Source organism: Nannospalax galili, unplaced genomic scaffold, assembly GCF_000622305.1.
Source record: "Nannospalax galili isolate Female #2095 unplaced genomic scaffold, S.galili_v1.0 scaffold469, whole genome shotgun sequence".
Classification (NCBI taxonomy): Eukaryota; Metazoa; Chordata; class Mammalia; order Rodentia; family Spalacidae; genus Nannospalax; species Nannospalax galili.
In genome coordinates, this window is record NW_008359443.1 from 1,079,590 (window position 1) to 1,151,028 (window position 71,439).

At 45.4% G+C, this 71,439-nt stretch overlaps 2 protein-coding genes across 2 annotated transcripts in view; both read left to right on the top strand.

Moving 5' to 3' along the window:
- Fut4 (fucosyltransferase 4) overlaps positions 1-2,504 on the top strand; it is a 6,775-nt gene extending 4,271 nt beyond the window's left edge. Inside the window, exon 2 of the mRNA XM_029558683.1 lies at positions 1-2,504. This exon is cut by the window's left edge and continues 3,306 nt beyond it. The gene's annotated coding sequence lies outside the window, so the exon portion shown is untranslated.
- A 9,696-nt stretch (positions 2,505-12,200) lies between these two features.
- Positions 12,201-60,534, top strand: Piwil4 (piwi like RNA-mediated gene silencing 4). The gene is made up of 20 exons (XM_008823138.1): positions 12,201-12,287; positions 13,202-13,274; positions 16,610-16,741; positions 18,638-18,852; positions 23,694-23,815; positions 25,592-25,672; positions 26,886-27,083; positions 28,370-28,481; positions 33,228-33,351; positions 34,512-34,629; positions 37,278-37,389; positions 39,665-39,849; positions 43,387-43,459; positions 45,582-45,782; positions 46,814-46,917; positions 54,886-54,956; positions 56,216-56,369; positions 58,550-58,678; positions 59,762-59,909; positions 60,418-60,534. Exons 1-20 carry the CDS (start codon positions 12,201-12,203, stop codon positions 60,532-60,534), a joined length of 2,556 nt encoding a protein of 851 aa, XP_008821360.1.
- Positions 60,535-71,439: the final 10,905 nt, after the last annotated feature.

The window sequence follows — 71,439 nt, forward strand, 5'->3', positions numbered from 1 at the left end:
CCACTTTCTGTTTCTGTGGCCTTAATCAGGCAATTTAAGCTCTGGAGTCTCAGCGTCCTTCTTCATAATGTGTGGGCACCCGTATGAAACCAGGTTCAGGTGGGATGATGTGTGCCCAGTGCTTTGTCCACTACAGGCTTACAGAATCTAATCTTTGAAAGCCTTAGACCTGTGCAAGGCCAGAATGAATATTTCAAGCGCTGCAGGCTGTATAGCCTGTGGCCTGTACTTCCAAAGTGGGCGTGCAGGAGCAGGCCAGAGGGTGAACGACCCAGTGCGGGTTGCTAGCTGCTGACTTCTTCAGCCCTTGGGTTAGAGTTTACCAGCTCAGCTCTATAGACATTTACAGATGCTACAAGGAATCTAGGAAACGAACAATTTTTTTAAAAAAATGCAACCTGATGGGTATCTCTTGAAAGGGATTTGAGAATTCTAATTTAATAATTCTGGAGTTTAATAGTTCTGGAGTTTGCCAGTTTCCTAGACCTGCTTTGCAACATTCCCTAGTTGTCTGATCTTGGGCAAATTATTTAAGCTACCTGTTTTGATCATCTCATCTGTAATTGAAGTTAATCATATATAATTCATGGAAGTACAGAGAGGATTAGATAAGACACCTAAGTACTCAATATAGTGCCTGGCCCAGAGGACAAACCTAGAAAATGCTTGCTGAGATTCCCACCAGCCCTTTAACAGAGGGAGGAGCCAAGATCCAGACCCTCTGAAGGATTTGCTTGAGGTGACAGAAATAGTGGTGGGACCAGCTGTGCCTGTATGCCACAACCCCAGAGCCTCTGTCACTTGAGCTGCAAAATGAGGGGGCTGGACAAAAGCTCTAAGGACCTTCCAGCTCTACTCTCTCTAGTTCTAATTGGCACTCTAGAGGTTAGGGAATTAATTGCTCTCTGGTGGGCCTTCCTTACTGTCTGGAAATGAGTTCATACCCAGGAGCAGGAAACTGATGGAAAACGAAGCACCAGATACAGAGGGGGAGGGGGATTGTGTGTGTGTGTGTGTGTGTGTGTGTGTGTGTGTGTGTGTGTGTGTGTGTGTGTGTGTGTGTGCGCGCGCGCGCGCGCTCACACTTATTACATTCCTCAGATACCAGAGAGGAGCCTCGTCCTTGGTAACCAGTTTGGTGGATGAGTTTGAGGTCTACATTTCAGGTCATACTTGATTTTTGTCTCGGGGACTTTTATACTACAGTTCCTCCTAGTATACATAAATCTAGTCTTTATGTAAACATGCTGAGATGTTTAGGCAAAATGGTTAAAGTAATGAGATGGAAAAAGGCCTGTTTATAACGGAGTTATAAACAGACGCTAACGTGTTCACCTGTGACCCCGGGGTGTCTCTGTTGCGGGTTCTGTGAGGTCACTGGCTCTGCCGTAGCCCACAGTGTGGCTGTGATGGCTTTGTCTCCGAGGAGCACACCAGGTCCAGCTCAGCTTGTCCTTTCTCTCCCTTCACACTGTAGTCTGGTGACTCATTTGTAAGGGCTCAGCTGCACGTTCTTGTGTTGTGGTCCAGTTTACTTTCCTAAGTGCTCCTATATCCTCCATAGTAGAGTTACTAGCTCTGGTCCACCAAATTAAGTAATGTCAGCTTTTGGGAGAGTAAAGACTGAGTCGTAATGGTAGGCAGAGGTCAAGAAGGCAAGCTTTCTTCATTACAGGGAGCCACGATTGTCCACGGAGGAAAATGTGAATGTGGTGTAAACACTGGAGATTCTCTTCTTCCTGCCTCCCTCCAGTGCGAGTGAACACACCCACCACATACACACTCACTCACACTCGGTGACATGCTCATTTAAGTACAGACTCAAAATCACCACGGTCAGCTAAGGGTAGGAAGAGGACCATCAGGAAAAGAAAACCCAATCATGAATGAGTTAAAGGTGCGTTCGTTATAAGTACAGCAGGTGGCGAATGTGGCTGGAGAGGAACTAGGGAATAAAGGGGAGTCAGAGTCACTGAGTGCACAGCCAGAAGAAAGGGAGGAGGCGGGAACGGCAGGGGGTGGTTAGGGTTAAGGAGGAGACAGACCGGGATCCTGCACAGAGCTGGGGCACTAAGAGCGCACCATTCAGGGTGCTATTTGCTGAGAAGGACCTTTGTGCAACAGCTGTGGACAGATGGGGGTGAAATCAAGGCAGACCTTGCTGACAGGGAGAGCTGGGACCTTAACAAGGAGTAAACAGGGCATCAGAAACATAAAACCCTGATTCATTACAGCAGATTCTTGACCACTTAAGAATGCTACTTTTTTTTTTTTAATCTGGGAAAAAAAATCACATTTGTTGCCTTTTATTGAATCCCAGTCAGCACACTTCACCAGCACTTGAAAGCACTTTTAAAATCTACTTTTAGAAACGATCACTGGCATATTGTTTTAAAGGAAGAAAATGTATAATCAGTTTGTTATACCTATTAGTTTCCTGCAAAACCTTATTACAAAACTACTTCATGTAAGATTTAAATAATTGGATTTTTATGATATCAATTCTGAGACCTTTGAATTACTGTTTTTAAAAAATATTTCATTAAATCTTTGAGAATTTTACACAATGCCTTTGGATCATATTAACCCCTATCTCCTCCCAAATCCACTCTCACCTTCCTATCCCCCCAAGTTTTTGTCCTTTTTTTTTTTTTTAACAAAGCCGGTCTAGTCCAACTTGTGTTTCCCAGATGCTCTTGGGTGTGGGTAGCCTACCAGGGGTCACACTCCCAGCAGCAATCGGTTGCCAGTAGCTCCTCAGCAAGGGGTGGGGCATCATGCCTGCTCTCCTCCCCACGCTGGGATCTTGTCTGACTTGTGTTTACACAGGTCTTGCGCATGCTGTCACAGCTGCTGTGACTACATATGTGCATCTGCCTGGCTGTGCTCTGAAAACACTTTCCTTGTGGTCATGCACCACCTCTGGCTCTTAGAATCTTTCTGCTCCCTCTTCCATGATGATCTTGGTGCCTTGGAGGGAGGGGTATGAAGTTCTATTTAGGGCTGAGCACTCCACAGTCTTCACATTGACCAGTTGTGGGTCTCTGTTAAATTTCCATCTACTACAAAGCTTCTCTGATGAGGGTTGAGAGATGCACTATACCTATGGGTATAACAATAAATCAGGAGTTGGTTCAGTACTATGTCAGCTTAGTAGGATAATAGTAGGGTCTATGATCCATCCAGCCACAGGTTCTTGGCTTGGATAATGAACAGTCCAGGTATGGTTCCATCCTGTTGAGTGGGCCTTGGTGACTGATTACGCCTATACACTACTACACAGGTGGGCATCTTTTGCTGGGCCAGACCTTAATGTAGCTGGCGGGGTTCACTGCTGTCTAAGATTGATGATTATTTTTCTTTTCTGGTAGTGTTGCATAACACCTTTCAGCACTATGAAAGCCAGTCAGTGGGGATGAAGTTTCCGGGTCAGTACCAGCTTGACCATCCCATGTTCTATGACTCAAGTATGTGGTGTCTGTGGAGCAGAAGGATCTTACCATCAGGTTCTGAAGCGTGATCAAGAAACGGCAATTATGCAAAAGTAATTATGTTTGTGCATCTCTGGGAGCCTTCTGGCTGACAATTCCGAAAGAGGTAACTCATTCCTAGCACTGAACTTTTTATTTGCTAGCTTATGGTTCTTGTAGGGGTAGGCCCCTCCACATTATAGGGCAACTCCATTTAAACTCTTTATATATGTACAGCTTTTAGGAAGCTTCTATTCTAGATTTTCATTTTTTCAAAAGGCCTTTAGCCCTCCCAATATTCCCTTCTCTACCCTGCCTTCCCACCTTTAACTCTTCCTGTTGCATTACTCCTCCCCCCTTTAGATAACTGCATCCTGTGTCCCTTCCCTGAGAAGCTCCCCTTCCCCCATGGCCCCTTACTAGACCTCTATTGATTTTCCACATGAAACACATACCTAAAGATTCAAAGCTAGCATCCACAGAGGAGCTAGAACATGTGACTCTTGTCTTTCTGGTTTGTTCTTCTTAATAGCTGAATACTATTCCTGTGTGTAAATGTGCTACATTTTCATTATCCATTCATCAGCTGATGGATATCTAGCTTATTTCCATTTCCTGACTCTTGTGAACAGAACAGCAATGAACATGGACGAACAGGGATCTCTGTGTAGGATAGTGTCCTTTGAATAAACATCTAAGAATGGTATAGCTGGATCATGTAGTAGATTGATTTCTAGCTTTCTGATGAACTGCCACACTGATTTCCATAGTGGCTGCCCCAGTTTGCAGTCCTCTGTCAGCGAGTCAGCGTCCCCCGTCCCCACATTCTCACCAGCATTTCTGTCATTTTTAAAATCTTAGCTATTCTCACTGGGGTAAGATGAAATCTCGAAATAGTTTTGATCTGCATTTTCCCGATGGCTAAGGATGCTGACCACTTTGAAAACTATTTCCCAGAATTCCATCTTTTTGACTCTTTTCTTCCATGCCAAGTTTTTCACTGGGTTGTTTTCTTGAGGTTTAGGTTTTTGTTTTAGTTCCTTGTATATTCTCGATACTAATCCTATGTCAGGTGCATAGATGATAGTTTTTTTTCGTTCTGTACATTGTCTCTTCACTCAAATGATGGTGTCTTTTCTGTACAGAAACTTTTTAGTTTCATGAGGTTCCATTTGTCAATTGTTGGTCTTAATGCCTGGCCACTGGGGTTCTTTTCAAAAAATCTTTTCTTGTGTCGATAAACTGAGGCATGGTCTCTACTTTCTCCTCTGTCAGATTCAGGGTAGAATTCTACCAGATTGTCAAAGAACACCTATACTCCTCAAATTATTTCATAAACTAGGAAAGGAAGGAACACTTTTAAACAGTTCTATTCGTTTTATGAAGCCAGCATTACCCCGATTTCAAAACCACAGACCCAACAAAAAATAAAATTATAGACCAAACTCTCTGATAAATATAGGTGCAGAGAATCTCTAGAAAATATTTGCAAACTAAATTCAGGACCATACCCAAAAGATTATCTACAATGACCAAGTTAGCTTCATCCCAGAGCTACAGGGATGGTTCAACATATGTAAATCCATAAATGTAATCCACTATGTAAACAGTCTCAAGGACAGAAACCACATGTTCATCTCATTAGAGGCAGAAAAGGCCTTTGACAACAGTCAACACTGATTCTGATAAAAAGTCATGGAGAATCTAGGAACACAGGGGACACATCTCAACATAATAAAGGCAATATAAGTAAGCCCACAGCCAGTATCATGATAAATGGGTAAAAACTCAAAGCATTTCCACTAAACTCAGGAACAAGACAAGGATGTTCAGTGTATTCCTTAGCTGTGGCAGTAAGACACGTGAAGGTAAAAACGGCGGCACAAACCGGAAAGGAAGAAATCAAAGTGTCCTTATTTGCAGATAATACAAGTCTATCCATTAAAGACTCTCCCAGAAAACCCTAGAGCTAATAAACACATTCATCAAGGAAGCAGGATACAACATTAACACCTAAAAATCAGTAGCCTTCCTATACACCAAGACCAAACATAACAAGAAAGAAATCGAGAGAAATGATCCCACCCACGATAGCCTCAAAAACATGCTTTGGAATAACTCTAACCCAGGAAATGAAAGACTTGTGTAATAAAAGCTTCCAGACATTGAAGAAAGAAATCAAAGAGGATATCAGAAGAAGAAGACCTCCAGTACTCATGAATCGGTAGATTAATATTGTGAAAATGGCTATCCTGCCAAAAGCTACCTTCAGATTCAGTGCAATCCCAATCAAAATTCCAACACAATTCTTCACAGAAATTGAAAAGAAGTAATCTTCTATTTCACACAGAAACATAAAAATTCCAGAACAGGTGAAATTCTGAACAATAAAAACCCTCTGGTGGCATCACCATCTTGATTTTGTCATATTGCAGAGCTATGGCAGTAACAACATGGTACTGGCATAAAAACAAACACATTAATCAATGAAGTAGAATTGAGAACCTATTCATGGTGGAAGGAAAGAACTGGCTCCAGTACATTGTCCTCTGACTGCTACGTGTGCACATGCTTGCTCCTCAATAATAAATGAATAAATGGATGTAATTTAGAAATTTTTTTTTGGTCTTTTTGAGACAGGGTCCCCCTGTAGCCCCAGATGTCCTGGAACTCACTGTGTAGACCAGGCTGGCCTTGAACTCACAGAAATCCACCTGCCTCTGCCTCCCAAGTGCTGGGACTACAGGCGTACGCCACCATGCCTGGCAGTAATTTAGAGATTTTAAGTTACTAAATCTCACCTAATACTGTGAAAATGAAAATGTCCTATTAGCCCATGTGCTATGAATATGTGGATGGTTTTTCAAAGAGGGAGAAAAGTGCCTCTTAGCAAGCATTGTGGAGAACCTGCTGTGTACACTGTGTGCCCGGACGGGGCATGTGAACAAACTGAGGGAAGGTCTGTACTCCGAAGCGTATGCTCTTGTTAGGGAAATGGACTCGTAGAAGACCCGGGTATGTGATGATGTCATAATAATGCTTGATCACGGGAAGAAGAATCATTGCACTAAACTCCTAGTAGAAGCCTCAGCAGTATTAGAACACTGCAATTTAGGGACCAGTTTCCCACACAACAAAGTTCCTCTAAGTTATCACAGCAAAACACAAGCCCTGCAGCCTCTTGTCCCAGCAGTCTGCCTACCTGATTATTCTCACAAATGCTATAGTCAAAAATAACAGCTGCGATTAAGTATCATCCTCAAAATGACTAATCTCTACAGGGACTTTGCTCTCCTAGCAACTAGGCATACCTGCCCTCACCCTCTGATTTTCCTGGTTCTCCTGAGGTTAAGTAAACATCTTAGAAGCATTCATTCCATTGGCTGAAGCATCCACCCACAACTATCTCAGTGATCAGCAATGCCTCTCGATAATGCCTTGTGGTGTGTCAGGCCTTGCTGGGGAGGAACAAGCTACAGCTTTTAAACAAAGGCTCTCGGCCACAGGTGGTAGCTGACTAAGGTGGTGAAGTGCCAGTCTGTATGGGATGCTTTATGCCCATCCTTCCTTTAGTGATTACCCGTCAGTGGAGAGCACTGGGTGGCAACATCCATTGTCACTGCCTCCTGATACCGAGTTGTCATGTGATCATCCTGCCTGGCGTTTAGTCTGGTTGGGTGACACTCCAATGACGGTAATACTGGAGAAATCCAGCGGATGCTTCGAGGTTAGGGTGTAAAAGACCGTCTTTCCGTCTCGCCTTCTGCTCTTTCTTCCTCCTTTTCTGTTTCCGCCCGTCATTTTCTCGTCCTCCTCCCCCTCCTCTCTCACTTCTTCCCTCATTCTTTCCCCTATTCGCTCTTCTCTGTCCCTTTCTCTCTCTCTCTTCTTTTCACTGGAACATGAAATAAGAAGGCTTTGTGGTTTTCCTTAAATAATATTAACCATCTTTCTCAAACTCTGGGTTTGAATTTAGATAATCATATGGAAAATTCGAAGTACTGTGAGAGTTCTTGCTATTTGCATTTCTCCCTTGAACCAACCACTCAGCCTTATGCTCCCCGCTTCTGGATGATCTGAGACATGAGATGAACTTATTTTTGTGCTTTCTAAGTGCTGCTGCCCACACCCTCCTTCATTGTTGACAGAGACCTAGCAGTGCTGTGTGGTTAAATGACTAGGAAGGAAACGGTCCCAGCTGCTTTTAACCCAGAGGCCGGAATGGTCACTATGCCAGCTTGCTTGGCACCATTCCAGATCTCACATCCTTCAGGTCAGAACACTCAGGAAGCCTACAATAGACTGCCGAACACACGTGCACACAGTCTCCTTCATGGAATGATCTCTCCCTGCCCCTCCTTTCTTGTGGCCCATGAACAGTCAGCACGTTTGTGATGGTCCTAGGCAAGCGGGTACAACTAAACTTGGGAAGAAGGCGTCTGTCCATAGCTTTCTGGTCCTATGCAACAGGTTCCCTGGAGCTGGAGTCACAGGCAGTTGTGAGCAACGTGATATGGATGCTGGGAACCAAACCCAGGACCTCAGTAAGAGCAGCCAGTGCTTTTGACCCTTGAGCCATCTCTCCAGCTCCTGAGTTACACTTTTAAATTAACACATAATGTATTGAATTCCACACGCAAACATAAAGTCCTCAGTACATTTAGATGTCGGTTCAAGTGTCTAATAAAAATCCATTTGTTCCTTTTTCCCTACTTTTCTACATTTATCCATGTGACAGATCATAGTCGTTATAGCCCAAATAAACAGATGCCTTTGCTCATGCATCCCTTGCTTTATTTGAAAGCACTAATTTGCCATGTTCATGAAGAAGGATGGGTGGTGTTCCAAGCCTTCTGAGACTATCACCCCCCCCCCCCGCTGGAGATTAGTCACACTCAGATCCTTCATTAAGCATTTACCAGGGTCCTTTATTGTGTAGTAATTCTACGCACATGTATAATACATACTGTACACTTCAACTATTTAATAGAATCCTTGTTCAGCTACAGATCTGAAGCTGATGCTGCAGATGCTTCTTGGAGTAGCTAAGTGAGCAGCTACTGTTGAGGGAAGAGAGCGTCCTTTGTTGTTCTGCAAGGCCTGATTTGGAGTGCAGTAAACAAAGGCAGCTGCACACAGACACCGGGGCACACCAGCCTGGAGGGGAACAGGGGACCTTGCTGACCCAGGAAGCGGGTCCCTTCCCAGTGTGAGTTTAGGCAAAGTGCCCCTCCCATTTAAAAAATACCATATATTTCTCCATCTCACAGAGATCTGCCGGCTTCTGCCTCCCTGGTGCTGAGATTAAAGGTGTGCACCATCGTGCATAGTGAGCATGTCTTCCCACTGGTTATTATTTATTTATAGAATCTTCCTAATGAAAATAATTTAAAAATTAAAGCCATAGACCTGGATGCCCAAAAAACCGATTTTTATAATTGGCTTGCAAGATGAATTTAGGTAAATCTTTGACTTGATAAAATTAAGATACTAACACTTGGTCTATGTTGTAGAGTGAATATTCTATTCTATTCCTGAACTACACTAACCTAGGTTCCCTCCAAAATGGAACCTGAGATAAAAGCTTGAAGGCTGTCAGTTTATTTTGGGCAGTGATTGCCAAACGAGAACAGGGTGGGTAAAAATGAACCGGGCGCTGAACAGTGGCTCAGCAGGTAAAGGTGCTTGCTGCCAAGCCTGATGACCTGAGTTCCATCCCTGGGAGACAGGCTTCTGGAAGGAAGAGAACTGACTTCTGCAAGTTGTCCTCTGACCTCCACAAGCATTCTGTGGCACATGCTCCCCCATTCCCCAATAAACAACTATGAAATATGATTAAAAATTAAAAATGAATGAAACAGGGACGGCTGTACTAACTGCAGCCCAAGGATTCAGTCTCAAGCCAGGCTCCTGTGATGTCCGGTGCCTAATCCCACCAAGGATGCTGAGCAAAGACCTAAAATGTGTTACGCAATCATCTGCCCAGCGAATGGAAGAGAGAATTTCCCCAGTCTTCCAAGGGTGGCCCATGAGGTGTCAACTCCCTTTCACTCTAAGGCCTGCTCGCAGGTCAGAATGACTGAGTGGATTTCTTTGGGTACCCTGCAGAGAAGGCGCAGGGCAGAGGGAGAGCACCAGTAGGTTATGCTGAGTGCAGTTAATGCCCACAGCATGGTAAGAGTGGAGGAAAAGAGGTCAAGGAGAAAAACGTGAAGGGTGACACAGAAGGGACCCAGGACTAGAGTGACAGAGAAGGAAGCCATGACCAGCTCGTCCATTCAGTGCACAGGAGTAAATAGATGACCTATGGCCAAGGTTGGACTGGACTTTATGGCATAAAATTTGTCTACCACAATTCTTATGGTAATAATTATGCAATTTTTAAAGTTTTAAGTTTTTTATTTTTAATTACGTGTGTGCATATTGCCCAAGGAGACCAGAGACATGGGATCCCCTGGAACTGGAATTAAAGGGGTTGTGAGCCACCCAGTATGGGTGCTGGGAACCAAACTTGGGTCCTCTGCAAGAGCAATACATGCTTTTAGCTAGCAAGCCATCTCTCTAGCCCCTAACCATGCAGTTCTTATTGGATGCCAAGCACTGCAGTAAGCATTATTTTATTTCATCCTGGAAACATCCTGGGCACCGTATCTCAGTGGTTCTCAACTGCCTCAGCAGGGCACATTTCTCCAGTTCTAAAGACATTTTTAGATATCATGGTTAGAGAGGGTTTGCCTGGAATGTAGCGAGTAGAGCTCAGGGATACTGCTAATCAACCTGCGGTCTGTGGGGACATACTAGTCTGGTCCCCACAACTACTATCCAGCCTAAAACATAATGCTACAGTTCAAAAATCAAGACATACCTTTCTCCCCATTTTGTATAACAGCAGCTGAGGTTAAATGAGATCAAGTACCTTTCTATGAGCCAGAAACTAGTAAGTGATGGTGTGGGCAAGTAGACACTGGTCTGTGCCGTACCAACTCCCTATTACAGACACAGTATAAGTGCATTTTACAGATGAGAAGTGGAGGGTGCAAAGCGTGCATCATCACAGGAAAGTGAAAGTTATCACGGGAAAGTGAAAATGTAGACGATAGAGCTCATGTTTCTGATCTTGTAGCAGGTCAACCTGTGGACAACTGGAAGGATCTGCCTTTAAAGTTGCAGTATTAAGATCCTCCAAAGGAAAAGCACCAGTAGGGGATATGTGGTTATAAGTGGGGAGGGTGGTGTCAGCCTCTACTTGGCTAGTTCTGCAGAGACCATTTGCAGGCTGGAGAGCTGGGGAACACCAGCTGCTCAGTTGGAGAAGTTGGCAGCCTCAGAAGAAGGGCCACCAATGGGCCCTCATCTGAGGCAGAAGGCCCCAGAGGTCCCCTGAGAGTTGCTGGCACAGGCCCACATTCAGAGGCTGAAGAATCTGGAGGTTGGCCACAGGCCAAACTGTACCTGCTGCAGAGGGCCCAAGCATTTGTGTGGGTGGGCCTTCCCACTCCTGTGTTCCACCTGGAGGGCATCGCTGAGCTCCCCACAGTTAGGCTGGTCTCCCCGCAGTGCTCTGACCCACACATCAACTGTCTCTGCAAACGCCCTTACAGACCCAGGGAGTATGTTCCAGCCACCCAATCAAGTTAGCAACAAAGATCCACCATCACAGTTATTTACATGTCTGCCAAGTCTTTCTGGACTCTGTAGTGATAGCACATTAGTGTTAAGTCACACAGGCAGAGGCAGTGGTATATTGGGAAAACGAATGAGAATTGTCTTTATGTTCAGAAACAAAAGCACGAGTTCCTTGTCCAGACTGTTTTCGACCTGTTCTTCCCTTTAAAATAGCAGTTTACGATCATCCACAGTTTCCAGCCTCATTTGGTTTCACTGTATTACTCATTAGACTGGTTTGTGTCCGTTCCAGATGGGCCATCTCAGCCTAACGCTGTCATTACCTGCGGTCTGTTAACCCTCTTCTTTCCCGCCGGGCACTACACACACAGTGCACACATATCCATACACACAGCGCATACACATAAAAAAAGTCTAAAAAGGTTTCAAGGCCAGCCTCAGCTGCATGCCTGGCCTACAAGAAACCCTGTCTCAAAACCAGAACCAAAACCAGACAAAAGACTATCAAAGCAAAAAGCATATTAAAAAGAAAAAAAAGGGGTAGGGAGTACCCTGCTGGATTTGACGGCATCAAATCTAAGGATTCTGGTGATAAAACAACTGAGTCAAAATTACCTGGTGACAGACTGGGAATAGTTGTAATATTGAAAAAGATTTTTAAAAGATGAAGTTCTTCTAAATCACAAGGGAAAAAAGAAAATCCCACAAGAAATAAGCAACATTCCCTGCTCAAAATAAAGACCAAGTCAAAGTAACGGTCAACGCTGGGGGAAAGAGATGGGGAACGCCAAATGTGGGGGTGCATTTGATGGGCGGAAAGGGAAGGCTGTGCTTGAGGTCCGCCCCCACACCCGGCCGCCCCCACACCCGGCCGCCCCCACACTCCCTCCGCCCCCACACTCCCTCCGCCCCCACACCCCCCGCCCGCACACGCACTGTGCTCTTGCACACGCACCCCACCTCCCCAGCACCCGGTCCACCCGCACTGGCAGCGGTTTTCTGCGAGCGTCCAGGGAGGCTGAAGCGGTCCAGCGTCCTGTTACCCCCTCACCGTCTCCACGCCACAGAGAAACTCGCCCTTGGTGAGGCTCAGCAGCTTGGAACATGAGCGGACGGGCCCGCACAAGGGCGAGGGGCATGTTGCGTGGCTCCAGGGCCTTGGAAGTGAGGGGCTCCCCCGGCTACCTCGCGGTGAGTGTTCCTTCCCCTCCTGCCCCAGTGTCCGGCCTGGACCATGCCTTCATCTCTCACCTCGGGGCTTCCCTGGGTTCCCCCCCTTTTTCTTTCAGGCAGATACTGCTGTTTTATCCTACAGTGCAGAAACCACTGTGGAGGAGTGTGCCGAGCCTTTCATTTTCTGAGCTTTGTTTTGGTTGTACACGGCCTGGGGGGTTGGGGTGGGGACGACCCTGAAGTACCTTGGTGTGCATGTGTCTAATTCAGTTGGTCTTGGTAACTGGCCCCTGAAGTCATCTCAAAATACAGGTGAGGTTTAGAGTGTGGCTGCCTGTTGGATTTGCAGACTAGATTGATGGGACTCTGAATCACCAACGCATACCCAGCGATTGACAACCTTAGACCCGTAGACTCAAACTATAGTGTAGGTTGTGGTCATTTTGCCTTTGATTCTTAAGAAATGATGCTCTCTGCTAAACTATTTTGAAGCACTCAGAGATACAGTTATTTCTTGGACAAAGGGAAGTTTCAGCAAAGAGAAAAGCTTACTGGTTCTGTCCTTATCTGTTTTATGAATTCATTTTGGCTGTTTATTCACAGGGAGTCATTCTGTGGGCCACTGCCCCAGGTGCTCTGGGCTCAATGGAGGCCCAGGGTCAAGTCTCACCTGTGAGATGAGCACCTGGGGTCGAAGGCTCCAACCGGCTCATGATCAGCACTAAAAGCACTTCGATAAGGGGGAGATGACGGCTCTCCTTAGCCTTTCGTGGGGAATGGCCCCTCTCCTGTTCCTTAGGGGTTTAGCCTGCTGCTGTTCTCTGTTTCTACATGATTCTCATCTATGACCTTGAGCATGATGCTGGTCTGGTCTTTTGATAATCTTTTGGGTTGTGACTTAGCTTAAATCTCAGCAAACTCTTTGTTTACAGGCCACATCTGTGGATCTTGGGAACAGTGAGGTGTCTCTCAGCAGCAGGACAGACAGTGTTTGGCAGCCGTCAGGTAAGTGTCTGTCCCTGGACTTTGTTCAGCCTGAGGGGAGCAGGAGGGACTCCACCAGGCCCCTAGGCAGCAGGTCATCCTGTTCTTTTTTTCCTTGAGGGACCCTGCTCACCATTTTTGTTAAGGACTCCCTGACACAGCTGCTGACCTTTCTGAGTTCATGAGAATCTAGACAGGAGGAAGATAGTTTTCTAATTCTTTCTGCTTAGTGAAGTGGTTTTTTTTTTTTTTTGTCTTTTTGAGACAGGGTCTCCCTGTAGCCCCAGCTGGCCTGGAGCTCCATATATAGACCAAACCGGCCTAGATCTCAGAGATTTGCCTGCTTCTGCTTCCTGAGTGTTGCTGGCCTTAAAGATGTATACCACCTTGCCCAGCCTCAGTGAAGAATTTTGAAAAACTTTATTCCCTTTAGGTAGAGTCTCATGTAGCCCAGGCTGGCCTCATACTCACTGTATTTCTGAAGATGACCTTGAACTCTGATCTTTCTTCCCCCACTCTCCCCTACCCCCAGTGCTGGGATTACAGGTGTGCACCACTTCACACACTGGGCATTGAGCCCAGGGTGTCATGAATGTTACACAAGTGCTCTGTCAACTGAGCTATACTCTGGGTCCTTGGAAAACATACTCTAAAAATTATCATACACAAATGTCAAAGCCATCATGTTTTAGGATGGGAGAAACCCTGCACACGAGACTGTGTTATCCTTTCTTTCCTCACCTGGGAACATAGCACTGTCTAATGGCTGCTGTCCTCCCTGTAGAGCCAAGTACAGTCTCAAAATTCTTGTCCACCTGCTGTAGCCAGGGCCACACAGGGCACATTGGCATTCCGGATGTAGTAGGTTTTGCTTGGACTGCTATGAGAAAGTAGCACAGACTTCCGGGCTTAAGCAAGTGTGCTGGATAGTTTTAGGTGTCAACTTGACACACCTGGTGAGAGGGTGCCTCAATTGCCTCCATTGGACTGGCCTGTGGCCACATCTGTGGAGGAATTTTCTTGATTGCTGAGTGACGTAGGAGGGCCCAGACACTGTGGGTGGTGCCACCCTGGGCAGGTGGTCCTGTATTATATTCGAAAGCAGGTTGATCATGGGCCAGGGGAGCAAGCCAGTAAGCAGTATCCTCCATGGCCTGTCCTCCAGCTCCTGCCTCCAGGTTCCTGCCCTGAGTTCCTACCTTGGGCTCCCTCAGAGATGAGCTATAACCCGAGAGATGTAAGATAAAATAAACCCTTTCCTCCCCAAGTTGCTATTGGTCAGAGTGTTTTTTTCACAGCGATGGGGAAGCAAACTAGAACAGTAAGAGACATTGGATTTCTCCTGATTCTGGAGGTTTGAAGTCCGAGACCACAGCATTGGCATGGGTGGCGTCTTTTGAAGCCTCTCTTGGTTGCCGCTTTCCCCCTGGATGGTATTTCTCTAAATTTCTGCACCTCAGTTCTTACACCAACGGTTTTGGATTAGGGGTCACCTGCACGACTTCACTTCAAAGACATGACCATCTCCTTACAGACCCTCTCTCGTGTAATAGTCACACTCTGCAGTAGTGGGAGTTGGGACTTCAACATGTGAATTTGATGTGGAGGACACAGGTCATTTCCTGTCTTGGGGAGAAACCTGTCCGCTGTCTCCCTCGTTCTGACTGTGGAGTCATGATTGCTAGTCAGTGGGTAAGCGCTAAGCACTGAGGTCCTCAGCCTGGGTCTGTCAAGAGTCCATCTCCTGTGTGTCTAGCTGTTCCTGACTAGGGCTTTCCACCCCGCACAGCCCTGTGAGAGACAGCATGTCAGCTCAGCTTGTCACCCTGGTGCCCCTCAGACGTTGCATAATTCTTGTGGCATGGCACAGGATGGAGACTTCCCATTCTTTGAAGACAAACTTTTTGCTTATTTAAATTATGGTGACATACATGTAACCCAAAGTTTTCCATTTTAACTCTTTTTAAGCATTCAGTCCTGTGATTTTTTTTTAATCCTGTTTATATTGTATAGTTTACCACCATTATCCATTTCTAGAACTTTTTTCATATTGGAGAGTTGAAACTTAGTACTTGTTAAACAGTGACTCCCCATCCCCTGGACTCACAGCCCTGAGAACTACCAGTCCATCTAGTTTCACCTTTAGGACTGTCCAGAGTATCAATGAGTGATACAGGCGATCTGTTGAGTAATGCAAATGTTAATAACTAAATGTTCTCATATTAAAATCTTCCTGAAATACTCCAGTTCCATGGAGAAGGACCTGGATGGCAGTTTGGAGTAATGGAGGTAGCATTTGGGGACATTGCATTCAGTGACTGTATCACAGGACAGCTCAACTCAGGGGCCAGAGACTCATACTGTTAGACCTATTACTGTGCATTAATATTGTTTTAAAGTTATCTTCAGAGTGTTGAGGACATATTTTAAAAGTTAGCATTGCTGAGCATGATGGTACACGTCTTTACTCAGCACTTAGGAGACAGAGGCAGGTGGATCTCTTGTGAGTTTGAGGCCAGCCTGGTCTACATAGTGAGCCCCTGTTCCCCCTCCCCCTCAAAGTTAGCATGCTCTACACTAATTTAAAGAAGACGCTCACATGGAAACAGATGTAATTCATTTTTCTACGGTCTTATAGTAATAAGCTTCAAGTAGAACTCTGTAGTTCTCCAGGAAGGATCTGGCATGATTACTGATGGCTAAGGGCTGTTTCTCTTTTCACTGGGAAAGGGAAGGAATGTGGCCCCTTGTCTGTGCAGAAGTCAGAGTGGACTGACATAATCTGGAGCTCCTCAGGGTGTGGCCATCCCAGAGCTAAGAGAGGGAGGACTATCAATTCTTTTTGTTAAAATTTCATTTTATCGTATGTATATGCATGTTATGCCTGCATGTAAGTGCACCCGTGCCATGTAATGCCTGTAGAGGACAGAAGGGGGAGGCATCAGATCCCCTGGAACTGGAGCTACAGATGTTTGTTAGCCACTGCATGTGGGTGCTGGGATTTGAACCCAGGTATTCTGTGACAACAGTCAATGTTCCTAACCACTGAGCCATCTCTTCAGCCCGGGACTGTCAATTCTTAACAGGTGTGGAGTTGGGCACAGGGAGGAAGGTTTCTCCTGCACCAGGAAGACAACATCTATGATATTACAAGAGCAAACACTAACTCAAGAGCTCTTACTACTAACAGAACATTCTGGGCTTTGTAATCTTCCATTTTTAGGCTTCTGTACAGTCATGAATGTGTCATTGTTGTACACGTGTCTTAGAAACCACAAGCACCTGAGTTTTGATGTGTAGTTGCAGACAATGTCATTTGAATGATGCATAGGCTGTTTGTTCTCTTCCTATTTCAGATGAGCATGATGCTGCTTCTGGTGACGGGGAACATACCTTGATGGAGAGAAGAGTGAGAATCAGACAGGACTTGATGGATTTGGGCATCTGTACCAGAGAGAGACTGGCACATGTGAAAGATTGTAAAACAGGTACCCAGTCTCTGTGCTACTCTGTAAACACTACCAAGTCTTGCTTAAAAATTTTGAATTTCTAGATCCAAAATAAGCAAGTCTATTAATCAACCTGATGCTCACTGGATCTCTCTGATGGTCAAGGCATCTTCTAAGCACTTTGGGTGTGTTAGCCTTATTGATAGAAACACACGACTTCTTGAAACCACATCTTGCTTTTGGAAAAGTTTTTCTCTTCACTCTTTGGATAGGGCTTAAAAAGATTCTTTTCCCAACTTCCATCCTACATGGTGACTCAGCCTGTGGGATTTCAGTTGCAGAGAGAAAGGCTCAGCCAGCATGGGTAGTTCTTAACCAGCTAAGCTCCTTCTGGAATTGTACATGTGACTATGGGCACATGTGTCCTCTGGGTAGAAGGTCTATGATTTTCTTTGGATTTTCACTGGGCTTTGTGGCTCCCTTCTTATTGATGTAAATCTGTTTTCAAACATTTTTAAGTCAAATAATCAAAATAAGAAATAGATGCTGTTATTTAGCAATCAGGTACACCCCAGTTGAAGCAATTGCCTCACAAAACAGTGCTTACCCACTACACACAGGCACTGGGGGCCAGCCTGGGCTATATTGGTTTTTCACGAAACAAGCTCTTGCTTCACACTTTTTCCCAACTATGCCCCTGACAGGGCCGGCCACAGTTTGAAAAGGCTGGTGTGGAGGATCTCTAAGCACCTCACCTGTTCTGATGCTGCAAGTGAACTTCTGAGTCTGTGTATATGAGCAGCTGAAATAGGTTGGCCTTCACTCAGAATCTGGGAGACCAAAAGGTTTTCTTTAAATGAAAACACACAGTAAGTGAGCCTGTGCTCCTAGCAGATAATACATCACCAGCCAAGGCTAAGGGAGAGACTAAAATATACAAAATACTGTTTATTCTTCACTCCCTGGGGCTCACATTTCAATTTCCTCCATCACAAACAGCGATTTCCTGACATGAAGAAAAGTCCTTCTGGCACTCCAGATTCTGGCCTGGGAGGAGCTTATGCCATCCTGAGAACTAGCCAGCTATGTTGTGACCAGCTCCAAGTTTGTCCTGAAGACTTTAAACTGTGAACAAAACAATTCTATAGGGGGGAGGAATTCCAGGAAACACACATGGGCTCCATGTGCCTGCCAAAAATAGAACTGCTCCAGGCCTGCCTGCTTCAGGAGTTTCTGTGGCTCTCCCCGGACCTCTGAAGGTTTCTCTGGGGACTTGGACATTGATCTCATCACTGATGGAGTTTGCAGAATTTTCAGAATTGTGGTTACGTTTTGATTATCTGGATTTTCTAGAGGTTGGGAGTTGTGTTGTTCATGTTGAGAACCAGATACTTTGTTTTGTGATCAGAGAACAGCTCATTTCAGGGCAGCTTCTGAGATTATCAATCTAGCTGATCTGAATTACAGAGAAGCATCTGGAAGGTGACTTGGGAGGAGTCTGGGTGGTTAAGTTTAGATGTTTCTCTCCTCCCAAGGTCAAGAATGTCAGCCTCTGCTCCCCTGGGCAGGTTGGAGGCACACATGAGCTCATTGTGAGGCACACGTGATCTCAATATAAGGCCCCTTGGTGTTACCAAGTTGAAGGTATAAGAGCTTCTCACCACTGATCAACCCTTGCTTTATAGCAGCTGCTGTCTTTTTTTTTTTTTTTTTTCTTTTTTAGACAGTCTCTCTGTAGCCTCAGCTGGCCTGGAACTTGCTATGTAGACCAGGCTGACCTCGATCTCACAGAGCTCCACTTGCCTCTGCCTCCTGAGTGCTGGGATTAAAGGTGAACACCACTACACCCGGCTCTGAGTATGATTTTTAAGATATGGTTAATATTAACATGATTTGCTTCTAATGTGAAAAAATACTGTTTTTTGTCTTCCTCAGGATCCAGTGGGCTACCTGTGAAGCTGGTTACAAATCTCTTTAGTTTAGATTTGCCCCAGGACTGGCAGCTGTACCAGTACCATGTGGTGTACAGTCCAGATTTACCCTCTAAAAGGCTGAGGACTGCTTTGCTTTACGGTCACAGTGAACTTTCTGACAGGACAAAAGCATTTGATGGTGCCATCCTGTTCCTCTCACAGAAGCTGGACCAAAAGGTACAGTGCGGTCAGGAGTTTTAGTGTGTGTGTGCGCATACACGCATTTATTACGTGTGCGCTGAGGAGAGTCGATGATGTATGTGACAACTGGAGCAAGTGTTTCCTGTGCTTTTTATTTCTTCCTGTCCCCTTGCTCGAGGGCTCAGAGTTTTCCTGAGACGTCATCAGTAGTTGATTTCATAGTTAGGAAGCTGGTGCTCAGCCACTTAAACATGAAGAGCAGTGAGTGTCCTCAAAATGGACATCCTTTAAAACCTTTCCCCAAGTAGGCAGGGACCCCAGAAGCAGCACCATTTGGTGTGTGGCTCTGCAGCTTTCCCTGTTCGGTGACTGCCCGTGCAGTGTGCGCATGCCCAAACAGTTGCCCACAATTGCCCACCGGTTTCTGAATCTAGAACTTTTCTTTCTTTCAAATTGCTTGGTCATATGAAAGATGAGTTATTGGTGTCCAGGCTGAGTGTTTCCAGAATGCCACCATTGAAGCAGTTAAATATTTGATTTTCCTTTACCCATATTTTTCCAGATTTTTAAGATTTCAACCCTGAACTAGATTTTAGTATGGATGTTTCTCACAATATTTTGTTTGGAAAAAATTTGTTTAAATATTCTGAGAAAAAAGGACTGGCTTCTGTATGAAAAACTAAAGTTAAAACTGAACTCAGAATTAGACCTTTACTCTTCTAGTCCTTGGGAAGCTTGATCCATCAGTTCAATATTTTTAAAGTGGTATGGAACCCATAACAAAGGTTAAAATAGATAAGTAAATATTAGTGAATTTCCCAAAGAAATGAATTTCTAAGCATTCTTTTATCCTTTTATGAGATCTTGGAATTTATTTTGCCAGTGGTGGACTCTTACAGCTCAGAAAATCTGGCCCTACACATTTAGAAACATCTTAATTCACCATAAATTCTAACCTCTGACTAGTGACAGATGTTGATAGCATGCCTATCTCTTCCCAAACTTAATTTGGAGTGCCTTGTTATGACTAATCATTTTGTTTTCTTAGACATACCTGTAGTAGTCATTTAGAAACTCAGACACATGAAAATGGCTCTATGTGACGCTTGGTTGGTCCAAGTGTGCTTCAGCTGTTCCTGGAAAAGTTCTATCCTGCAGATGCCAGGAGTAAGTTAGAGGCCTTTGTTTCCCACATCGTATGTGTCAGGCACACGTATGTGCTGGGAATGGGGTTCAGTGAGGAGGCCAGTGACAGCCGGGAATGCCTGTGTGACCATTCAGGGCTATTGCCCTGTTCCCAGACATCGGTGACAGGTTGAAATGGAAGAGCACAGTCTTGTGCCTCATCGCTAGAGTCCTGCCACTCCGTTGTGCTGCGTGTCCCCACACAGTGGTGTTGCTCTGCTCGCCTAGTCTTCTGGCCAGTCCGTACTGACTGAATCAGGTATAATCTTCTACTCTGCCAGTCATCCACACGTTTCTAGGGGGCTCGTTGGAGATGAAAGAACCTCTTTGTTAATGCATGCATTCCCTTCTCTAGATACTTCTCGAAGCCTTCCTCCAGCTGCCTCCCAGCCTTCAGGTGTTTTCCATACCCCATCTGTGCACTGGAGACTCTTACTCACATCTATTTGCCATCCTTGTATACTTATAAAGAGCCTACTGTGTACTCAGCAAGATGTTAGTACCAGGGAAATAAAACAAAGCTAAAACAGGGGACTTTGTCTTTAAAAAACTGTCAATATAATACCAAAGTCACAGAGAATGTGGTGGAAGGTAGAACGAAACACATGACACTGGACAAGTACTTGCTAAGTACAGTCCTGTGCTTAGTGGTTCTTCAGACGAGCCTCACAGAACCGTACTTTGTGCCCTGGGCGCGGCCGCCTCACTATTCCCGTTATACCTACCAGACTGCAGATGTTGACCATGTACTCTACCAGGCTCATAATGACATGATCTGTCTTAACCCTCTTATCACTGCTGGAGCTCAGAGAGGTTGCCATACAGAACCTGCTGAAAAGCAAGCTCATTCCTAGCAGGGACTTGGGTGAGAGTTAGGATTAGTTGCTTGGGTAGGACAGGAGTGAGGAACAGACAGTGGGGAAAGGCCAAGATAGGACGATGGGAAGGGAGAGGCAAGTTTGAGGGATGTTTGGTTATGTAGGTTTCATAAGCAAGGTGCAGAAGTGGCCCCAAAGGTAGGAGAGCTTTAAACGTCCCTTTGAGGAAAAGTGTTGGTCTTTTGGGGACCACTGGAGCATCATGAGTGCGTTTCCATGGGAGCTGTGTGACAGGATAGCGCAACTGGTCACATTCTATTGTAGAGTTTCCAGAAATGGGGAGGATGGGTGGGAGAGTAAAGGAATAGCCTGGGCAGCCTGTCAGAAGGGCTTGTCTAAGAATACAAGGCGCTGCTCTCTGTTTGGCTTCTCCAGTGTCTGTTCTGCATGTAGGTAAGATTGGGTTGTCCATTTATCTTCCCAGCCCTGCGACTTCAGCTAGATCTGCTCCCACTTCAGAGATGGTGGAAGGCCTTCAAGAGTTGAAGCGGCTTGCTCTAGCTCATAGAGTAGGTGGAAGGAGGCAGCAGCCAGTCTCTCTGAGCACTCTGGTGCGGTGCTACTGGAACAGGAAAGACCTTGCTGGTGTAGATGCACTCAGACTTTCCAGTTGCTCAGATGGGGGCAGGAGGAGACCAAAGTGCTCTGAGGTTGACAGCCTGGGAGGAGATGGAGGAAGTGCAGGGGCAGTTGGTGTTTGGTGAGGGAGGAACGGGGATGAGGTGTTTGATCCAAGGTGGGTATTGAGAAACACAGCCCATCTCCTCCTCCCTCTGCGCCTCACCCCACACCTATTGTTGAGATCACAGTCCCTGCAGGAAGGGAACTGGACACCTCTCCACTCCTGACCTTGGAGGTAGGGCACCCCTCCACTCCTGACCTTGAAGGCAGGACACCCCTTCACTCCTGACCTTGGGGAGCTGGACGTCCTTCTACCCCTGACCTTTGGGAGCTGGATGTCCCTCCACCCCTGACCTTGGGGAGCTGCATGTCCCTTCACTTCTGACCTTAGAGTGTTCTTCCTGCCACTGTTCTATTTCTGTTCCATTCTACCGGTGGCCAGGAATCATTCCAGTGAAATATTTCATGTCCTGTGGAGAAACCAGTATCTCTTTGCAGCTACATAGTGTCCAGTTCCTGTTATAAATTCTGAGTTCAATCTAAAAGCTGTTAAACTAACTCTAACTAAAGGAAAGTGGGTGACAGAGAGGCAGATGCTTGCTAATGAGCTGACTTCTAATTCATTACCCTTTTGGAAATTCCTGATCATTGAATCATATTTATTGACTGATTTGTCAATCCTTTTTTTAAAAAAAATTATTTTATGTATGTGAGTGTATTGCATGCATGCATTTAAGTGCACCTGTGTCATGCAGTGCCCCCTGAGGTCAGAAGTTGGTATTGGATACCTTGGAACAGGAGTTAAGGACAGTTAACCACCTTAACTGACAGGTGATGGGAGTCAAACCCTGGTCTCTGCAAAAGCATTCAGTGCTCTAAGTGATGAACCGTCTCTTCATCCCCTGACTGGTGAATTTTTATATTTCAAAAACCTGAACTGAGTCCTGCCTGGCTTAGAGGTTTTTTTGTTTTGTTTTTTTTTTTTTTGTTTTTGTTTTTGTTTTTGGTGTGCGTGTGGTGTGTGTGTTTAAAGATTTATTTTATTTTTATGTGTGTGTGTGTGTGTGTGTGTGTGTGTGTGTACGTGTGTGTAACTGAGTGCAGGTGTGCTCAGAGTTCAGAGGGGGTGCTGAATCCCCTGAAATTGGAGTTCCAGGTGGTTGTAGGCCGCCCAGTGTGGGTGCTGGGAACCAAACTCAGATGTTCTACAAGAGCAGGATGTGCTCTTAACCACCAAGCCATTGCTCTAGCCACTGATTTCAGAGTTTTCTTTAGTTGGGGAGTTGCTGCAGAAATTTATGCAGGTCTCGTATCACTGAACACCATTCCATGTGAAAAGAGCCCCGAGGCTTTCTCTAGATCGTTTCTCTAGACTTTTATTAACAGTCAGCTTCTCTTCACCTTTGCTTCCCTGTGTGCCCCCATCTCCTTTGAGGACTTTCTCTCCTCTTCTGCTTAACGAATAAGGTTTGGGGGCTATTTCTGGAATCTGTGAACTTGGCACAGGGCAGTCTACCACCCCCTTAAAACAGGTACATTATATGCTCCTGTGTATACACATACATAAGATTTTCCTAAGAAGAGCTGGAGAGGTGGCTCAGCTGTTAAGAACACTGGCTGCTCTTCTAGAGGACCCGAGTTTGATTCCCAGCACCCACGTGGTGGCTAACAACCATCAGTAACTCCAGTTCCAGAGGATCTGATGCCCTTTTCTGGCCTTTGTGGGGCATTGCATGCACATAGTGCACTTACATACATGCAGGCAAAACACTCATACCCACAAAATAATACTGATAAAATATTTTTTTTTTAATTTAAAAAGGATTTTCCTAAGAGTGTGTCTTTATCAGACTCTCAAAGTAATTTGTGTCCCATTTTTTTGCCTCCCACCCCCTCCAAAGATCAAAACCCACTGTTCTGGAATTCCCTTTGGATCAACTCTTTGCACTATAAATCTGGCTTTAATTTTCCCTCAGGAAGCTGGTGGGTGGAGGAGCTGTGTTGCCATGTCAGGATTTGTAAGAGGCAGGGAACAAAGGCCCTGAAAATGTACTGGGACTGGTAGATTATTCCCACGCACTAACATCTGCAGCTCCATTTCTATTAATGCACATTAAATTGTGATGGTCTTATATCTGTGATGTGCACACTTGGGGGTAAACTGTAGAGTACAGTTTAAACCTCTTTTCCCAGGTCACAGAACTGACAAGTGAAACTCAGAGAGGCGAGACTGTAAGGATGACCGTCACTCTCACGAACAAGCTGGTATCGAGCTCCCCGGTGTGCATTCAGTTCTTCAATATCATCTTCAAGAAGTAAGGCAGGCGAGATGTGAATTTAATTTGAACTAGTACCTTTCATCATAGAGCTTGGTATTACAGTGATCAATCACTATATGGTGTGGGTAGTGTTCCAGCAACAGCCCTATCTCTAGGATGCTTTACCAGTGTGCTCCAGTAGTAAGGTGGGACACATTCCATCTCTGCCTCTCTGTGGCACAGATCCTCATTATCCAGACATTATCCATGAATCTGAGAGTTCGTGTCATGGCACTGGTGGCCCCAGCCCTTTCCTTCATTCCCTGTGCCCTGTCCCACTCAGTCCCCAGACTTGGCAGTTCACCAAGTGTGACTTTACCAGTTGACAGATTTGTTTCTCAGCTTTCTGGCTGACTTAGGGTGTAAAAGGCTCTGACTAGCTATTCTGGCTCTACCTTGAGCCCGAGTCCTTCCTCACAGTGTCCCTGGGGCAGAGGAATGACCATAGTGATCTTTTTGCGTTTTTCAGAATGGCCCAGGTGGCTCAGCTACGTTGGGGTCGGGGAATTTGACCAAATGCAGAATCCCTGTCTCCTTACCAGACTTGGTAAACAGATATTCATTGGTAGGACCTGGAAATTTAAAATTGGAGCAAGTTTAAGTGACAGAAGGACACTCTAAAGCATGTGAACTGATTCTACATAGCGTTGATACGTGTCATTAAGATGGCTGTGTTAGGAATCCAGGTGGAGAGATGCTGTCCCTCTGCTCAGCAGCAGTCTCTGGAGCAGAGGTGGGAAGTTTGGGGCTTTACTGAGTAGCCGGGGCACAGACAGTAACTTCCTCTTCCCACACATGCTGTTTCCCAATTTTAGACAGGCATCTTGTTCGGTCTCTCTCGACCCCTCTCTGTGTCCTGTGAGGAGACTGCTATGCCAGCCAACTTAACGGTGCTTTCCAGTGTTTAACCTACTACACCATGCTCACTGGAGCACCCCCACAGGCACTGTTATGTAAACCTTTTCAGATGGAGGCTGGGTTCAGGGATGTTCAGTAGCCAGAGCACAGGGCCGGCACTCCTGCATGCTAACTCAAAGCTTGCATTCTTTCCCCACACCTTGTGTCCGAGTCTGGAGGTCCAGAGGTGACCAGGGTAGAAAGATGCTGAAGATACAGTTATTGTGATTTAGGGGTGCCCTGGGAACCTGAGCGGCTCATCAGAAACAGCTTCCTCGCCTCGAAATAGGGAAGAGGTCAGAAGAGCCGCAGACATGGCTTGCCTCACCATCAGTTACCTAGAATGCCACAGAACTGCAGTTACAGTAACTGAACACATTTATCACTGCAGTTAGATACAGATGGAGAACGATGTTAATTACATAATTTCCTAATATGAAATAGTAGTTCTCATGTAGACACACTCATATGAATAGTGTGTGAATGTTCTAACGTGAGAATTCTGTACATCCTCAGTTTTGTTATATTCATCACAGATTGACTTTGTTTTGTGTGTGTATGGCTGTGTGTTTTGTGTGCATATAGATGTGTATATGTGTGCATGTGTGTTATGTGTGTGCACATGTGAGGGTGCACACTTGCCACAGTATGTGTAGGTCAAAGGACAACCTCCTGTTGGTCCTCACCTCCAGTAGGAGCCATTAAGATTACAGACACACGTTAGCACAACCTGCACCATGCAGGGCCTGGAGATCCAAACTCAGGCCCTTACATTTGTGGGACAGTTTATTCACTGAGCCATCTCCCAAGTCCCCAAACTTTGTATTACACTGTTATTGACAAATATTTACCAAAGATTCAAAAATGTACTTACAGGATCTTAAAAAAGCTGTCTATGTACCAAATTGGACGGAACTTCTACAAGCCCTCAGAGCCAGTGGAAATCCCACAGTACAAGTAGGTTTGTTTATATTTTCTGTTCCTGGGAAATGGTTCTATGGTGAGCAGCATAATTTATGAGGCAACATCCTGCCACTCTGCCTTGCAGGAGGTGTTGTGTGTCTGGGATGTGGAACGTAATGGGCACTTGAGCCTTTGTTGAAGTCAGAGAAGGCAGGGTACTAAAGAGACATTGTCAAGTAAACACAGGTCAGGTGGCAGCCAGCTAATATCCTGGTGTAGAGCAGGGCTGTTCTCAGTGTTGGCAGAATTCATTCCACACTGAGAGGTTGATAACTACAGGAAAGGTGGTCCTCTGTCCCTTGAAGTGGTTGGCAGTCAGCTTTCCAGAATAGTGTGGTCAAGTTAAAGATAGAAAGGTGACTGTTACCTCAAAGATGGACAGGAACACAGGAACACTCCATAAAGGGTAGGAGACTGGGTAGAGCATTTGCCACAGTCACCTGAGCAGAAACTTTCTTGTTCCTGCTATTAGCCCCCTGCCCGGGCGAGAAGTGCCCTTGGGTCTAGACTCTGCTAATGCATAGTAGGTTCTGTGTGCATATGTCTGTTCTGAGGCCGGTCCACAGTGAATTACAGCCTCATAAAACAAATTGGAATGGTTTGTACAAATACTGATTTTTTTTTCATGTCACTTGGTGACTTTTTGTTCAGGACTTTCTAGGGACAGTGCCCTGGGCTACAGTGCCCTTCATCTATCTGAACATGACACAGTTTTTGTTACTTAACTTCATTGTTAAATCAGCTGCTTTCACTTTCAAGATGGTAAGTTTTTCTGACCTGGGTGTTGTCACCCCTGGGAAGATCACTTCATACACATGTGATTCTTACAGGGGTGACATTTTTGCCCCTGTGTACCTTAAGACATCTGGCATCATCTAGAGACATTTGTGCTGGTCACCCGTGGTGGATGCCACCACGATCTATGGGTGGAGGTTCTGCTGGGCGTCCTACAATGCACAAAACAGCATCTTCCAGAAATGTCAGCGGTGACGAGCTTGAGACTCTGCTTCACAGAAGTGTATTGTATCCTAAATTTGTGTTTCTAGATACTGCAGCTGAGAATAATGCTCTAGTCGGCAGCTGGACCAAATGGTACTAAAGGGAGAAAATGCCTCTAGAGAAGGGAGTGAAAAATCCCGTGCGAGAATCTCTGCTTTTCCGAGTATAACACTTTAAATATTGAAACTTATTTTTCTTGTTTTCGAAGATTGTCCGTGTGGCCTGGGTTTGCCGTTTCTGTATCTCACTTTGAAAGCAAACTCCTGTTCGGTGCTGACGTGAGTTACAAAGTTCTGCGCAATGAGACGGTTCTGGAATTCATGACAGATCTCTGTGTCAGAACAGACACGTCCTGCTTCCCCCAGACATGCGAGACACAGTTGGTGGGGCTCATCGTCCTTACCAGGTAGGTTTGGCACCTGACTGTTCCCTAGGATGGAGGTTTAGGGGTGTTTGGGATCTGGATTGCCACTGCCACATTGGCCAGGACACACAGGCCAGGATACAGGTCTGGTTGCTTGGCTCTCTATGCGTGTGGAAGCTGTGGCTGCCAGCTGATGTCACAGCTGACTCCGGCCCGCCCCAAGCCAACATGGCGCAGGCTTTCTCCCGACTTGATCTCACCCTCAGCAGCCTGCACTGTCCTGTTGCCTGATGCCTCTGGCTGGTTCCCCATCCGAAGCCCTGCCTTTCAAATCTCCACCCCACAAATCCAGTTCTAGAGCTAACCCCCACCGCCAGATTCCTGCTTGCCCTCTCAGTTGGAACCGTGCTGTTACCCCCAGCCCCCTTTATGGCCATTTTGTTATGAGTCAGAATGTGAGATCCACAGCTGCCCTCTTGATGAGATTCTGAGACCTTCTAGATATGAGCATGAACCCTGAGCCAAATCACATGCTGGCAGCTTACGTGACTCCTGTGCTCTCAGAAGCTCATCAAATACTGACTTCTCTGGGGGAACATGCTAGTGTCTAGCTTGGAGTGGAATTCCATCTTAGAGCTGGTTTCCTGGCTTGTATAGCAGACAGAAGAGACTGGCTGGGTTCCACACTGCCTGGCACCAGATGGCCCTCTTGTCGGGATCTTGATGCTGTAGATTACCACACTCTTTCAGAGACACTGCCTCGGGTACCTGGAGCTCTGGGGAAGCCTGATGTGAGTGACTTAGCAGCTTCCCAATGCTGAAAGGGAGAAGGTACTTGTTTAGCCCAGTGGTTCTGCAGTTTGGCTGAGGGTCGGCCTGAGGTGAGAGACTAATGCAGGTGCCGGAAGTGAGTGGTTGGCCAGACCACTTTGCTTAATTACTATTTTTTTTTTAATCAGAAAGACCGTGGGAGTTTCAAATATGTGACACCAGAACACGACAGGGAAATTGGGCAGTGCTTCCCCATATGAACATTCAAGAATGCTTGAATGAGCACTAGTCTGTGAGTGAGGCAAACACGGTGGGCTGATGATTTGCTCACCACGTTTGTGGGAACACGGAGGCCTTCCTGAATACCCAAGCATTCATCTTCTTCCCAGATAAGAGCTGATCATGTAGAAAACGTGCTGTGCTTGTGCTAGTGTCTCCCCTAATTTGTGACATTCTGGAGTGGATCTTGTACATTGAATGAATTCAGAGTGTGGGGAGGTAGTCATGCACTTAAGATGATGTGGCAAAGCTTTCCTGGGGTGTCTTGCATTTACCAGATACAACAACAAAACCTACCGTATTGATGACATTGACTGGTCTGTGAAGCCCACACACACCTTTCAGAAGCGGGACGGCTCTGAGATCACCTACACTGACTACTACAAGCAGGTAGGGAGGCTTTTTCTTGTCTCCTTCCCTCCGAGCCTACAGACAGCTCCCCCCGTTTGCTTCAGTTACTTGTCATGCTCTTGTGACCTATCGGACCAGAAGAAACTTGAGGGAGGAAGGCTTTCTTCTGGCTTACAGTTCAAAGTGGGGAGGAGTAGGCATGGTGGCATAGGCAGGAGGCTGGCTGGTCTCTTGCATCCACACTCAGGAAGCAGAGAGTGAACTGGAGGTGGAACTAAGCTGTAAAGCCTCAAGACCAACCCCAGTAACCTGCTTCCCCTAACAAGCTTCCACCTCCTAGAGGTTTCTACAACCTTCCAGAACAGCATTGCAAGCTGGGGGTCAAATGTTCAAATACATGAGCCTGTGAGGGACATTTTACATTCACAACACTATTCCCTCCCAAATGCCCTGAGTTGTCAGGGTGAGCCTGCCTCCCACATAATTCCCTGACCTGTCCCTTCTCCTTCTGTCTCTGGCTTGGCTGAGACCGTCATCCTGCCTCCTATTCATCTGGTAGTCTGAGGAATCTTCCTTAAAAGCAAAGCTGATCACCTGCTTATGTTGCATCCAAGCTTAAAACATTCCTGAAACTGTTGCTTTAGGAGTCAGATGGAAGCTGCTTTGTGGACGACCCTTAGCCCTCTGTGATCTGACGACCCTTGGCCCTCTGTGATCTGACGACCCTTGGCCCTCTGTCATCTGACGACCCTTGGCCCTCTGTCATCTGACGACCCTTGGCCCTCCTCTGTGATCTGGTGACCCTTGGCCCTCCTCTGTGACCTGACGACCCTTGGCCCTCTGTGATCTGACGACCCTTGGCCCTCTGTGATCTGACGACCCTTGGCCCTCTGTGATCTGACGACCCTTGGCCCTCTGTGATCTGACGACCCTTGGCCCTCTGTGATCTGACGACCCTTGGCCCTCTGTCATCTGACGACCCTTGGCCCTCTGTCATCTGACGACCCTTGGCCCTCTGTCATCTGACGACCCTTGGCCCTCTGTCATCTGACGACCCTTGGCCCTCTGTCATCTGACGACCCTTGGCCCTCTGTCATCTGACGACCCTTGGCCCTCTGTCATCTGACGACCCTTGGCCCTCTGTCATCTGACGACCCTTGGCCCTCTGTCATCTGACGACCCTTGGCCCTCTGTGATCTGACGACCCTTGGCCCTCTGTCATCTGACGACCCTTGGCCCTCTGTCATCTGACGACCCTTGGCCCTCTGTCATCTGACGACCCTTGGCCCTCTGTCATCTGACGACCCTTGGCCCTCTGTCATCTGACGACCCTTGGCCCTCTGTCATCTGACGACCCTTGGCCCTCTGTCATCTGACGACCCTTGGCCCTCTGTCATCTGACGACCCTTGGCCCTCTGTCATCTGATGACCCTTGGCCCTCTGTCATCTGGCTGTCCATCTTTCACTTTCTTTTTCTTCCCCATCCCTTCCCTTCTGCTCTGCACTGCTGGCCTTTTGTGACTGTTGACACAGTTCTTGCCCTATGTGTGTTCACATGCTTGGCTTCCTCTTTCTGGATTCCCCTGTAAGCCACACACACGTTGAGCGACTTTTGGGTTTCAGGCGGCAGGTCCTGTGGGGACCTGTGGTATGGATCTAGGATGCCCAAGGCCCCAGGACTCAGCTGCATCAGATTGGCTTGGGCAGGGCTGAACAGTCTGACCTCGCCCTGGACAACTGTCTCTTCAAGGTGGGCTTTGAGCTCTCGTTTCTGGGAACCCTGAGCCAGCACAGGTCCTAGCCCAAAGCAGATAGTCAGGAAACCTGGGGCCTCTGTCCGCCTCCGGAAGCGCTGTGCACACTTACCAGAGTCACAACTGCCCTTGCTTCCAGGCTCCCTGCAGAGGCGTGTCTCTAATCATTCAGAGCTCTCAGATCTCACAAATGTGTTAAACAGAAACCAGATGCCAGTCCTTGATTTTTACCCACCTTTGGGAAAATCTGTTTCTCTTTAGCCTGTTTTGGAAAATCACTGCAGTAAAGCCCTCTTTGGGTCTTCCTTCCTGAAGTGTCACCAGCCTTGTCTCTGACTCTGGTGCTTTGGAAATAGCTCTGTGAAGGCCAATCACTTACCTTCCTTAGACTGGTCTTGTGTGTCATTTTTTTTTTTTTTCTTACCGATTACACATTCTGTAGGGCACAGGGTGATGCTTGGGGACATTTTCACAGTTGGGTCCCTGAGATCATGAAGTTAAACAAAAGAAGCGAGGCACAGAAAGGCACATACTGCACCATTTTACCTTGGAATCGGAAACAGCTGAGCTCATAGGATTAGCCTGTGGAACAGTGATCCTGACCAGAACCAGGGAGGGTCATGGGGAAGGAGGTCATGTGAGAGATGGGCTCCTGGGGACAGTCACAGTCAGACGGGAGGAATGCATTCTGGTGTTGCACACTGAAGGCGAAGCAGATGACAGTTAACACTGCACTGTATATTTTAATGGAATTTTCCCCTGTGACCTCACCCACCTGCCTGCCCTGACCCTCCCTCCCTTCCTTGATTCCTGGTCACATCCTTTTCGGCCCTGCTGTGTCAGCCTCTTCTTCATGTCCTTCCTTCCCCCAAGAAGTGATGTCACTGACCGTGACTCCTCCCCCAGGACCCTTCCCTTGTATTTTGAGGCTGCCCAAGTACAGTAATTTTGCCTCGCTCTGGTTCCAGTCACATGCTTCCCTCCATCTCCAGAATATGTATTTGTGTGAATGTCCTGCGGGAATCCCATACTGACTTCATTCAGATGGGCGTCGTCCTTTGCTGTTTCTGTTTGTCCTTGGGAAGTCTGCATCTCAGCGAAGTCTTTGTGCTTTCTCCCCTTTTCTCTTCCTCCTCCCCTCCTCTTCCTCTCCTCCTGTGAGCACAGGGTCAGGCCCTGTGCCTTCCTCTCTACCCTCTCCTCCTTCGTCTCTGGCATCACTTTCACCGCATCCCACCTTTTAGCCTCATCTTCCTCAGCCTCCCTCATACAACCCATGCTGTTAATATCCATGTGCAGTTGCTGGACACTGATGCCCCCCCCCAGTCAATGTGCATGGTCCTTCCACACCTGCATATGGCCACATCGTACATGTCTCCACCACCACTATGTCAAATCATAGCTTCAGGATCATGTCACCTCATCTGGGACTTGCTTTCTGGTCTCAAGAGCCAACCACCAGTATATCACATTGTTTCTAGGACATGTTGTCTTTATTGAACAGGGATGGCCTTTGGAATTCTTGATGCACAATTGCTGTCCAAGTATCTTATGGATAGAATGTACTCTTATGTGTTCATTAAATCCAAAATTTGTTAGATGTTTGGCTTTCTGCACTGTATGATTGAGTGGATTCTTATTTGAACAGATGTTTGTTAGGGCCTGTCATTTCTAAGAAGGAAATCATGGCAAGACCTTGGTCCTTCTTCGGGGGTGAGTTGAGATGTACCACCTATGTACTGCAAGTAAGGAGAAAAGGAAACACGTTGACTCTCACAATGTCTCCCTCTCATTAAGGCACATTAATTTTCCATGTACTCCATTTTCAAAGTAGAAGACATTGTCTTGTGAAAAATATTTTTAAATTCTAAGAAAATTGGGGAAAGGGAGGGGCAAAGTTCACCTTTAGAGCCATTTGGGGGGGGTCGGTGCTTGGCCCTGGTCCATTGAAGGAGACCCTCTTCTGAGAGCTTGCCCAGCTTTGGTGAACTGTTTTGTAGAACTTTCTTGCTTCCACATCTGCTGAAAGCTCTCATAGCTTACATCCTTAATTATAAGTGTTGATGCCATTATAGCATAAGTCCATATAATTTCGTAAATTATAATTCCATTTTGTCACTAGTTATACTGAAGTATTAGCTGTGACTTTGCTTTTGGAAGTGAACTTTTGGCAAGGTCAGAATATAGAAATTCGACTTTAGAAAGGGAGAGGGAGTGGGGGTGTGATGAGACCGCTTCAGGGACAAGCCAGTCAAGCAGTTTACCTGGGAAACTTCAGAGCTGTTGTCACCTTCATGCCCTAGATGGGGAAAGCTGACAGACTCCTCTCGTGTCACAGACGGTGAACAGAAGAGCTGTCTGTCAAATGCCCGTGTGGGTTGTGAACGGCTTCCCTGTACCATGGATGTTACAGGCCACCCATCCTGGATGTCCACACCTCTCATGCTCTTCTGGGAAATTGACTGACTCAGTCTGACCTTTGCCTGCAACATGGGTGAACATTTTCAAAGTGGATTCGGATGGTCAGAACCAGTTACTTTAGCACCGGGCCATATGCCTCAGTCATTTACGGCAGAAATGCTGTCTTTGAGTCAGTCCTGGGGAGGCTGTCTACTGAGCTACCTGTAGAACCAGCTGGTGGCTAGTCTGAATCTGGAGGAAACCCAGAGGGGGCAGGGGAATAATCAGAGGTGTTGCTTTATAAAAGATAGTAAGGGCCACCAAGACGGCTCAGTGGGTAAAAACCCCTGCGGCCAAGCCTGACTCCCTAAGTTTGATCTCTGGGACGCACACCATTTCAGGAGGAGAAAATGCCATGCCACAAGTATGTGCACACACCCTAAATAAATAAAAATTACTTAAAAAATAAAAGGTATAAAAGATGAGTCCTGGATGGAAAGTCGTAAGGCTAGGAAAGCGCAGCTGCCCCCCACTGAAGATCTGCTCGGAGGTTCATTTGGGATCTGTGTACTGATGTGCCTCTGCTCCATTCCCATCTCCACTTTCCCTTCGTTAATCTTGTGTTTTATAGCAATACGATATCACTTTATCTGACCTAAATCAGCCAGTGCTTGTTAGTCTGCTGAAAAGAAAGAGAAATGCCAGCATGGAGCCGCAGGCGGTCCACCTGATCCCAGAGCTCTGCTTTCTCACAGGTAAGGCTTGTGTTTAGAACTCCACTGGGCTCAGCTGTGGGCAGAGCCTCCCTGGGTTAGCTGAGTGCTCTTAGTGGGCCCTGTAAGTAGCTTGGGCACTAGTCAGGCCCAGCGGGAGGACAGCAAACCCTTCGAATCTCCTTCCTCATGCATACCATTTGATGTCAGTTTGGCCTCTGGCCAGCTTCCTAAAGTCAGGTGGCCTTTGGGCTGTGTTCTTGAAGTTTACTAGTACAGGAAGTTACGTGACTTTGCTTTTCATTAGATATTTTGTTAGAGTGACCTTAGTTTCTTCATGCATGAGTTTCCAAAAAGCAATTCACATTATAGTATAGCCTGTGTAAATGTTAGCAGCCTTCATTTGACTCTAGCATGTGGCTAAGAAAGAGGGATGGCCGGGTGTGGTGGTGCACGCCTGTAGTCCCAGCACTTGAGAGGCAGAGGCAGGTGAATCTCTGTGAGTTCAAGGCCAGCCTGGTCTACATAGTAAGTTCCAGGACAGCTGGGGCTACCCTGTTAGTGCTTTTTACTTACCTGTGTTGCTTTCTTTATGACTATAAAGAGCTGTTTTGTGAATAGACACAAATGGAACACAGTCTTTGGAAGTGGGGGTATTCATTCCTGCTGTTTCTCTCATATGGTAACCCTGTATCAGTCTGACACGTAGTCCTTGCCTATGAGTTTATTGAACAGTTGTAGTGTTCCTAGCTCCCCTTAGAAACAGAATGAGATGTGCTAAGTATGACACATGAGATTGCGAATATTTAATATTAAGCAAACTTAATTGAATCATACTTTTCTATTAATTCCATCTTAAAATACTGGTGTATTTAATACATACTATTTGAAATAAGTTCATCCATTTCCTTTTGCCTTTTAGAAACATGGCTACTAGGAAACTTCTTTTAAAATATTGAGATAATGTCTCACTATGTAACCCAGGTATGCCTTGAACTCACCTATGTAGCCCAGGCTGGGCTCCTGAGTCTGGGATTACAGGTGTGCCCCACCACCCCCGGCTGCTAGAAAGTGTTCATGACAGGTGGGGTTTGCATTTCTTCCGAGCGGAGCTCTGCAGGTGGTGAATCTGACAGGTTTGAATGGAAAAACTGAGTCTGATCTGGGCCAGCCCCTCTTTCTGTGTTGCTTACATTTCACAGGTCTGACCAGCCAGGCGACCTCAGATTTCCACCTTATGAAGGCGGTAGCTGAGGAAACACGGCTCAGTCCTCTGGGCAGGCAGCAGCGCCTGGCCAGGCTTGCCGATGACATCCAGAGGTATGGCTGCCTTCGCGTGTGCCCTGTGTGATGCCGAGCGCGTGGGACTGAATGTTTTAGATGAGGCTTTGTTTGTTGATGAGAAGGTCTAATCTTATGGCTCAGAGGAAAGCACTGAGGAGCTGAAATGGTTATGTATTGAGCCCCCTGGTCCAGCCAAGCCCTGAGCTGGTGTGGGATTCGAACAAGCAGGGTCCTGCTGTCGTCCAGTGAGCACAGTGAGCTCTGGGTACAATTTTGAACAAAGAAAAGGGTTACACACACACGTAAATAAAATCAAAATAAAATAAAAAACAACCAAATCCTACTCCAGGCTCCCAGGACTGGGCATGGGGATGCCCAGATCCTGGTGTGGCGGCCTCAGAAGACAGGAGGTTAGGAAACCCACTGAACACAACCTTTAAATTGAGGTCTTTGTCCTGCTCAGCTCTCCCAGTTCTCAGACTCTTGCCCTTGCTCAGTTCACTGTGACCTGTGAGGAGAGAGTTCACTTCCCCCACGTTCTCCTTCCTGACTTCCTAGATTGCTGTTCCTTATTGTGGCCTGTATGCTGGGGGAACTTGAAACGTGGCCAGTGACACACTTCCGGCTGATAGTATTACAGATATATTAGATTAAATAAATGCAGTTTCTTTCATAGCTTCTAACTCTTAATGTGGCTACTGGAAATTTTAAGTTGTGTTCGTTGCTTTGTATTTCTGTGGCCCACATTATGGTAAGATGGTCATTTTTCTTTAAAACTACTTTTAAGTAATATTACCTCATGGAGAAATCTGAAAATTCGTAGAAGCAAAGTAGAAGATAGGGAACACTTAATTTAATGGATGAATCACTTGACTGAATTTTTTTCAGACATTTGTAAATGCATCCAGCATAATCCCATTTTTTATTTGTTTTGTTTTGTTGTTTGGGACCAGGCCTCCCTGTAGCCAGCTGACCTGGAACTTCCTGTGTGGATCAGGCTGGCCTCCATCTCACAGAGCTCTGCCTGCCTCTGCCTCCCAAGCGCTGGGATCAAAGTCACCTGCCACCATGCCTGGCCCAGTTTGTAACTCTTTCATTTCACTTTCCATATGATAAACATAGTTCCCACACTATGGATACAGTTTCCGCTACTTCTTGTGGACACCCCCCCACCCACGTACACCTACCAGAGAAAAGCTTCTGGCTTACCCCCATCTTCTGATGCAGCATCTGCCTCCTGTACAGGGATTGCCCCGTGTTCTGACTAATGATGACCTCACCCAGCTCCTCTACTCAGTATCAGAGGCAGAATAATTACTGCAAGGATTGAGTGTGAGGCGACATAACCTTAGTATTTGGAAATAGCGCTCCTTATGGACTCAGAGCAGTGAGGTCTGAGCTCCCTAAGAAACCAGGCGGAGATTTCCATGGCTCTTGCCAGAATCCTGTCAGTGCCTGGCTGATGCTGTCTGGGAACTCTGTAGGAAACAAGATGCCTTCAGCATGCCCGGCATCTTGGGAAGCTTGCAACTCAGTGGAACTCTCCCTCCATCCGGATCCCATGAGCTAAAGCAAACCATGATTAAAGTGTCCTAAGTCACAAAGTTTAATAAAAACATTAAGGACTATTATTAGTGCTAATGCTGGTCTCCTCCGAATCTCCCTGTTACCCAGTGTATCCTATGAATTTTCTGAATCCAAATTATTTTGTCTTAAGGATGTACTTTTTCACAGTTTTCTGTACAAGAAAACATATATGATGTGGTCTGGTTATGTTCCCTCTGGCAGTCTCCGTCCCCCCTGACCCCCGAATCCCTCCTTCCCAAGAAGGCCTTTTGGGGGGCCACTGCATTTAATTGGGGCTGCCTGTGAGTGTGGGGGAGGGGTTGTTTATTGGCAAGGGCAACTTGCCAGGCAGAGTCAACCACTGAGGAGTAGGCTCCCCCTCCCCTGGCAGCATTAAATGCTCAAAGCTCCACAGGGCGGGGTGGGGCCTCAGGATCCCCTCCCCCACACAGGATGGAATCTTGGTGGGCCTGGTCTGTGCAGGTAGCCACCCCTGCTCTGAGCTCATGGGTACAACAGCCATGTCTTGTACAGAAGATGAAGGTGAATGCCCCCTCCCCCTCCTTTACACCCCCCATCTACTTCGAAGTCAACAAATGAAACTATTCCCTGGAGACATCTGCACGTACACACTCCAGAGAATCCCTTTAATAAGTGGTTTCTTAAGAGAATGACACTACCTCACATTTTGGGGCATGTGGCATGTGGCAGACACTGTGGTAACCATTTTCAAGTCCCGTCTTTTTAAATCCTTGCAACTGTATGATGGAACTTTTATATTTTGCTAGTCAGGAAGCCAAGGTTTTTGAAAAATTGTTTGTTCATGGCCACATGTTGTTAAACGATAGGTTTGGGAGTTCAAATCCAGTCTGCCAGGCCCAACAGTTCATTTTTATAACCAGTGTGCCCCCTGGAATCCTCCCCTCCCTGCACATTCCAGATGCACATAGGAGTCACATCACTCTTTTGAGCTGAAAAAAACATTGTGAGAATTAGGAGCCAGGAATCCTAAAGATGGAAATCATCCCTGAATAATTCACACCGGTCGTTTTATGTCTGATATGTAAAAGTCTTTAGCAAACACACAGTCCAATGGTTATAAACAATTCTGTCCACAGGAACCAGGTGGCTAGGTTCGAGCTGGAGACCTGGGGATTGCATTTTGGAAGCCAGATGTCCCTGACGGGCCGGGTTGTTCCTTCAGAAAAATTAATAATGCAGGACCACATAGTACGTGCTTGATTTTATTTTCATTTGAAAGTGGTTACTTAAAAAGGTGTAGATTTGATCATGTGTGGGGTGATGGGGTTTGTAACATGTGCCGGGCTTCTCTGAGGCTGTTCCGCTGTTCTGTGTTTGTCCTAAGACTACAGATCTCAGTTCCTCTTTGGTGTGAATTTAGTTGCATGGACTTAGCAGCACCCAGTGGACATGATTTAGGTCAATAGACCTAAATGGTATTGCAGTGGTATTTCAAACCGTTGGAAGTTACACATGCCTGCCTGTCACGGGTTGTCACTCTAGATAACCCAAAACAAACCAACAACCAAAGTTACCTGAGAAAATTCACCCACTAGAAGAGTGACTTTAACGGCGCTGGCCAGTTTAGGAGAGAAGTGAAGAGATTCCCGCAGACCCCATCCCCGAATGTAGCATCTGGGCAGAAGCTGAGTTGTCGAGAGAAATGGTTCCTCCATTCAGGCGTCGGTTGAAGAAATGAACCTGTGTAAGCCTTCCCTGTCCCTTCTGTCCACTTCTAAGGCCAGGTGCATTTCACTTCATATAAAAAGCCTCTCTTGTCTTTGTTATAACAACCAACCTGTCAAAACCAACCAAATGACCAATGTCTCATTTTGGCAAAAAAAATTTTTTTAAAATCTTTTTGATGCTCTAGCCACATCACTAAAACCTTTATTGGAGGGGAAAAGTAATTTTTAAAGCAAGACTTTGTAGGGGCTAGAGAGATGATTCAGCAGTTAAGGGCACTGGCTGCTTTTGCAGAGGACCCAACCCTCTATAACTCCTGTTCCAGAGGATCTAATACACTCATTTGGCCTCTGTGGGCATTGCACAACATGGGTGCACTCACATACATGCAAGGCAAAGCACTCATGCACACAATAAAAACAAGTCAACATTTCGTAAAAGCGAGATGGGTCAGGAAAGAAAAGCTCGGTTTCAAATCTGCATGTGAAGGAGGGTTTTAACTGCTTCAAACAGCCTGTCACCACCTCCATGTGTCCATGCAGTGAAATTCCCACCAATGCAGCTTTTCCTTTTTCCATTTTTCAGTGTGGAAATAGGTCCTTGAAAAGAAAGGGTATCAAAATGGAGGAGCTGTGTGACCGGAGAGAGCAGTCATCAGTCCCCAGGCCAATTCTTTACTGAATCCAGGTCCTAGGAGCTGAGTGTAGGCACCTTGTCCTGGGTTGCCATTTCCACAGGACAACGGCAGCCAGTGCTGTGAGAGAGCCAGGCTCTTGGCGCATGGGGCTGTAGTAAGCAGGAATGAACTGGGAGGCTGGCCTTCCTCTTTGTGTGCTGAGGTTTCCTGTAGCTGAGTCACACCTGACCACCTAATGAAGACAGTGGTCCCCTGGCTGTGATATTAAGCCACTGGCATTCTAAACTTAATGTCAAATAGCTCTTAGTCTCTCCCTCAGCTACTGCATTTAAGTGTATAAAACAGGAGCATTCCGTTGTTTCTTGAACACTTAACAGCCTCAGGACTGGGGACATGACTCAGTGGGTGAAATACTTGCTATGAAACTTGAAGATCTCCAGCACCCACATAAAAGGTTGGGGTTCGGCAGCTTGCATGCATAATCCTACACAGGGAGGCAGAGACAGGAGGATCCCTGGGGCTTTGAATTGGTGAGCACATCAGGTTCAGTGACAAACCCTGCCTCAAAAAATAAGGTGGAGAACCAGTTGAGTAAGAAACCTGATGTTGACCTCTGGCCTGCTACCCGTATGCATCTGCACTTGCACATAACATGGTCGCACACACAGATACCCCCAAACACACACACACTGTTGGCCTCATCTTTGCTTCTAGATGCAGCTTTTCCTCAGCTGACCCAGTCTTAACTGTCCTGTGGGTTTGTCCATTGTACTGTAATGAATCAGACATCATTTTCAATTGGCAGTATTAGGATGCCTCAAGTAACGAGTCCGAAAGGGACAGCCTGCTTCCCTGGACCATTGAGACAGGGCATAAAGTTAGAGCTGGAAGGGAACCCCAAGATACCACAGTGACGTGTTCTCTGCACGCAGCAGGGCCACAGGAAGTCCCACCTGAGGTGGTACACCCAGGGCCCAGCAGACCCAGCATGATGCCGCTGAGTCTCCAGTCCCCAGAAGTACATGTTCTGTTGAGATGTGAGCTGTTCAGTGTCATGTGACACTGAACAGCAAACCATATTTAGGTGTTTTATTGTGACACACATTATCAAATTGCCTCTGCATAACTTTTCTCAATCCTTTCGTGATCTTTACTTCTCAGTGTCAACCTGCATCTGCTGCCGACTGGTCCAAGGATATAAGAGCCTGCAAGGTTCTAAGTTCTCAGTCTTTGACTACATGGTTGATTTTATGCAGTAGCAGAGCTGAAAATAGGATTGAAGGCTTTCTGAGCTGTTTGAGAAGAGTTGGAAGCACCATGGGATTTAACGTGGGCTACCCCAAAATGTGAGCATACGGTGAACTTTTTTCATGCATTAATATGGTTTGAATATTGCAAACAATGGCTGACATCGCTACAAAAGTTTCATCTCAGTTATGTTTTCAAAAGATTTTTAAAAGCATTTTGTGTATCTGTGAGTATGTGCAAGTGAGTGCAGGAGTCTGAGGTGGTCAGAGGTGACAGGTCCCCCTGGAGCTGGAGTTACGAGAGTTGAGAATCACCCAGTGTGGGTACTAGGAACCAAACTCTGATTCTCTGCAAGAGCAGTGCAGAGCTCCTAAATGCTGAGCCGTCTCTGTAGACTTTCAGTAAAATTTCTTAAAAGTGTCAAAGATAGGGGGCTGGAGAGATGGCTCAGCGGTTATGAACACTGGTTGTTCTTGCAGAAGACCTAGGGTTTGAATCCCAGCACCCACGTGGCAGCTAACAACTGTCCATAACTCTAGTCCCAGGGGATCCAACAGCCTCTTCTGACCAATGCGGGCATTGCACAACACACGGGTACACTTACCTACATGCAGGCAATCACACATACACATGAAATAAAAATAATAAATAAAATTTTAAAAATGTCAAAGAGTCGGGCATGGTGGCACATGCCTTTGATTCCAGCACTAGGAGGCAGAGGTGGGTGGATCTCTGAGTTCAAGGCCAGCTTAGTCTACATAGTTCAAGGGCAGCTGGAGCTAGAGGGAGACTCTGTCTCAAAAAGACAAAAAAAAAAAAAGTCAAAACCAGAAGAATACAGGTTTTATAATTAACAAATTGTTTTGTAAAACTAGGAGTATATTTTATGTTTATCTTTGTGGACGTTTTCTTTATAGTTTTTCTTTTTAAAACTTTATTATGTGTATGAATGTTTTACCCACATGCATGTAAATGCACCCCTGTCATGCAATGCCTGTAGAGGCCTGAAGAGGGTGTCAGATCCCCTAAAACTGGAGTTATGGATGGTTGTTCGCCATCATGTGGGTGCTGGGAACTGAACCCAGGTCCTCTGCAAGAGCAGCCAGTGCCCTTAACCACTGAGCCATCATCTCTCCAGCCCCTTATAGTTTTTCTTAAGGCAAGTCTTATTCCCTCAGAATCCTCCCCGGTATCAGTTGGTGAGTGCACCCTTAGCAGGTCTGTGTGCCGCCTTCTCTGATTTTTTTCCTTTCAGCTCAGTTATTTATTAAAAACAGGAAATTTAAACACTTTCCTGACTGACTTGATTATAGGCTTGGAAATTTAATGTTACTATATATTAGCATTTAGATAGCCTTCTGATAAAGCGAGAGCACTCTTTCATTCTTTGAACTTTGAGTATTTACTGTACGCTAACTACTGAATTAGTTGTTGTGACTGAGAAAGACACAGAAGTTACTTTAATTGCGCTGGGTATGATGGCACATGCCTTTAATCCCAACACTCAGGAGGTAGAGGCAGGTGGATGTCTTCGAGATAGAGGCCATCCTGGTCTATATAGTGAGTTCTAGGCCATCTGGGGCTACATAGGGAGAGCCTGTCTCAAAAAGTAAATAAATACAATTAAAAGAAATTACCTTTAACTTGTTTGCTTTTAAAAAGAGCCATAAGGGCTTGGGAAGTGTTTCAGCAGTTAAAATGCTTGCCAAACAAAAGCTTGAGGACCAAAGTTTGGATCCCCTAAACCCATGTAAGAGACTGAGTGGGCATGGCAGCCTGTCTGTAATTCCAGCCTTGGGTAGAGGAGACAGGGCATCCCCAGAGCTAGCCGGCCAGCAAGACCAGCCATATTAGTGATCTCTGGGTTCGAGAGGCTCTGCCTCAGTGAATAGGACAGGCGAGCCATGGAGGATGATTCCTGACCTCAACCTCCAGCCTCCACATGAATGCAAAAAATATGCAAACATATATGCAAAACATACACACACACACAAAATGGGAAAAGAAAATATTAGATCCACAAGATTGACCATGCCTCACTTGACCTTGACGTGCTAATATATTGCAACAGCCACTTCTTCGTTACAGTGGATGTGCACGTGTCCTAATTGGCACCGTGTGAAGTTATTCTTTACACACATAGCCACTAATTAATTACATCAGCAGCATACGTGTACATTACCGTAAGCAAAGGCTCTTCTCAGTCATCTCATTTTACAGCACAGTTTAGAATTCTCTTACCGAATCTACTGACAAATCCCCTGGTTCAAATTTCCCCTGCTCTAGTTTCTCTTAAGCCACAAACTGACATACCAGGAAACGAGGATGGGAAAAGTCTGCAGACCTAGGCTGACTTGGCAGACTGTGAGCCACACAGGTTCAAGCCCATGTCCAAGCTCATGTCCATGTCTTCAGTGTTTGTTATTCGAAAGCCTTAATGTTTGTTCCACGTTTCCACATTCATGAAGTATTCGTTTACCTCTTGGATTTGCACACGTAATGTCTTTCATATAAACATCTGCCTGGAGACAGTGAGAGGTCGAGTTGGAGTGCAAGGGCCTGCACTGGAAAAGTCAGAACCTGACTGAGTTGCTGAAATGGTGTGTCCAATCATTCAGGTGGCTGTGCCCGAAGTGGTGGTCAGGGGCTCCTGTCCTGGCTCTGACACCTGCTGGGGAACTCTTGAAAGACTACCAGCACTGAGCCTGCCCCACCTTCTCTTGGTTTCTCTCCCTCCTCTCCCTCCCTCCCTCTCCCCCTCCCTGGCCCCCTTTCTCTCTCCTCCCTTCCTCTCCTCCCTCCCTCCCTCTCTGGCCCCCACTTCCCTTCTCACACACAAAAGATGCTGATTTGATTGTACATGAAGAAACTAGATTGGCAAATGCCTGCACGTAGGAGTTATTTCTGTGGCTTCTGGCCCCTGATTTAATGTTACATAATTGATAAATGCTTGTTGACTGATTGACTGATTAAGGCTGGATATTCCAGGCTTCAAATACGCTGCTCCAGCCGGGCGTGGAGGTGCACGCCTTTCATCCTAGCTCTTGGGAGGCAGAGGCAGGTGGATCTCTGTGAGTTCAAGGCCAGCCTGGTCTACATAGTGAGTTCCAGGACAGCTGGGGCCATAGGGAGACCCTGTCTCAAAAAGACCAAAAAAAAAAACCGAACAAATATGCTGCTCCTCAGGAGGTAAACACAAGCAAAACCCCTACCCTCTGTTTGTGGGATTTTTGCAGATTAGTTGAAAACCCTGGCCTCATTAACTTGATTCCTAAAGCTTTCATTTACAGATTCTCATAGAGATTCAGCATATCAGAAATCTTAACATCAGACCTTTGATAGGAGTTTTTAACTTCAGAAGTTCACTTTCAACTCAACTTTGGATAACTATTAACTGTGAGAATTCTGTACAGTTGAGAAAAATCTCTTTTCTTTACCAATTCTTACATGCTAACAAAATGATAAGTATTTTTGGCACTCTGTACCAGAGAAACAATGTTCGAGTCAACAGATTTTCACTTTGCTCTGACACATTTTTCTCCTAAATGACAAGCCTGCTAGAAAATCCATTTGTACTTTTTTGAAACACCATATGATTATGTGCTATTAAGAAAGAAATTAATCTCTTTATGCAGCATAAAAGTACAAGAAAACCCAGCCTCGTTTCTTAGAGCCATCCAGCAGCACGTTGACCCTGATGTTCAGTTGGTAAGTGTGGGGTGTATTTTGAGTTTTAGATGCACAATTTTTTTGCTTTATATCTGTACTCTTTTTTTTTTTTTTTTTTTTTTTGTCTTTTTGAGACATGGTCTCCCTGTAGCCCCAGCTGCCCTGGAATCATTATGTTGACCAGGTTGGCCTTGAAGAAGAGATCCACCAGTTTCCGCCTCCCAAGAGCTGAGATTAAAGGCCTATGGCACCACGCCCAACATACCTGTAGTCTTAAAAGAAGGAATCTTGCAATTACTATGCATTTCCTCCAAACACACAAGAAAGTGTAAATGCCAGTATTTTGATCAATATGTTTTCCTAATTTTGACAATTTTTAGTTTTTTAATTGAATTTTTGTGACTATTGTACAAGGTATTTTGATCCTATTTAGATCGTATTTAGATCCCGTCTGCATCTGCTTCCCCCTGTACCGTCCACCCAGTTTCCTGTACTCAAGAACATGTATTTGGGCCTGTAGAATCCAGTCTGTGTCCCCAGTTGCCCTTCAGTGTGGGTCTATCCATTGGAACCTGGTCAGCCTACCAAGAGTCTTTAATCAAGACAGACTGCCACTGCTCCCGGCTCTTTTCAACATCCTGCACCTGCATATTTTCCAGCTTGCTGGGCGTCACCTTTAGATTTAAGATTTAAAAGAAAGTGACCCCATCTCATCTGATACCCTTAGAGTACCTGTTTGCATCACAGCACTTTGGGAAATGCTCTCACGGTCTAGGTCTCTCCTAGCTGCCTGTGGCTTCAGGTCCTGCTCCAATGACTAAATCTCTCCCAGGAGCTTCTGGCCTCAAGGTTCCCTGCGTCCTTGCCACTGCCTATGGGTTTCATCTGTGGTGAATTCCATTCATCCTGCACAGCAGGGTCCAGTGGGACACCTGCCTCATTTCCCAGAGTTGTAATTTGAGCACCTGTGTGTGCGTGTGTGCATCTGCTCACTTGTTTTGTGTATGCGTGTACCTGTGTGTATGTGTGTGTTTACCTGCTTGCCTGCATGAATGTGTGACTGTGTGCATACGTGCATGTGTGTGTGTGCCTGTGTTCCTGTTTGCACGTGTGCATACCTGAGTTTGTGGACAGGAGCTTAAGCGTGATTTCACCAGACTCCAGCTTTCCAGACAAGTTAAAATTGGTATTCCATTCAGAGAAAACTTTTTAAAAATATTTTATCATTTCTATCTTATGTGTATGAGTGTATTGCCTGCATGTATGTGAGTGCACCTGTGTCATGCAGTGCCTGGAGGTCAGAAGAGGGTGTCGGATTCCCCTGGAACTGGAGTTAAACAGATGGTTGTTAGCCACCATATGGGTGCTGGGAATAGAACCTGGGTCCTTTGCAAGAACACCCAGTGCTCTTAACTGCTGAGCCCTTGCTCCAGCCCCCACCCCCCAAACCTTTCAGCCTACAAATATGTATTCTTCTCTTAGGCCTTGGCCTCTACAGTTGAGGAATGCAGTTATATGCCTGTTCAGTTCCCCTGTGTAGTCATCTCTGATTCTGTTGGATCACACACAGACATGGTATCTAATGGAGATTATATTACATGAAGAGAATTCTCACCCTCAGAGCATTTAATTCAGTGAGAGAAACTTTAAAAGAAAATATAAGAATATACAAAGAGTTACATCCCAGAATCCCTAGTTACCGGCAATGCACCACACCTGCTTTATCATGTCCTTTGTTTTTCAAAACCATTTGAGGGTAAGTTGATGCTTATGCCCACAGCTGTTGAATACTTCTGGTGCATATGTTCCATAAACAAGGTCATTCTGCTTAAGAACCCTGGGCCAGTAGCCAGCAAAGGAGAAAGGGGAAGCAGGACAGGGAATGAGGGGACTAACAGAATTGGTCTAGAAGTCGAGGAAGCACGGGGGCATGTGTCCCTCCTTGTGTGGCTGACTTTGCCAAGGGTGACGGGGCATTGGAGTGGGGTTTACGGGGCAAAAAGGCATTTCACATGGCCCCAATTTGGGGTTCACAGGCATGATCACATTTGCTGTGTGGGAACTTAGGAGGAAGGTGTTTCCAAAATCCACACGTTCTTTTTCCCCAACAAGCTGTTCCAAGTGTCAGTAGATGGAGCTGATCTGCTCTCTTTGCTTTCAGGTGATGTGCATTCTGCCTTCTAATCAGAAGAATTACTACGACTCCATTAAAAAGTACTTGAATTTGGACTGCCCGGTCCCGAGCCAGTGTGTGCTGACCCGGACCTTGAACAAGCAGGGGATGATGATGAGTGTAGCCACCAAGATCGCCATGCAGATGACCTGCAAACTGGGCGGCGAGCTGTGGACTGTGGAGATCCCTGTGAGACCATCATTCCTTCCCTTTCACGATCAGTCAATTCCCAAATCAGAGTAGGAGACAGTATCACAAGACCCCAGAGTCACAGTCACCCTTTGATGTTCTTGGGGGCCAGTTCCAGGATTCCCTGAAAAGGTCCTCACGTAAATGGTGTGGTTTGCAAGCAGCCCACACGCTTCCTCCTACACACTTCAAACCCGGTGTAGGTTGCCCCTAGTGGCCCATCCTGTGGGCCTGAGAAGCCCTGGCCCTGCAGTGCCCGCTGCATTGGTGGTGCTGCTTGCACTCCCCTGGGCTGTGGGATTCTAGGTGTTGCAGGGATAGTTAAAGGGAGCTGAGGCCTGGCCCCTCTTCTCGGGGAGCTTCTGCTTAGCTGCTTGCTTAGACTTTTGTATGGCAGAGACTCTCGGGTGTCCCACAGCTAGGGGAGGCTTGATTTGTGTCCTCCTGTTTGAAACTGCATCCCGTGGCCTCCACTTATCCCTCCTCAGGTTAGCCTTGCGTCTGGCTGGAGCTCAGCCAGCCCTCTGAAGCCAGATGCTCCTGTGTGAGCCATAGCCACCATGGGAGGAAGTGAGGAGGACAAGAAACTGCACATGTTGCCTGTTCCCTCACACTTCTGTAACTATGGCAAATGTGGTCACCCTGAGTATCCCCCACCCCAGTATAGCTAAGTGAGGGTCCTCAGCAGGAAGAACAGGAGTGGAATTCCTCTCCAGATCCTTCTGATCAGGCAAAAGATAGAGAGATTGGCCCCTTTCCCTGCCCACCTCCATCCTTGGAGCACTCCCACAGAAAGCGGGGCCATTTGGCCGGCAGTAAGGCTTTTCAGCAAAGTATATGCCAGTTCTTGGCGCTATCTCTCATTCCTTGGTTTCTGGTTTAATAATCTGTCCTGTCTGGATCTCGAGTTCCCTAGCACATAGCTTAACTTGAATAATGTAGGACTGGGAAACAGTTTTTAAAATAGCATATTAATTCTTGTTTGAAGAAATACCTCATCCCATTAAACCATGACACACTTGATTTTGTAGTTAAAATCCCTGATGGTGGTGGGGATCAGTATCTGTAAAGATGCCCTCAGCAAGGACACATTAGTGGTTGGATTTGTGGCCAGTGTCAACCCCAGGATAACCAGGTACTTTAAAACTATTCTGAAAATATGCTTTAAAGTTTAAAGGTTAATTTTGTTTTTGCTTTTGGTGAACAAGTGGATTGTATTGGGGTTACTTACAGGAGCAAAATGACTCAAAGACAGTTACATCGCCAAAGCCCGCCCCAGCATGGGTGACAGCTCGGGAAAGCAGGAACTGGGGTGCAGGTACAACCTGCAGGTGGCTCAGCAGGTGGGAGCTTCTGAGCAGCCCAGCTGGTCTGCAGCTCTCCAGGCTTCTAGGCAGCTTGTCTAATGGCTTCTTTACAGTATTTTCCTTTAGATGTTTTTTTGGGGGGGATCCACAATTGACCATATTTTCCAGTATAATTTCCTTCAACAATTTCAGTAAAATGTTTTTTCCCTCACAGTTATCAAAAAGACCAATGTCAAATATTTCTTTAAACGGACTGTCTTATTTTTACTATTTCTTGCCAACATGATCTCTTGATTTTGCTTTTAAACATATAAAAAGTCTAATGCAAAGCTGAGTATGAGTATGTAGCGAAGGCTAATTAAAGCGTGGATACACTGACCTCTAAAATGAAGCGTCATTAAAGGTGTTTTGTTTGGACTTTTCTCATCTCCCTTCTCTTTACAGCTCCTCATACAGAAAAGCAGCTTAAGTCCCCACCACTTCCCTCTCCATTCCCCAACGTCTTTTTTCTTTCTTTTTTTAAAAAAACATTTATTTTTATTTTATATATGAATGTTATGAGTGTTCTGCCTGCATGTGTGTAAGTGCACCTGTGTGGTGCATTGCTTGCAGAGGACAGAAGAGGATGTGGAATTGCCTGGAAATGGAGTTATGGATGGTTGCTGGTCATCATGTGGGTGCTGGGATTCGAATCCAGGTTCTCTGCAAAAGCAGCCTGTGCTCTTAACCACTGAATCGTCTCTCCAGTTCTCAGTTAATTTTTAAAAATTACCTTTTATTTCTTTGGGTGTGTGTATGTGTGCAGGTGCACACGTGCTATAGCATGGTGTGGAGCTGGAGGACAGTTTGTGAGAGGTAGCGCTCTCATTTCACAGTGTGGGTCCTGGGGATTGAACTGGGGTCCTCAGGCTCCTTTACCTGCTGAACCATCTTCCAACCCTCAGTTAGATTCAGACTATAGTTTAAATAACATCCTGACAAGGAATGATTTGTATTATTCAGTTATATTTTAAACACCAACATTTATGTTCATAAATTATGTATTAAAATGTGATTGATGATGTTGAAATAAAATACAACTTCAATTGAAAACCATTTTTCCAGATTCATGGGGGGTGGGTTGGTTTGTTTTCTAGTTGTATACCCAGATCAAGTTTGTGTGTGTGTGTGTGTGTGTGTGTGTGTGTGTGTGTAAATTCCCATGCATTTAGCTGTTTTCTGAGGGGCTGTGTGTGACAGTCTGTGAACCAGACATCTCACAAAGATTTTGTCAAACAGCTGAGTTCAAAAATCAGATTGCAGGATGCTATATCCTATCTGTTGCTTACTGTGCAACTGAAGCCTGGTTATTTAGCTTAGCCTGTAAGTGTGGATAGTTAGTACCTGTTTTATGAGGCCTTCGTGGGGATTATATAAGATTAAGTGCTCTGAACACTGCAAGCCTTAGGGATGCTCAGTGCACGTGTGTATTAAAACTCGCAGACACTTCTTATTCTTATTAAAGACACTTTGTTCTTATTAAAACTTGTAGACACTTGATGTGGTGATTGTGCATACGGCTGCTAAAAACAGAGGTCAAACTAGGACTCGTCCCCTAAACAGTGGCTCGTGTTCTCTCTAAATTGTGGTCTTTAGAACTACTTCCATATTTGGAACTAAACAGGATAGGCAGCAGTTGTTTGCAAAATGTCGTCTTCATGTCTTCAGCTGTTTGATTTACTGCATTAAGTGTGTCTGGGGTGTATCTACAGTTGTGAGATGCAGGAAGTAAGTGGAGCATCACACAAGTCACTTAGAGCAATTCCTATTACAAATGCCAGTTCAACTGTCAAGTTGATGGAAGACTTATAATTTTTTGTTGTTACTCATCTAGAATTTTCATAAGAATGGAGTATGGAGACACTAGCTTTTTTCCCACCTTCAAACTGTAGTCATTTGGGGCTGGAGATAGGGCTCAGCAGTCAGGAACACTGGCTGCCCTCGCAAAGGACTCCGGTTTGGTTCCTAGTATCCACCCTCAGTGCTCCTGTTTTGGGGTTTCTGGTGCCCTCTTCTGGCCTCCGCGGGCTCTGTGGTCATGGGTGCACTTAAATGCAAGCCAAAACACTCAGACATACGCAATTCAAATAAATAAGAGTTTTTAAAGTCTAAAAAATAGTAATCATTTATGGCGAGGTTTTCTCTCAGTTTTTCTCCAGCATTCTTGAAGTGTAGTTGGCAAATAAAATAATATTTAGGGCCTACGTCATGCATCAGTTACTTTTCTGTTCCTGTGATAAAACACCATGACCAAAAGTGACTTAGGGAAGAGTTTATTAGGGCTGATGGTCCAGAAGAGTCCATAAAGGCAGGGGAGGCGTGGCAGCAGGTGGCAGGCTTGGTAGCAGGAGCAGGAAGCCAGAGGCCACATTTCCACCCCAAACAGGAAGCAGAGAAAGAGGCCTGAAGTGGAGTGAGGCTGTGACCTCTCGAAGCCCACCTCGGTGTCATACTTCCTCTAGCAAGCCCACACCACCATATCTCCCCAGATAGCTCCGCCAGCTAGGGACCAAGTGTTCAAATACCTGAGCCTGTGGGGGACATTTCTCATTCAGATCCCAGCACATCACAACATTTGGTTGTGTGTGTCAAGTTAAACTCATCACCTCACATGGTCACATGTGTGTCGTGGGAATACTTAAGATCTGCTCATAGCAAGCCTCAAATATAGACACATCATTAACTATAGTCAGTGCTGTCCATTAGCTATTCAGATCTTGTTCCTCTTATAGATGGAGGTTTATAAGCCGGGCATGGTGGTGCACACCTTTGGTCCCAGCATTTGGGGGACAGAAGCAGGGGTATCTTTGTGAGATCAAGGCCAGCCTGGTCTGTGTAGTGAGTTCCAGGCCAGCTTCAGCTACAGGGAGACCGTGTCTCAAAAAGACAAATAAATAAAAATAAATAAATCGAGGTTTGTGTCCTTCCACTAACCTCTCCCTGTCTCTGTTTCTTGGTGGCTTGCGTTTCTTTGATGGTTGGTGATGTTGGACACTGTCATTGATCAAGTGGTCATTTGGTCATGTCGTTTCTGAAATGTTTATTCAGGTCCTTTGATCTTAGAAGGTGTGATGTGCTCCCCTTTTTACTACTGAGTCATTTGAGTTCTGTGCATTATTTATAGGAAACTCTTATTAGCTATGCAGACATTTCCTTCCGTTCTAGAAGTTGTCTTTTGTTGACGGTTGCCTTTGCTGTGAAGAAACGTTTCAGCTTGTTGAAGCCTCATTGCTTGCTTGTGTTTTTCATGTCATATAAAACAGTAATAGTCATTGAGCCTAGTCTGATCTACATAGCAAGTTCCAGGCCAGCCAGGGCTATACAAAAACAAAAATAGTTCATAATGATGTCTCTTTTCTTTTTTTAACTTAATTTTTAAAGATTTTATTTTATTTATGTGTATCTGTGTATGTGTCCTGCCATGTGTGTGCAGGTGTTTATGGAGGCCAGAAAAGGGCATTAGATGCCCTGGAACTGGAGTTACAGGTGGTTGTTTGCTGCCCAGTGTGGGTGCGGGGAACTGAACTCTGCTATCTCTGCAAGAGCAGCAAGTGCTCTTAACCACGAGCTATCTGGCCAACTGGCCTTCCTCCCTCCCTCCCTCCTTCATATATGTTGATACTTTTGAAGGCTGGAAAATGACTTTGGTGTAATTCTCAGAAATACCCTTCACCTCCTTTAAGATGGGCTCCCCTTGACCTGGAGTTCACCAATTGGGCTAGGATGGCTGGCCAGTGATCCCCAGGGATCCTCCTGTGTCCACGTCCGTCCCAGCCTTGGGATTACAAGGGTGTCCTCCCTGCCTGGCGTCTTTTCGTGGATCTGGGGATTGAACTCAGTTCCTCATGCTTGCCACAGAAGTGCTGTACAGACTCAGTTGTCCCTCTGATAGCTTGTTTCCTACCTTGTTCCCTCCCTTCCTCCTTCCTTCCCTTCCCCCCCCTCGGTATTTATTCATGAATGCTGACATTCAGTTTTCTTAAAGTACCATTGTCTGATATCAGGGTAATGTTGGCCTACTAAAATAAGATTAGACTTAATCCCCTTTCTTAAGATTTTTTGCATAAGTTTGTGAAGGATTAATGCTAATTCTTTAAATGCTTGGCAGAATTCAGCAGCAAAGCCACCAGGTTTGAAACTTTGTTGCGGGATGATTGTTACACTGATTCAATTTCCTTGTCATTATTTAGATTTTCTGTTCATTATGTTTCCATTTTGGTAAGTTTGTATTCATTTCTTACAGGTTACCAAATTTGCTGGTATTATATAATTGTTCCTTGCTCAGAATTTATCCACTTGGTACAGAGCATCTGATCTGTTGGCATACAGTTGTTCATGGTAGTGTCTACGGTCCTTAGGATGTTTGTGATATAAGTTTTAATGTCTCTGATTTTATTTACCCGTCTTCTTTCTTTTATATTAGTCTAGCTAGAGGTTTGTTAATTACCTAAAATTGTGATATAAGTTTTAATGTCTCTGATTTTATTTACCCATCTTCTTTCTTTTATATTAGTCTAGCTAGAGGTTTGTTAATTACCTAAAAAAAACAAAAACAACCAAAAAAATTTTTTATTGATCTTTTAAGGTTTTTCTTGTATCCATTTATTTTTAATTTTTTTTCCAAGACAGGGTCTCCTATAGCCCAGGCTGGCCTCATACTGTGTAGCTGAGGATGACCTTAGACTCCTGATCCTCCTGTCTCCACCTCCCAAGTGCTGGGATTACAAATGTGCTCTACCACCCTGGTCTGTTTACTGCCGCTCTGGTCTTTAGTATTTCCTCCTCCTTCTAATTTTGGCTTGGTTTTTTCCTGCTTGCTTTCATGGAGTGTTAGCAAGTTTTCTTTTTTCCCTCATTTGGTATTCATCACTATAAGCAACTTAGAATAGCCTTTACCACATCATGTAAGTTTTGATAATGCTGTGCTACATGCAGTCTCAATTTAACCTTCATAACATAGGTGTTGGGCCAGCAAGGTGGCTTAGTGGGTAAGAGCGCTTGTTGCCAAGCCTGATGGCCTGAGTCTGAGCCTTGGGACCCATGTGGTGGAGTGGGGGACCGACTTCTGCAAGTCATCCTTTCACTGCCACATGCATGGCATATGTGTGCACACATGTACACACACTCAACAAAATAAAGTAAAAAATAAGGTGGTGAGCAATATAGGAAGACACTGAACTTGACCTCTAGCCTCCCCATGCTTATGCATGTGCACACACACTGAAAATCAAGAACAATTATTTTGTGTTGTCAGGTGGTTTACAGATCTCCACTTCTCTGGGGATGGTAATGGGAATGTTCTGCTCTTTGGTGCTGTCATGGCTCATGACGGTTTGTGTTCCCTGACATGGTGCACTTCTGTCTACATTTGAAGTTTGGCTACTACCTCTGGTCTTTACTGACTGATGTTGGGAGAGACGTGTCATCACTAATTAGCCTGGCCGAGGATTCCTTTTGAAAATTTTAAAAATATTTGTACTGGCTTTTTGAGAATTTCATAAAATATATTTTTAGCATATTCGGAACCCCACCCCATTTTAACATTTTTTATATTTATTTCTCATGTGCCAAAGGCTCTTTCCTGGCAGTGGGTTATGCGCCACTGGGAGGGGATGGTGTGAGGCAAGTGACTCTGTCCTCAGATTTTTTTAACCCAGAAATATGCTGGGAGTTTACCACCATCCAACTCTCTGCCTGTGGAAAGTTGTCAGAAGTGCTGCCTCTGTGTAAACGGACTGTGTTATGGCACCTCCGCTCTGCTGTCTTCGTGTCCCTCAAGACTCGCAGCTTGTTAATGGCGTTGCTAACCATGTTACTGTGATTTCAGATATTCAGAATACTTTGATAATGATGCTGTCGTATGTTAGTCACTTTCTGCTGTTGTGAGGAGACATCTGAGAACAACTTTCTAAAGGAGGAAAGATTGATTTTTGCCTCAGTTTCAGAGCTTTCACTTGGCCCCATTGCTTTGGGCCTGAGATGGGGCTGAACATCATGGTGGAGAGTGTGTGGCCAGCAGAGCTGCTCACCTCAGGACAGCCAGGAAACAGAGAGAGAAGGAAAGGGCCTTTCAAGAGTGCCCCAGTGACCCTCTGCCTTGGCTAGGTCCAGAGACAAGATATACCCTTCAAGAGCATGTCCCAGTGACCCCCTGCCTCAGCTAGGCCTGATTTCCTCAGGGCCCATTTGGCTATGACTTCAGCTCACTTCTGTTGGTTAATCTACTGGTGAAGTTATCACCTGTGGTCCAGTCACCTCTCCATAGCTTCAGAAGCTGAGGAACAAGCCTTTGATCAGCCCTTCCAAGGGCACTTCATGTCCCTGTAACACACACGATTGACCTTCTGAGGGGCACTCATGTCCCTGTGACACACATGACCGACCTTCTGAGGGGCACTCATGTCCCTGTATAACACACATGACCGACCTTCTGAGGGGCACTCATGTCCCTGTATAACACACATGACCGACCTTCTGAGGGGCACTCATGTCCCTGTATAACACACATGACCGACCTTCTGAGGGGCACTCATGTCCCTGTATAACACACATGACCGACCTTCTGAGGGGCACTCATGTCCCTGTATAACACACATGACCGACCTTCTGAGGGGCACTCATGTCCCTGTATAACACACATGACCGACCTTCTGAGGGGCACTCATGTCCCTGTATAACACACATGACCGACCTTCTGAGGGGCACTCATGTCCCTGTATAACACACATGACCGACCTTCTGAGGGGCACTCATGTCCCTGTATAACACACATGACCGACCTTCTGAGGGGCACTCATGTCCCTGTATAACACACATGACCGACCTTCTGAGGGGCACTCATGTCCCTGTATAACACACATGACCGACCTTCTGAGGGGCACTCATGTCCCTGTATAACACACATGACCGACCTTCTGAGGGGCACTCATGTCCCTGTATAACACACATGACCGACCTTCTGAGGGGCACTCATGTCCCTGTATAACACACATGACCGACCTTCTGAGGGGCACTCATGTCCCTGTATAACACATGACTGACCTTTTGAGGGGCACTCATGTCCCTGTTACACACATGACCGACCTTCTGAGGGGCACTCATGTCCCTGTAACACACATGACCGACCTTCTGAGGGGCACTCATGTCCCTGTTATAACAAACAACCCATCATGATTTTCATTTCTAAGTATTTAATTACTGACTTCATCGATAGAACTTCTAAAATCTCCACAACTCAAGCATTTTACAATGGTAACTGAAGTAATCCCCTCTAGAAATGGGTTTATGTTGGAGAAATCCTTGAACATTTTGGGAGCTGCAATGCTTTGTGCTAAACAACTACATTCTTTCATATCAACAGTGTACTGGCCCATGTTGTGCTCACTGTGCAGCACTCTGTATTTATGTGCAGTTTCTAATTTAATTTTCATGGTTCCAGGAGGTAGGAATTACCTTGCTGTCATGTGAACTGTCTTGGTGAGATGAAGCGGTTGAGGTTTGGGTTCATGTGCCAAGGGCCACACATCTGTCACATTTTCTGGTCAGAATTTGAATCCAGATGCCAACACTGAGCATTAGTTACCCTTAACAATGAATTCGTGCTAGGATGGGGTTATTTTGTATAACTGTAGCCAGATGGTACATACAAAGTCAGGAATGTTCACTTTTGCTCATGGCATGTGTGTCTTCGTAACAGTGCATGTTTGCGGTAGGAATGTGGACGTTGGATGAACTTGACGCTCTGTCTTTTACTTCAGGTGGTTTTCTCGCTGCATCCTTCAGAGAACGACAGCTGAAGTTGCAGATTGCCTAAAAGTCTTCTTGACTGGTATTTAATCTGTAGCAATGGGGTGGGTCCCAGGGGCGGTTCCTGCACGTCTGGATTCCACATGCTTGTAGGCGACCAGGCAAGCGGAAGCAAACTCCTAAGTCTGTCAGCTTCCACCCAGTGGGAGAACCCCAAGTCTGTGTGCTGACTCGTAGGCTAGCACATGGTAGCATTTGTGTTGCATTGTGTATGATAATTAAGGCTGTGGCCACTGGAGGCCCTGGTAGTTTGTAGCCCAAAGAGACCTGTGCTAGGGAAACCAGCATGAGGAGGAAGTGTTAAGTCTACACATGGGAGACAGGCCTTTGGCCCTGAGATAGGAGTGCTGCCAGATAAAGCGTGGCACAGGAGAGGATGGGGAGAGAGTTGGTGAGGGAAGGGTCTCTTCACAGTGGGATGCAGTGGACCCACCCGCCTTGGGCTTCCTCATGTGATGCACAGCAGTTTGACATACACATGTACAGCTCCTGTCTGCAGTTTGCAGTCTGTACGTTTTGGGAAGTTGTAACATTTTTAAAGTGAATTTAGTGATCCTTGTTGATGATGTACTTAGATTACAATTATCTTTTATCAAACCAAAATGAATTCCCTAGACAGCCAAGTCTTCTAAAACAGATTATGCAATATGTACATGAAAAGGAATTGCTGTAGCTTAGTACTTATTTTAAAACCTGGTAAATATTTTAGCAGTTTTTACTGAAAGTCTCATGTGGGAGTTGCTGTCTGATGTCTGCTCTGAGGAGGTTTACAGTTAGAGTGGGTAGAAACGTTTCCCGCATCCATCCCATCGCTGAGAACTATGATCAAATTTGGGTGAGGCGTGTGAGGAACTATTTCTGGAGGAATGGCAACGCATTTCCTTGTTTTCATATTTGTTCTATTAGGAGAATGAAATGAACACATCTAGTCTTACTGAGGGGATCCAGGATGAAGTGGAATTGCTGTTAATTTGATTTTAGGCATTTGTCTGCTGCATGAATTAAATTTGATTTGTTGCTTAAATACTAAAATTTGACTAAAGAGATAATGTTAGATTTAGGAACACATGATGTCACTGCAAACCTTATGATTGTGTGAACTGTAGAGATGGAGGAAGGGCCCCAGTTATCCATCTTTGGTATTTCAGATTCAGCCCAAACTAAATATCACTGTGCTTTACCATGGTCTGAAATGACAAAATTATTTCAACCTTGAACTGTTCGGAATCCTATTTTTGGTGGCTTTGCACTGGTGAGTCTTATTAACACCACATTCTGCAGGTGCCCTCAACAAATGGTACAAGCTCAACCATGACTTGCCAGCGAGGATAATCGTGTACCGTGATGGCGTTGGGGATGGTCAGCTAAAAGCAGTTGTTGACTATGAAGTCCCTCAGCTGCTGAGCAGCGTGGCAGAGTCCAGCTCAGATTCCAGGTATTCAGTTCCTGTGCTCTGACATTTCGGATAACAGGTTCACCTTCAGTGACTGAACACACAGTTTGTGAACATGACTTCTATTTTTTTATGCAGTGAAGTTTTGCTGTGTTTCTGTGGCTTGCTAGATCATCTGAGTGGATTTTTCTAAGACTAGAGAGTTGTTCAGATGGTCTAACAGAATAAGGCCCCAAAAGAAGGTGTGCATCCTTCGGAGCAGCTGACACAGGTTGACAAACCAGCAGGGGTAGTGGACTAGCAGAACTGCACATACATACCAACATACCGTCAGGGAGGGAAACACGCTGTGATTACAAATCCAGATCATCACACAGGGCAGGACTTCTGAAGTTGGTCGGCAATGCTCGGGTGAGGTAGCGGAGAGGCGTGTGGGAGCCCGGAGTGTCGAGCGGTGGGTAATTGGCGTGCTCGAATGCCGCACCGTGCTTTTCTAGATGTAGTGTTAGAGTACTGAATTTTCTTCAGTGATTCTGTGGAGTGCAAAGTGCAAAACATACTTGGAGAGTGCAAAAAACTAATTTCACGTTGGTATCTTGAAAATTTCAGAAAGTGTCTTATCCCCAAGTAGTGCAGAGCTGTGTGTGGTCACCACCAGTCAAAATCTCGCAGCCACAAGCCACAGAGGAGTGGGCTTGACCTCAGATCATTACTGAGACAGAGGAGGGAAGAGGAGGGAAAGCCATACAGCTTGATGGTGGAATCACTTGCAGCTGGGGCCAAATGACTAGCGCAAAAATGTCTGTCTCTCCCCAGCCCCAGGTGAATGAATCTCAGATGACTGATTAAATACGTGGAGACAGGTGAATCCCACAGCTGACAGTGTTAAGGGGATAACATCTCTTGCTCTTAAACATCAACTTTTAAAAGTTTCAATATAGGGAATATTCACAATTATTTATTCATTGTTTATTTTTAGGAAGAACCACCTATTGATTACACTGTAAGGGAACAGTAGGCTGGGCAGTAACTAGAACCTGCAGCTCAGGATGTTTTTAAATCCTAAAACTGCTCAAAGTGAAGGTTCACAGTGATCCTTGATCTCCCGAGTTCCTTCTGTGATGGAGAGTCCTGGGATTTGGCCTTGGCATTGAAATACTTTCAGCACTTGGCTATTCAGCATTTGGCCAGAACATATGTTTGCTCTGTCCCTCCCTCCCTTCTTTCCTCCCTCTCTTCAGCCATCCCTCCCTCCATTCAGGCATCCCTCTCCCTCTCTCCAGCCATCCCTCCCTCCATCCATCCCTCCGTCCCTCCATCCATCCCTCCGTCCCTCCATCCATCCATCTGTCCCTCCATCCCTCCCTCCGTCCATCCATCTCTCCCTCCCTCCATCCAGACTCCTATCCATCCATTTATCCATCCATTTATTCATCCCTCCATCCATCCTTCTGTCCATCCATCCTTCACCCACACACCTAAACATGGGTTTTTAATGATTCAGAATAGATTATTTGAGGAGCAAGAGAAACTTGAGCCTTTCTTTGCTACAACAAAATAAATTTGAGAGGATGAGGGAAGTAAAAATGCAGTGACTGTTGCTAATGAGGGGTGGTGTCTCCATGGGTAATTCTGGAAAAATCTTTCCTTAAGAGGCAGTTGAAAGCTGAGTGACACAGGCCAACGGTTTCCTGGGGCTCAAGATGTCAGCGATAGAGCACTTTTCTAGTGCGTGTAAGGCTTCCAATTCCTGCATCGTCATCAAGTAGTTCAGTTGGTTGTCATGGTAACCAATCCTTGTGCCCATTTAAGTATTATAAACTAGGCAAATGACTATGCTTTTGCACAAATGAAGACAATCCCTAATCATATGTCTCTAGAGAAGAAGGAAGGGCAGGTGATTTTTTATCTTCTTTGTTTTGCAGTGATTTTATTTTACTTTATAATTTTATTGCAATCCGGGTCTCCCTGTTTACCCAGCTGACCTGGAATTCACCATGTAGAGCAGGCTGGCCTCAATCTCACAGAGACCTGCCTGCCTCTGCCTCCCAAGTGTTGGGACTAAAGGTGTGCACTACCACACCTGGCTCTTAGAAGTATCTGTATAATGAATTTCTGTTTACTTCATTTTACAAATTCACAAACAGCAAAACAACAGCCCAACTAAGTAAGGATGAAGCTGTGTGACTTGGCTGCATGCTCATTTTATGCTCTGGTTGCAGCAGCTGCAGGCTGTCGGTGGTTGTGGTCAGGAAGAGATGCACACCACGCTTCTTCGTTGAGACAAGCAAGACTGTGCAGAACCCCCCGCTGGGCACCGTGGTGGATTCAGAAGCCACGCGGCCTGCTTGGCAAGTGTCATTGGAAGACCGTGTGTGTCTTTGGCTTTTCTGTGTGTGTGTTCATATGCATGTGTGTGGTGTGTGTGCTCATGTGCATGTGTGCGGTGCATGTGTTCATGTAGTGTGCATGCACATGTATATGTTCATGTGTGTGATGTGCATGCATGTGCATGTGTTCGTGTGCACGTATGCATGCATGTGCATGTGTGGACTGTATACATGTGCATGCATGTTCATGTGCACACATAGTATGCATGTTCATATACTCATGTGCATATGTGTGGCGTATACAAGTTTGTGTGTTCGTGGGCACATGTGATGCATGCACATGTATTAATGTGCATGTGTGTGGCATGTATGCACATGTATATGTGCATGGGTGGTGCATGCACCTGCATATGCTCATGTGCACACATTCATGCACATGCAGGATTGTATGTATACACATGTTCATGTGTGCACGTGTTCATGTGCATACATTCATGAACATGTGTGTGCATCTGTGTGCTCGTGTTCTGCATGCACAGATGTTCATGTCCACATGTGTGGTGTTTGCATGTGTTCATGTACATATGTGTGATGTGTGCAAGAGTATTTTCATGTGCACCTGTGTGCTTATGTATCTGTCCACGTGTAAATGCATGTGGCATATGAATATGTATATGTTCATATGCATGTGTGTGGTGTATGAAAATGTATGTTCATGTGCACGTGTGTGTTCTTGAGTGTGCGTGCATGTGTGAGGCCAGAGGCTGCTCAGGTGTCTTCCTCAGTGGCTCTACCTTTTTATTTTTTTTGAGACCGTGTCTCTCACTAAACATGGAGATCGCTCATTGGCTAGACTGACTGGCAAGTCCCAAGATCCTCCTGTCTCTGCCTCCCCATGCTAAGATTATAGGCGTGTGACATCAGGCCTGGCTTTTTACATGGGTGCTGGGGTACAAGCTTGAGCCCTCATGCATGGATGGCAGCCACTTTGCTGAATAAACTGTCTCCCCAGTCCCTGGAAAATGATTTTGAGACCCATTGGGTGCTGTTTGGATCTGTCCTGCTCTGTGACTCCTTTCCTCCATTCCTCCACTGTTTCTACAGGTATGACTTCTACCTGATCAGCCAGACGACTAGCCAGGGAACCGTTAGTCCCACTTACTACAATGTCATCTATGATGACAACGTCTTGAAGCCTGACCACATGCAGAGACTGACGTTCAAACTGTGCCATCTCTACTACAACTGGCAGGTGAGTGACAGCTGTTCACTGAGGCAGCATGACCTGGAGGGCCTCACCTGGGAATTGCCATGTCCTCCCCTCCCCTGTTCACCTTCATAGCTTTGACTTCACAGGGAGGAGCCCACAGTGGGAGGAACCCGGTCTGTCACAGAAACAAAACAACAGTCCCAGGGGACTTGCCAGGCCAAGCCTGGGGGCAGCACAGCTTTGTTAATTCATGCTACACGTGAGGGATGTGAAGCCAGCACAGACATGCGGTGGGAAGGGGAACATGATGTGCCTGCCCCGTGCCCTTGCGCATCAGGCCAAGAGGTGCACTCAGAGTCCAAACCAGGTCTCCCAATTCCTAGTCTGTGAACCGGGACCACCCTCCAGGCTATCTTGCCAGTGAGCTTAAGCTCCCTGGTGAGGGTGCCCTCTGTTGGCTGAGTTTAATTATCTTTTACCCAGTAACACATTCTATTATATTAGCAACCAGCAGGTGAAAAAAAATCATTACTATCCCCCCTCCCCCCAGGGCTTAATCAGCATCCCAGCGCCATGCCAGTACGCACACAAGCTGACCTTCCTGGTAGCACAGAGCATCCACAAGGAGCCAAGTTTGGAGTTAGCCAACCACCTCTTCTACCTGTGACTGCTGAGCATCACTCCATGCAGACTCCATGACACAGTTGTGCTTTATACGAATCTGCCCAAAGCTCAGTGTTGTTGCTGCAGAAAGGGGACTGAGCTCCGTTTTAAACATCTGGTGAGCAGGTAGAAGACAATGAAAAATTGTCATCTGAAACAGCTCAAAAGAAATCTACGGCTTTTTCCCATGTCTTTTTCACAGGGTACTGGGTTTTATCACGGCTTTTTCATGTGTCTGCTGCTTCACTTGATAATCTTTGTATTTTACTATTTTTATTTCCTCTTCTATTTTTAAAAGTCACATTCTTGTGGTAAATTTTCATTACGATATTTGGAATATATCAATACCTGAGAGTCATAGAGTTAACTGTCTTCTTTCTAAAAAGTGTGTGGTAGTTTTATGTTGGACATGTGGGGTCTAATCCCTGTCCTGAGCTTTTCAGAGTTTTTCTTATTGTTCTAGAGTGTTCTATAGAGTGGTTTAAATAATTATTAGAAATAAAGAAAATCACAGCATCATCTGTGCGTTTATTCTTACTTGGATTTGAGGTTGGCGCTGTGTGAACCTTGCCAAAGTTTAGGTAGGTTTATTTAGCGAAGATACCCACTAGATTTTACTGTCGGACTTAAAGTTCTTTCTGAAACTGAGCTTGGCCCTGGTTCTTGTGAGGGGATTTCCTTTCACTGAGCAGCAATAGCTCTCAGTGGCTTTGATTCCTCACAGGGATTGTGGAAGCCACCAGGAGAGAAAACTTGGACAGGGGATGCCGCGTCCACCTTCACACAGCATCTTGTGCCTGTAGACCCCCCTGCTGTTCCCTGCACCCCGTCTTTGCCCTGTAAGGTGCTCACCTCTGCACCAGATCCCACCCTGCTGAGCTCTGAAGGGCACCTCTCCTGATTCTCCCTTTTCTGCATCACCAGCCATCTTGCTGACCTGTTCCCAGGACATTATAAGTAGGTTGTTCTCCCAAGAAACTATTTCCCTCTCCAGCTCCCACCCCTTCTTTTCTTGATAGAAATGCATCTCAGAAGGAGAATCCATGCCTGATGGACATAATTCCTCAGGCAGTTAGAATGTCACCACACCACCATATCAAAATTGCTCTAGTCAGGAACTCCCCTTGCTGAGTTCCACAGTCAGGTGTTGTCAGTGACGGCATTTGGTCACTTGATGCTGTTGTGCACCGAGCCCCTCTTCCCCCGGCCTCTCCTGCATAGAGCCTCGTTCTCTGCCAATTTCTCTCTTTGCTGGAGTCTCTCCTTCATCTCCTTTCCACACTGGAATGCCCCAGGGGTGAGAATAGGATGATGGTAGAAAGTTTTGATGCAGGAAAGGTCAGTTCCTAGTTCTGCCTATGGCAGAAGGGGTTGTGGAAAACTGCAGTGAGGGGATGACAGTGGGGGGAGAAGCAGGAGCCAGCCATCGGGACAAGAAGTCTTAACACATTGCCCCGGAAAGCTTGTTGTGCTCTCTTCCTCCCTCCCTCTCTCCTTCCCTCTGTGGTTGGGTTTTGTGATTGATTGATTGATTGATTGATTGATTGACTTTTTAAAGAAGGCCTTGTCATATAGCCCTGGCTGGCCCTGGTACTCACACTGTAGTCCAGGCTGGCACTGAACTTTTAGCAATCTTCCTGCCTCAGCCTCCCAGGTACTATCACTTGTGCCCCCCAACACTCTCTTTGGTGAGGATTTTGTTCAGACGTGTTAGAAACACAGTCAACTTGGTCCACCCCAGTGTCAGTGTAATAGCCCAAAATGCAGGAGGTGGAAGGTTAGTATATTCCAGACATCAAATCACGTACTTGGCATTCACATCTAATATTTACATTCATGAATTAGGCTTCAGTGACCATTTTACGAGAGAGAAAAGTAAGGCTTAATTACAGCAAGATTCCCCAGAGTTGATAAGCCTTAACAGGTGTAGAGCTGGGCTCTGTCCTCATGGTTGGCTGACAAAACCTGTGGGCTGGAACACTACTGCCTTGCTAAAAGGTACTATAAGATTAAGCAGAAATTCTGAAATTTCATGTAAGGAGGTGTTGTGTGTGAAGCTGGATTGTACACAGGAGTCTCTGGAGAGGCGGCACTGGCCTGGTGGAGGGGAGTGTTGGGTGTCACCGTTTCCTTCAAAGTCTAGGCGTAATCTAGAGCCCCCATCTAACCAGGTGGCTGTTGTGAACCTGCAGGCAACACTCTGCTCAGGGAAAGTGCAAGTAGGTCTGCCGTCTGGGGGCTCTTCAAGCTCTGCAAGGTCGATGTCCTCTTTCCATTTCAACCCACCAGGGGGCGCACGCACACCATCCTCTCAGTAGCATCTGCCTTCAGTGTTGAGACAACCAGTGGAAGAAAGGTAGGCTTCCCTCTCCCCAAATTAACTCCTAGAGGGCAATGCTAAAGAAATCTTCACCTAATCTCGGGTTCTAGCACATCCGTCAGGGGGCTGGGAGGCCGCCTCGTCTCTCCCTGGGACTTCATTACCCTGAGAAGACTGGGCTGGACCAGCGACACTCCCCTGTGAAAAGAACTTCCTACAGAAAAAGCCTTTTGTTCTTTTCAGTGCTGGAGTTGAACCCAGGGCCTCATGTGTGTTAGACAAGTGCTCTGCCATCAAGCTACATCCCCAGCCTCACAGTGATTTAACTGATCTGGGATGGCATCTGACCATCTGAATGGTTTAGACTACGCAGCCAGAGTTGGTAGTTCAGAACATGTAAGCTCCAACCTGCCTGTGTGATTACCTCCTAATCACCTGTATTAATTAGCTGCTCATCAGAGTACTGGAGATAAAGAGATAAAGCTCCCTGTGTGATTACCTCCTATCACCTGTATTAATTAGCTGCTCATCAGAGTACTGGAGATAAAGAGATAAAGGAGGGTGTACCTAGTTTCAGGACAGCGTGGGGTTTGTACCTTTGAATGACCACTGTGTAGCTATGAGAGCTTAGGCAAATTAACCACTGTGAGACTCAGTGGATCAACTGGTAAAAACTTCTCTGTCCATTATAGAGTTCTCGTAAGGATGAGAGATGTCAAACCTAGAGTATCTGGCTTTAATAAGGAGAATGACATTGTTAGTCCAGATGGGAGAAAAGGCATCATTTAGTCAACAGACACAAGTATGTGCTATATGCCAGGCACTGTGCCAGACACCAAATCCTACGGAACTGTGTATAGAAAGCATCACACTTTTTTCTAGGTATTCATTACTTTCTCACTGTTGTGACCAAATACTTGCAAAAAGTCAACTTAAGGGATGAAGGGTTCACTTTGGCTCAGTTTGAGGGGACATGTGCCATGGTGGGGGAGACATTGAGCTGTGGTGGATGGATGGAGAAGTGTCCACCTCTCCATGGTTCCAAAGCAGAACAGGACAGCAAGGCCCACTCCCCAGCATTCCATTTCCTTCAGCTAGGCCCCACCTCCTACAGGTTCCAAAACCTGTCAAAATACCACCCACTAGGTACAGGAGCCTGCAGAGCGCACTTCACAGTCAGACCCTAACAAGATATACTCCACCACTCGTTTTAAGGAGAGGGTTTTTAGGGGGCGGGGTTGCTTCAGCGGGGGACCAGAAGGAGACAGGAAGAAAACACACTTTCATAAATTTTTGTGGGTGCCGTGGAGGTGCAGTCACACATTTTTAATGAAAACCTTCGAAAGGAGCTTAGATTACAGGCAAGCTTCGATACCTGTGGAGGCCAAAAGAGGGCGTCAGTTCCTTGGGAACTGGAGTAGGGATGGTTGTTAGCACCAAGTGGGTGGTGGGAACTGAGCGGGGATCCTCTGGAAGAGCAGCCAGTGTACTTAATGGCTGTACCATCTCTCCACCCTCCCAATCATAAGTTTCAATAAAAAGTGCTCTTGGTCTTAAAACATCCATCAATCAAACACAGAATTTAAAAGAAACTCTGCCTTGAGGTACGATAACCATTTATTTTTTTAAATATTTTTGTGTATATGAGTGCATTGCCTGCATGTATCTTAAGTGCATGTATGTAAGGGCATCGGATCCTCTGGAAATGGAGTGACAGACAGTTGTTAGCAACCATGTGGGTGCTGGGAACCAAACCCAGGCCCTCTTTACGAGCGGCCAGTACTCTTAATCGCTGGGCTGTCTCTCCAGCCGTAACCTTTAAACTCTGAGTTTTGGTTTAGCAATTCTCCTTGAGAAAATGTACTCAGAAGCCCTTCCTAGCACACTTCAAGATCTCAAACACGAAGTATCAGCTGCTCTTGAGAACTGTTGTCAAATGCCAGAGTTTCATTGCTCAGGTTAACCTCTGCTTGGCAGTCTGGTTTGACCCAGTGCCCACTGGCCAAGAATAGCTCTACCACTGTTGCTGAACGGTGAGGAGACAGCACAGTCCATGAGGAGAGGGTAAGGACGGTCCTCCTGTGTGCTAAAACAGGCCGGGCTTTTGTCTGTGCATTCATTTTAAATTGTGAAAATGATATGTGTACATTATAAAAAATACAGAAAAGTCACCAATATAGTTATACAAAAGGGCACATGGTCAACGCTTTGATTTATATAGTTCTTAAGTCCTTTATACCATGCATATAGGTGTATAAACTTTATTTTCCACATAAGGTTATGGTATGAGTAGTTCTCTATTTTACCATGAAGCTTCTGTGGGCATGTTTGTCAATGACTGAGCAGTGTCTTACTGCTCTTGAGAACTGTTGTCAAATGCCAGAGTGAGGATGTAAAAGTTTCCTTTGTGGCATCTCTAGGCTAGTCCTAATTTTTCTTCCTGTAAAAACATGTTATAAAGATTTTCTCTCCAAGTATTTGGGATTGCTTCCTTAGATTAGAGTTCTAAAAGTAAAATTGAGTCAAAAGGTATAATACCTTTAAGACAGTTGAATTACATTGCTAAGTTCCCCCCAAGATGTGTCGTCTAGTAAAATCTGCATATCCCACCAAACCCGAAGGCTTGTTTCGCTGTGATGCTACGTTAGCTTCAAGCCTTTATTGGCATTTATTTATTAGTAAGTACAAACAAGTCGAAAATGCTTATTGTAGTCATTTATACTTTTTATCAACTTATAGAAAGCCTTGTGTTCCCCAGGGGTCCTGGCTCCTCCAAGGGGCGGGGCCTGCTGCAGAGAATTGACTGTGGAGAGGTAGCCTCGGAAGGAGGAGCCTGTGGCGCCATCTGAAACGGAGGGGCGAAACGCAAAGGGGGCTCAGCAGCGGGGCTGGTCAAGAGCGAAATGGCCTGGTACTTATGGACCTGGGCTGAGATGGCTGGCCCCTGAGGCGTGGGCGGAAGCTAGCGGTGACCATGAGTGTGCCACGGGAGTGATCTGGGATGGTGGGCTCTGAGCCAGCAGAGCTGGGCGGTAGTAGCTGAGCCGTGCACAGCTAGGCACTGGGTGTTCCTTTCTTTGTAAGTAACCCCCCCCAACGATAATAATAAATGTACATAAAGATATGTTATATGGTTTGCCTGATAGTGCAAGAGACCCTGCAAGCACTGGTAACAAGCCTTTTATAAAGAGCATAACTCTGGCAGGCGTATAATTTCAGGTCATTTATGTACTTTCAAACACTATGTTTGCTTCTTAAACTACATACATTGAGTGTTTCAAATTTTTGCTGTTTCCTAAATTATGAAAGCTGAACTGAAATTTGAAGTTTAGAAAAGAAACTAGCCGGGCGTGGTGGAGCATGCCTTTAATCCCAGCACTGGGGAGGCAGAGGCAGGAGGATCTCTGTGAGTTCAAGGCTGGCCTGGTCTACATAGTGAGTTCCAGGTCAGCTGGGGCTACAGGGAGACCCCGTCTCAAAAAGACCGGAAAAAAAAAAAAGAAAGAAAGAAAGAAAATGGAGACTAAAAACAGAATGAATAAATTGAAAAGCAGATACTAAGAAATCACTTGGAGGCTGGAGAGGTGACTCAGGTTAAGAGGAGCACTTGCTGCTCTTACAGAGGACTGGGGTTCCTTTCCCGGAACACTCCCCTGGTGGGCAACAACAGTCGGCAACACATGTTCCAGAGGATCCAACACTCTCTCCTGGCCTCTTCAGGCATTGCACATACATGGTGCACTTACAGACATGTGAACAAAGCATACACATAAAATGAAAATAAATCTTTAAAAAGAATCACTGGAATTAGTACAAAGAGATAGATATGGAGTTTCAGATCGAAGACCCCACACACGTTTGGTAGAAATTCCAGAAAGAAACAAGTGCGGAGAATGAGGTAAAAAGGAGGCGGATTTCAAGGACAGGACGCCTGAGTGTTCTGACATTACAAGTATTCACAGAAATACAAAGCTTCATACCTACCACATTGCAGTGCAATCTCAGAGACCAAATCAAAAAGGACTCTCTAAAGACTCCAGAGAAGGAACCCAGACACACCCTGCTGGCAGAGAAGCAAGGACCCTGATCCTGGGCTTAATATTATGAGACTAGAGCGGGAAATAAAACAGTATCGCTAAAAATCTGAAGAGAAAACATCACTGAAGGTAGGATTCTGTGAAGGGAATTGGTCTTTTAAGAACAAGCAATTAAAAAATGCAAATATAGCAAACGTTTACTGCTCAGTCCTGAAAGATTTTCTAAGAGTATGTTTCAGCAAAATAGAAGGTAAGCTCACTGAATAAAGGAAGCAGAGCAGAGAAGTATTTTGTAAAGCTCAGTTGTATTGCCTGTTTACAAAAATGTACTTTCAGTTGATAAAAGGTGGACTCTCAACATGCGCGATGGTTACCAGTGCAGAAGGGAGCTCACTGAGAGAGAAATTAAAGTGACTTAAAGTTTTTGTCATGTTAGGAAGGAGGCTGGAGGTATTGTTAAACTTAGAAGATGGAGATTTGGTTGTTTGCAATTATCTCTAGAAGAATGAAGATTGGAATGTTTAATTCAGTGGGAAGAAGAAAGGGAATAAAGCATTGCTGGAAGCTTTAGACAGAAGTATTTAACCAGTTTCCAAGACCTCCCCTGAGCGGTGGAGTGGTCCAAGGTCAAACAGAACCAAGCTAGAGAAACCATCTGTTGGCTGCAGCTGCCCGTCTTGAGCATGCGCTCATCAGTGGCTGTCTCTGATTGGCTGAAGCTCAGCAGTCTGTAATAGGCTGAAATCCTATGTGCTACAATAATATACCTATCAGACTGTAGTTCGTTTACACAGTAAGGTTGACTTTGATTCATAGCATAGGAACTCAAAGTGCAGAGACCATCTCAGGCTAATGCTTTGCTTACTGTCAGATCAGGAGAGGTGGGGAAGCAAAAACAAACAACATGTAAGATAGTGAAAATACAGAAAGGTAGACCTGATTTTTTTTGTCTTTTTGTCTTTTTGTCTATTGGAGATGGGGTCTTCTTACAGCCCCAGCTGGCCTGGAACTCACTATGTAGACCAGGCTGGCCTTGATCTCACAGAGATCCACCTAACTTCTGCCACTCTTGTGCTGGAATCAAAGGTGTGCACCACCACACCCGACTTAGAATTGATCTTATAAAGTTAACTATTATTAAGACTATGAGATTGGATCTTTAAAAAAAAAAACTCAAAAAGTAGAAATAAACTGTTGTGATGAGTAAGGTGGGTTCCTGAGGGATTAAGGTCAGGTATCCGGGTCTCACGATGAGCACACGCCTCAGTGAGCTGTTTACATTATAAAGAGGAACTTTTTGGCAGCAAGGATATGATAAAAGTCCAGACTATATTCATACTGTAAAAGCCATGCCCACTGAAAGGTGGGAAGTGAAGAAGGAGGCAAAGATGCTTTGAATTAATAAATAAAGCTTTAATAGCAATATAAAAAATCAAAAGCTAAAAGTAATGATATCACATATTCCTAGAAGTAGCTAAAGAGAAACACATGTCCAAAAAGATGTAATAGGCTTGAGTACGCGGGATGATTAGCCATGGCTCTGAAATCCAAAAATCAAAGAACTACAAAGAGAAGTTTAGTGATTTCTTTGATTCACAATAAAACAAGGAGACTTTATCACGTTTCTTAAAAACCGATCAAAGAGATGAAATCATGCAGGGCAGAATGGTACATGTCTGTGATCCAAGCACTCTGCAGGCTGAGGTCAGTGGGTGAGTTCAAGACCAGCTTGGGCTACATTGTAAGTTCAAGGCTAGCCTGGGCTACAGTGAGATCTTATCTTTAAAAAAAAACTTAAACCAAAAGATACATCTTAGAAGTTAGATAGATAACTATTTTTTATATATTTAAATTTTTATTGTGTGTGTGTGTGTGTGTGTGTGTATGTGTGTATCTTAATGTTTACAAGTGTGTGCTGGCCATGGTGTGCATGTGGAGGTCAGAGAACAACTTTTAGGAGTCAGTTCTCTCCTTCCACCATGTAGGTCTTACGGGTCAAACTCAGGTTGTAGCCTTGGTAGTAAGTACTTGCTGGGCCATCTCACTGATCGTAGATAGATACTTTTTGAGGGGGTCTTTTTTGAGATGGTTTCCCTATAGCCACAGCTGGCCTGGATTCCCTGTGAAGACCAGGCTGGCCTTGAACTCACAGAGATCTGCCTGCCTCTGCCCTAGATAGATACTTCTAAAAGCACCATGAAATGTGATATAGTGACAGACCCAAAGCCAAGTCTTCACTAATTTCAAATAACAGATACCATATGACAAATCTACGGAAAAAGCCCTATGACGGCATGGCTTAAAACATATCTTACTGGGAATTTCTAAAAATTGGAAAAAGAGCATTTCATATTAAAAAAACTTATGGGATAGCTGGAGGGATGGCTCAGTGGTTAAGAGCACTGATTGCTCTTACAGAGGACCTGGGTGTCAACTCCCAGCACCCACATGGTGGCTCACAACTCTAACTCCAGTTCCAGGGGATTGATGCACTCTTCTGGCCTCCACAGGCATTGCACACATGCGGTGTACTTACATATGTGCAGGTAATTAATTAATTAATTAATTAAAAAACTTGTAGGATAAAGTTAAATTGATATTTCCAGGAAAATTTGCACTCTTAAATGTGTCTACTATAAAATAAAATTGAACATTATGTTTTTTTCCTTGCATACTTGAGGTTGAACTCAGGGCCCCTAGCACACTAGGCAGACACTCTTCCACTGAACTATATCCTCCTTAGCCCTTAAATAAGCATTTAATTTAAAAAATTTATTATTTTTATTTTATGTGCATGTATATATTGCCTGCACGTAAGTAAGTGCTCCCATGTCAATGCAATGCCTGTGGAGGACAGAAGAGGCTGTTGGGATCCTCTGGAACTAGAGTTACGGACAGTTGTTAGCTGCCATGTGGGTGCTGGGATTCGAACCCAGGTCTTCTGCAAGAACAGTCAGTGTTCTTAACCGCTGAGTCATCTCTCCAGCCCCAGCATTTAATTTTTTTTAAAAAAGGAAAGAATCATTGAGAAAACTTAAAGAATTGGGAAATAAATATGAAATCAGACCCTATTGAAAAATAATTGAAATTTAAAAATCTGGCAGAAATTATGAAAAATTCTGATTCTGTTATTTTTATTTACTTTTCATTGTGGAAATTTCCAGACATTGATAAGAATCAGGCCTGATGTCATGAACCCTGTTAACTCAGCATCAGTGTGTTCATATGTGGACATTTTATTCTGAATAGTCTCCCCATTGGTTTCCTGGCCTCTGACATCTTGTCCTTTAAATTAGGAAGGGGAGTTTTGAGGGGAATCTAATAAAACAAAATTTTAGCATAACTTATGAATTTAAAAAGTAAGCATGGGGCCAGCAAGATGACCTCTCTATGGCATTCACCCACCACAACAAAAATAAATAAAAATAAAGCAGGCAGAAATAACATTGAAGATTTAAGAAATGGCAGGGGTCAAAATATGGAACTTAGAAAATTTTGCTACTCTTGTTGAAAATTTGAAACATAGGTATGTAGTTTGATGGTTGAGAGCACAGGGTCTGTTGGCAGAAGGCTGGGGCTGCTCACAGTGAACTTGACACAGTGGTAACCGGATTGTCCAGAAGACTCTTGTGCTGACTAAGTGAATGTACCTTGATGGTCATGGTAGAGTTGAGGAGCCGGGCACCAGGTGTGTTAATGACTGCGGGTAAGATAACAAAAAGCCACTCACTGCATTGTTATCCTAGACACCTATGTTAGACATCTTCCCTAAAAAGGAAACAGAGCCAGAAAGATTGCTGTGGTCAAAGAACAGATAATTTCCGTCTTATACAAGTTGTCCCAGAGTAACCAAAGACAAAGCCATTCCAGTCATTTTATGAGACAATATAATTTGATTACTAAACTAGTCAAAGACAGGATGAAAGAGAAAACTCTATACTACCCCATCTATAAACATCTACATAACAAACCTCAAATATTTGCAAATCCAGATTGGTACAGAGGAAATGTTTTAAAAACAAGGCCAAGTGTGATATACCCCAGGAATGCACAGGTTTACCTTTAAAAAACCTATCGGTGTCTCTTACCCACAGAGCAGATTAAAGGAGACAGGCCACAGGATGACTGCAGTAGGCACTGGCCAAGCATTCATGAATACTCAGCACTGGTTTGTGATTTTAAAAGACAATTCCTAACAGAGACCAAGGCAAAGAAAACTGGGATATTCTTGGTCAGAGCAAAAGGCATTTAGAACCTCCTAGACTGTGTAATAAATGTAATTGAATATCATAAAAGTCTTTAGGAGCTTTTCCATTTAAGTTGGGAATAAGAAGCTGGGTGATGGGCACACCTCTGTAATCCCAGCACTTGGATATAGAGGCCAGGAGTTCAGAGTCAGCCTTAGCTGCATCTCGTTTGAAGTAGCTTGAACTACATGAGATCCTGTCTAAAAAAGTAGAAAAAAAGCACACACACACACACACACACACACACACACACACACACACACGAATAAACTCCTGATCGAAGAATATACAAATGTACAGGGGAA

Bases quoted from the DNA above. Each gene is read 5' to 3' on its own strand.
- Piwil4 (XM_008823138.1), top strand. From the start codon at position 12,201: ATGAGCGGACGGGCCCGCACAAGGGCGAGGGGCATGTTGCGTGGCTCC. The intron at 34,630-37,277 runs GTATGGCTGCCT...TTCTGTCCACAG, and splicing joins CTTGCCGATGACATCCAGAG to GAACCAGGTGGCTAGGTTCG. The intron at 58,679-59,761 runs GCAAGTGTCATT...CTGTTTCTACAG, and splicing joins GAAGCCACGCGGCCTGCTTG to GTATGACTTCTACCTGATCA.